This window comes from Saccoglossus kowalevskii, chromosome 1 (assembly GCF_978046115.1).
Source record: "Saccoglossus kowalevskii chromosome 1, keSacKowa6.1, whole genome shotgun sequence".
NCBI lineage: Eukaryota > Metazoa > Hemichordata > Enteropneusta > Harrimaniidae > Saccoglossus > Saccoglossus kowalevskii.
Window position 1 is genome coordinate 40539975 of NC_140641.1, and position 72089 is coordinate 40612063.

General features: G+C 40.1%; 2 protein-coding genes across 2 annotated transcripts; both read left to right on the forward strand.

Annotated features, from left to right (window-relative positions):
• Positions 1-4894: 4894 nt before the first annotated feature.
• Positions 4895-11246, forward strand: LOC144358880 (uncharacterized). Its single transcript, XM_078012287.2, has 2 exons — positions 4895-5006; positions 8066-11246. Exon 2 carries the CDS (start codon positions 8097-8099, stop codon positions 9747-9749), a length of 1653 nt encoding a protein of 550 aa, XP_077868413.2. The 5' UTR covers positions 4895-5006; positions 8066-8096; the 3' UTR covers positions 9750-11246.
• Positions 11247-21787: 10541 nt separating this feature from the next.
• Positions 21788-33918, forward strand: LOC100378718 (calmodulin-like). Its single transcript, XM_085501991.1, has 5 exons — positions 21788-21925; positions 24002-24032; positions 32015-32158; positions 33191-33433; positions 33636-33918. The coding sequence occupies exons 1-5, from the start codon at positions 21917-21919 to the stop codon at positions 33662-33664; spliced, it is 456 nt and encodes a 151-aa protein (XP_085358117.1). The 5' UTR covers positions 21788-21916; the 3' UTR covers positions 33665-33918.
• The last annotated feature ends 38171 nt before the right edge of the window (positions 33919-72089 follow it).

A 72089-nucleotide genomic window follows, 5' to 3' on the forward strand; every position in this document is an offset into this window, starting at 1 on the left:
TAGTGGAGTAGGTAACTATGTAACATCATACACACCAATGGGGAAGGCAATTATGCAACTCCAGTCACACCAATTAGTGGAGTAGGGAACTATGTAACACCATACACACCAATGGGGAAGGCAATTATGCAACTCCAGTCACATCAATTAGTGGAGTAGGGAACTATGTAACACCATACACACCAATGGGGAAGGCAATTATGCAACTCCAGTCACACCAATTAGTGGAGTAGGTAACTATGTAACATCATACACACCAATGGGGAAGGCAATTATGCAACTCCAGTCACACCAATTAGTGGAGTAGGGAACTATGTAACACCATACACACCAATGGGGAAGGCAATTATGCAACTCCAGTCACACCAATTAGTGGAGTAGGTAACTATGTAACATCATACACACCAATGGGGAAGGCAATTATGCAACTCCAGTCACACCAATTAGTGCAGTAGGTTACTATGTAACACTATACACACCAATGGGGTAGGCAATTATGCAACTCCAGTCACATCAATTAGTGGAGTAGGGAACTATGTAACACCATACACACCAATGGGGAAGGCAATTATGCAACTCCAGTCACACCAATTAGTGGAGTAGGGAACTATGTAACACCATACACACCAATGGGGAAGGCAATTATGCAACTCCAGTCACACCAATTAGTGCAGTAGGTTACTATGTAACACTATACACACCAATGGGGAAGGCAATTATGCAACTCCAGTCACACTAATTAGTAGAGTAGATAACTATGTAACACCATACACACCAATGGGGAAGGCAATTATGAACTCCAGCCACATCAATTAGTGGAGTAGGGAACTATGTAACACCATACACACCAATGGGGAAGGCAATTATGCAACTCCAGTCACACCAATTAGTGGAGTAGGTAACTATGTAACATCATACACACCAATGGGGAAGGCAATTATGCAACTCCAGTCACACCAATTAGTGGAGTAGGGAACTATGTAACACCATACACAGCAATGGGGAAGGCAATTATGCAACTCCAGTCACACCAATTAGTGGAGTAGGGAACTATGTAACACCATACACACCAATGGGGAAGGCAATTATGCAACTCCAGTCACACCAATTAGTGTAGTAGGTTACTATGTAACACTATACACACCAATGGGGAAGGCAATTATGCAACTCCAGTCACACTAATTAGTAGAGTAGATAACTATGTAACACCATACACACCAATGGGGAAGGCAATTATGAACTCCAGCCACATCAATTAGTGGAGTAGGGAACTATGTAACACCATACACACCAATGGGGAAGGCAATTATGCAACTCCAGTCACACCAATTAGTGAATTAGTGGAGTAGGTAACTATGTAACATCATACACACCAATGGGGAAGGCAATTATGCAACTCCAGTCACACCAATTAGTGGAGTAGGGAACTATGTAACACCATACACAGCAATGGGGAAGGCAATTATGCAACCCCAGTCACACCAATTAGTGGAGTAGGGAACTATGTAACACCATACACACCAATGGGGAAGGCAATTATGCAACTCCAGTCACACCAATTAGTGCAGTAGGTAACTATGTAACACTATACACACCAATGACAGCACTGTAATATCATGCACAAATAGTTTTCTGTCTTATGTAATTGTATTATTTTGATCATAGCAAAATAGAATGTTTATGAATATACTGCAGCTGTAGTTAAAAATCGACAGCTTACGCGTTACTAATGTATCTATTGAATGTAGCAAACAGGGCAAGCGTTACATAGTAAAAGTGTCGTAACGTTTCTTTGACACCTGTTAGAATCGACTACTACTAAACATTAACTAAAGCAATAAGACAGTGGATATCACATTGGCATTGTGATAAGGGTTAATATCGCATGCATACTTTGTTCAAGAACACCTTCAGTGTACATCATACACACAAATGTGCACTAGTGTGCCTTCTAAGAAGTCTGAATCTGTGGAAATTCTTAGTTTGCATATATATTTTCTATAATTTGGATCTTGAAAGTACTGCCCAGTTTTCAATTCTTTCTTAAATTTACTATAGGTTCTCAGAAACCCCTTTACAATTCAGGGGTACAGCTTGCACGTTATGACCATGGATTGCCAAAGTATCACATTAGTAATGTTAAACTACCTTCTGGTCAAACCGGCTACATGTTCAGCTATCGATTTAGGCTAATGTTGAGGCAGTCGCTATTAGATTAATATCTAGTACAGTCATATTTTGAATGAAGCTGGTCCGTGATTCGTTTAAAGATCGCCAGCCACGAACAATTTATAAAACACAATCTGGGTCTTTAAACTCTAAATACTTGTAGCAGTGAAAGAATATGTCAATTAGACTTGACAGTGTTTTAAAGATAGTTAAAGGACGGCTACAAAGACATGTACTAACGGTAGTTAGCGGCCCGTTGGAACTGTACTGTTCTCTAATTAGTTTTAGATGTTTGTACAAAAGAACAACAATTCAATGACCTTTAGAAATTAGACATGTTGTTCTTCCCACTTAGATCATTTGAAGTAAGATCCTTTCTAGTAAACGAGAATTATTGGGCGCAAAGAAACAATAAAACTTGTACTGAAACAAAAGAGTACTTTCCTAGTAAATGGACATTATTGGGAACAAAGAAACTAGTAAATGGGTACTATTTGGACCGAAGAAAGAGTACTTTCCTAGCAAAAGTGTGGTATCTATAGAGGGACTGTGTATATAACTAATAATAACCAGCAAAAGTGTGGTATCTATAGAGGGACTGTGTATATAACTAATAATAACCAGCAAAAGTGTGGTATCTATAGAGGGACTGTGTATATAACTTATAATAACCAGCAAAAGTGTGGTATCTATAGAGGGACTGTGTATATAACTAATAATAACCAGCAAAAGTGTGGTATCTATAGAGGGACTGTGTATATAACTAATAATAAGCAGCAAATCTAATAGTTGTCTGATGTCAAATATACCCAATGAATGCGGCTACTTTGTTAAAGTGCTACAGTTGTCGCTCAACGCATTCAAACAAATAATGTTTCTACACACACTGTATACGTCGCTTTGGCCCCATACTTGACTGTTGTAACTATGATATGAATGTAAACTTGGTGGCCCTCTTTTCATGAAATATATATTACAAGTGTAAATGATTGTGACAGTATTTTTTTTTACTGTATTAGTAATATTTTTGTTTAGGAACTGACCCCTTCAAACAGTCAGGCACCACCCTGACCAACATTTGATATTCGTATTTAATTCAAATTTGTGAAGTTCAAAGAGCATGGTGATCACAAGTGAATTTTTCATGAGTTTGTCGTATACATTTCGGACACTTTCGGCGACGGGGTGCTAGAACAGGTATAGACACATAACTCAAGTGAGATGCAACGGAAACGTTTGCGGTTATGCCATCAGTTGATCTCTTCCTGTAGTGTAAATCAGTAGCATCAACACATATTATATGTAAAGTATTGTAAAGTTCTTTTAGGAATATTAAAACGACGGTCTGGAATTCTGGCTCTCTACGGTCATTATTCGTTATTTATTCGAAAAAATACTGACCCAGCCATTTTATTTTGGTTAAACTAAATTCTAGAAGAAAACAACATTATCAGTAGATGATTGTGGCAGGCTTGTGTCAATAGAGCAGAATCACATCATACTACTCAACACAGTGCTACATCTTGCGTTCAAGTTAAATTGATAGACCGGAAGAATATAAATCTCATTCTTTTTTTCGTTGCTACATTATTGTATCGGTGTCTATCATTAAGCCGATGACATCCTGTGATACTATAATTATCCATGCTCACTTCATTTACAAATCACAACGGCTGTGTTAGATGAATGGTACGTGACAAAGCTCGTCATGATAAATACCATTCAATATCAATATTTCATGAGACAGCTTGTCATCAACACCGCACACATGAGCCTCGTTTTTGTTAGGCAAATAATCCTTTGTTCGGTACAGTATGACAAACGCGCAAACCTCCGCATGGAGACGGCAAGTTTTACATCTTTTGAGGGCACTGTACAATCAATCATGGCGGTGGGAATGGCAGAACATATTAAACAACGTTTCAAGTTGACGTATGACACTGTGGTTAGATAACACTCACTGACAGCCACATTTTGCAACTGCCAATTTCATCATTCGAAGTGATGTTTTCGCAATGCCCACTACCACGTGTTTATAAATCACCATTACCAGAATTACTGTTCATTATTGTTTAAATAACAGAGACTGGGATGGATATGTTGGCTTAATTAATGGGTGAAACGTACATTCACATTATCACACACTAATGTGTTCCTAGTAATACCACACATGTAACTATGACCGATACACGCTAGTGATAGCGGAAATCGACAATGATTAGTCGTCATGCGTTATGTGAGCGATGTATACAAGTACCGAAACACACGCCGTGAACATAGGTGGCTCATGGCACTATCATCGCACTGCGACATGTTCGATATAGGTTCCACGGGACGCTAGTAAAATATTCCATTTAAACGAAATTCGAAAGCACATTGTGCAATGATCATTGCGCTTTATGCGTGGAGAAAACCTCGATAGACATTGCTACGACATGAGTTATTGTAAAAAACTGACATGAATATTCATAACTTTAACTCCCCCTGTGAATGAGAACAAGTTTCATCAGCCGGCAACAAACAACTATTTCTATTTACATATTAACAATTTAATTAACACCTTCATTGCGCCGAAATAATGTTATGTGATATTTTCAATATTTTTTTAAAATAATAATGAATTTCAAATCACTTAATATTTAAAATAAACAACACGCGCTAATACATAGATTGTCATTGAAATATGTGTGTTATCCCATAATATATTCTGCTGATAAAGCTAAGTGTAATTGATTGCTCTGTCACAGAATCGAAGCAACGTTGGTGGAACTCGGGTGTGGCACTGTATGGTAGATACATATTGGCAATCTGGGCAGACTCACTAGATCTCGTAATAGGTATGTATATATTTAACATGTATTGTAACATTATTAATTGCACAACTTTTCAAATTGAGGCAATCCCGAAAAATCATTGGAACTACAGTTTTTGTTATCTTACAATGTATAACAGCATGTCAAAGCTAACAGGTAAGTGTGATTCAAATGGTTTTATCTCCTTAGTGGTTGAAACGCACTAGAACCAACGTATCCCCTTAGTGGTTGAAACGCACTAGAACCAACGTATCCCCTTAGTGGTTGAAACGCACTAGAATCAACGTATCCCCTTAGTGGTTGAAACGCACTAGAACCAACGTATCCCCTTAGTGGTTGAAACGCACTAGAACCAACGTATCCCCTTAGTGGTTGAAACGCACTAGAACCAACGTATCCCCTTAGTGGTTGAAACGCACTAGAACCAACGTATCCCCTTAGTGGTTGAAACGCACTAGAACCAACGTATCCCCTTAGTGGTTGAAACGCACTAGAATCAACGTATCCCCTTAGTGGTTGAAACGCACTAGAACCAACGTATCCCCTTAGTGGTTGAAACGCACTAGAACCAACGTATCCCCTTAGTGGTTGAAACGCACTAGAACCAACGTATCCCCTTAGTGGTTGAAACGCACTAGAACCAACGTATCCCCTTAGTGGTTGAAACGCACTAGAATCAACGTATCCCCTTAGTGGTTGAAACGCACTAGAACCAACGTATCTCCTTAGTGGTTGAAACGCACTAGAACCAACGTATCCCCTTAGTGGTTGAAACGCACTAGAACCAACGTATCCCCTTAGTGGTTGAAACGCACTAGAACCAACGTATTCCCTTAGTGGTTGAAACGCACTAGAACCAACGTATCCCCTTAGTGGTTGAAACGCACTAGAATCAACGTATCCCCTTAGTGGTTGAAACGCACTAGAATCAACGTATCCCCTTAGTGGTTGAAACGCACTAGAACCAACGTATCCCCTTAGTGGTTGAAACGCACTAGAACCAACGTATCCCCTTAGTGGTTGAAACGCACTAGAACCAACGTATCCCCTTAGTGGTTGAAACGCACTAGAACCAACGTATCCCCTTAGTGGTTGAAACGCACTAGAATCAACGTATCCCCTTAGTGGTTGAAACGCACTAGAACCAACGTATCTCCTTAGTGGTTGAAACGCACTAGAACCAACGTATCCCCTTAGTGGTTGAAACGCACTAGAACCAACGTATCCCCTTAGTGGTTGAAACGCACTAGAACCAACGTATTCCCTTAGTGGTTGAAACGCACTAGAACCAACGTATCCCCTTAGTGGTTGAAACGCACTAGAATCAACGTATCCCCTTAGTGGTTGAAACGCACTAGAATCAACGTATCCCCTTAGTGGTTGAAACGCACTAGAACCAACGTATCCCCTTAGTGGTTGAAACGCACTAGAACCAACGTATCCCCTTAGTGGTTGAAACGCACTAGAACCAACGTATCCCCTTAGTGGTTGAAACGCACTAGAACCAACGTATTCCCTTAGTGGTTGAAACGCACTAGAACCAACGTATCCCCTTAGTGGTTGAAACGCACTAGAATCAACGTATCCCCTTAGTGGTTGAAACGCACTAGAATCAACGTATCCCCTTAGTGGTTGAAACGCACTAGAACCAAAGTATCCCCTTAGTGGTTGAAACGCACTAGAACCAACGTATCCCCTTAGTGGTTGAAACGCACTAGAACCAACGTATCCCCTTAGTGGTTGAAACGCACTAGAATCAACGTATCCCCTTAGTGGTTGAAACGCACTAGAACCAACGTATCCCCTTAGTGGTTGAAACGCACTAGAACCAACGTATCCCCTTAGTGGTTGAAACGCACTAGAACCAAAGTATCCCCTTAGTGGTTGAAACGCACTAGAACCAACGTATCCCCTTAGTGGTTTATAGAAGATAATATTTGGTAATCGTAGTCCTAAATAACTATTAAAAATAGCTAGACGTTTCGAGCAATGGCTCTTTATCGATAGCATAGAAGAAAGTGTTATCCCTTAGTGGTTGAAACGCACTAGAACCAACGTATTCCCTTAGTGGTTGAAACGCACTAGAACCAACGTATTCCCTTAGTGGTTGTCATCATCACCGTGGTTACGGACTATAGTCAAAATACCCCCTTATTAGCTATAGTCATCGTGTGGTTACGCACAGAACTAGCGTATTGCTACAAACTAGCAATCACATAGAATTCGCATAGGAGGGGGAGCTAACCTGACGCTGACGGCATGTAGCATGTTGAAACGTTACTCCATGCGCTGCTGCGCAGTGTCACAAACGAGGGGATTTCGGAAATTTGATACAAATCAAATGTGTGTTCAAATACTTTTACCTCCTACTAATATATTTCACAGCTGTTACGCTCATTGTGACGCGTTGATAAGCTGACATTTAATAAAACGGGGCAATGTTTTGATATAACTGAAATGAAATTTGTAGGTAATTAATGGAAAATTAGTCTCCCATTGCCCTAATTACTTGGTATACTGATTGTGCACGTGATGTAATAATCTAACCAATACAGTGACATATATTACTACAGCCATACATCTACAACGTACAAAATTAAACATTTTGGTTTTACCTGAAACTGGTAGAGTAGTGTTCTTTGCATCGCACACAGCCTTGGATTGGGTCTACTTCTACCTTGGGTCACTGGCCAACATTCAATCACTAATTGATGTCACTGAAGGTAAACTTTAGTTATCTTTACAGATTTGTCTGAACCCTCTTTTTATTTTTTACGACTATGCTTCTGGACACATAGTTACACTAATATATTTACAAACTATCCGACATTTTCAAAGACTCTCATGAAACTGTATTGATCTACCTTGAGGTCCACAGATACTTATGTGTGACCGAGTCTGGTGTCAACTCTGCCTGGTTAACCGTAAAACCTACATACATTTCATTCTTCATCGCTGTCTTTGTTCGTCGTAGTTAACCTACTGCCCAAAAAAGATCAATTAGTTTGAAAACATGTGTGAATTGCTACAATTGACTGCCACACTGTGTTATATCTAATGGTGCCTTTTCTTTTCTGTTTTAGTTGGCGAAATAAGAGAAATATCAGTATAAACATGAATGGATCCAATAACACGACGGTAATAGACGATTTTAAGTCGTCGGTTAGCAATCTGTCACTCAGAGTAACTATGATGGGTAAGAAAGGGTTTGTGCCATTTATACTTGGAGTATTTGGAATGGTTTTTATTTACACTATTATGTTCCATTCAAACTCTGACACTCAACCAATGAACATCGCAGGTAAACTAAACACCAAACTTGAGTCGACGAATAGCGTAGTTAAATTTCAACAAGGAATGTTGTCCTCAACCATTTATCCCGAAATAATCTCGGATACGCCAAACATAGATACAGATGTGAATGAAAGACTGATAGATGTACAGAATAGGATTAAAAGCGTGTCAAGTCTTCTCGAGAAAGATAAGAAAACACTTGGTATAGACGAGGAAATGGTACGTCTAGCATTGAAGCATATTACCTCAACTGAAAAATTGACGAAAAAGTTCGAAGAGGTCTTGGTAACCAACAGGACATTTAGCATCAGTGTAGTCGGAGGATCTATCTCTGTTGGAGCAGGGGTTGGCGGTACACCAGGAATATTTGCAACCACTCTTGGCAAATATTTACAGAAGATGTTAGGGAGCAAAGTGACAGTGGAGAATGGTGCAATCGGCGCAACTAACAGTTATTACTATTCATATTGCTTCCAGACACACTGCAATGTGAAATCGAAGGATTTACTTTTGTGGGAATTTGCACACAATGATTTTGGTTACGAAATTGCATATCTTGGTCAGGAAAGGCTGACAAGAATGATCCTTACTGATCTGCCAAATGAGCCTCAGCTGATCTATGCAAATTTCCTCCATGGTAGACAGATTCATCGCTATTCTTGTGCAAACAGTGAGAGAATCGGTAGCGCCCCACTTAGTGAGTACTATGATGTTCCTTCTATCAGCATGCCTGATGCAGTCTGCAAATTAGTCAAAGCTTACAAAGCAGATGATCTGTTGAGTGAACATGACGGGAACCACCCTGGCCCAAAGGCACACGACATGATGGCTATTTTCTTGGCTGAACTTGTAAAGCAAGTTCTCTTCGACACTACAGTGCGACTTAAGAAACAACTAGAAAAATCCAATCATCCACTCGATGCTCTTGTAGAGGAAGAAAACCAAGCATTGACATGGACGTCCGGAAGTTTGCCACAGAAAGCGCTTAAACATGTTCTCTTTAATACCACAGCCATAACACGACCACAATGTTGGTCTCAGATGCTATCAGAGTATAGACCCGAGGAGGGAGTTCTTATACCATTGGAGAAATATTCTTGGCGTACATTCACACTTAAGAAGCGCGAAGATCGCACTGATGTGAAAAGACTGTGGCGTACAATGAAAGAAAAAAGTTTTATTGAATTTGAGGTTGACATTGAGCCTTATCAAGACCTCAATAGCATAATAGCCATAACTACTATTACATGTGAGCGTAATAAGTGTGGTTATGCTGACGTATTTTTAGATGATGATTACCAAACCACAATTGATTGTCTCAGTAGATATCTCATAACAGTAGTGCATGAGGTAGCGTTCAATGTTCCCCCAGGTAAACATGTCCTTCGAGTTGAGAGTCTGGACAATGAGGGTTTCAACATTGCTTCTGTTAGTTCAGCATATGAGATACCAGATGAACTCCTCGAAGATTAATTGAATATCACATTTAGTCGACTTCTGACTTATTGTTTTCACATTTTTCAGTTTGGCGTAAATGCATTTGCCAGTTGTACTATTATTTAGGAATTGAATTTTCTTTTACTTTATTTCAACAATTTTACACATTTTCTCTATGAATTTCATAGGCTATTTCCAAACAGTACTTTATTAGAATTTATGATGAATTGTTGATGAGAAAATGTGCCTTATTTGTGGACACTGTATACGTTTTCTGTCTTTTCTGTATAAGAAACTCAGTATAATTTGAATAGACTCCATGTTTGTGTTTATACGGGTAGTTATGCATTTAAGGTAGAGATGCAGGTTCGTGGGCACTTGGGAGTGACATTTTTTTGCTTTGCCTGTTTTGTCTTTGCTATAGACTGTTAAAATTTTGTAGAATTGTGGAACATACTCAAAAAACGATTTTAAAATATAGATAGCAGGTGCAAACATTCTCTCTTTTGAATGCTTAGCAAGATTTAACAAGACTATACATAAATAATAAAAAAGAAACATGGTGAACAAAAGAAATGACGGGATCTCCATATTATGCACTATATTTAACTTTTAACAAAACGATAATACATTAAAATTTGGAACAGCCATTTTAATTATAAGCATTAGCAGACTTCTTACTTAGTGATTTGTTATGCAAATTAGCAAGTATCTCAGCTTCTTTTTAGTGCACATCCCAGAATATTAAAAAAATATAGCTCCTAGACGCTTTGACTTTTTGTTTTGAAATTTTCACAAATGACTGAAAATGTGTTTATCTTCAAAACGCCGTCGGGGCATTGTTTTTGGTTGAACAGTGTTACAACAATCGTACAGACAACTAGCCTGGGTGTTAATTTATGCATAAACTTGAAGTAGTGAAATTTGGGCTGCTGCCCTGCAAAATTGACAACTGGTAGACAGTTTTCAAGACGGCACTTTCTTCATAGTAAACAGATGTTCACATAAACCAATTTTGACAGGAAACAGAAGCATGGTTTAGGACCTAATTTTTTTTGAATCACTTTTGACCAAAAAAGCACATTTGTGTGCATATTTAAAACTACAGTGTCCATAAAAAATACAAATACAATTTTAAAATTCATACAATAAGCTTTCAGAAAATATATAGTTTTGTAGACAAGGGAGGTCATCTTGGTTTTCTAATTAATTAATTAAAATACCTGCATCTCTACCTTAAATGTGCATCCTTTCTTCTATTACTAGTATTCAATGAACATTTCATATTAAACTGACATGTCATAATTTTACAATCCACAACAACAGACTGACGATCAATTTTGAAACTTTATCTATTCATGCCGCTCTGTTAAATATGTTTGTACTGCCAAAAATGGGTTAATCATTCCCGACATAACTTGGAGTGCCAATGTTCAATTATCTGCAGTCCTATTAAATGCCTTTTTTTTCTCTTTTAGCTCTAACCCACCATATCTTCTGTATCTCGGTAAATAAAAATAAAATAAACATTAACGCGATTTTTAGTATTTTCTATGATCTGCGTAATTGATCATTGAACATAAATGATATCTACTCACACTGGCATTTTAACCGTACTCCTAGTAGAACTGAAAAGCATTCAAATGCGTGAAGTAAAATACGATAAACCGTTTATTGTGACGAAAACCGACACCACCACTGTTCATATCTGGATTGCGTCTCAGTAACAATATAAATACAAGTGCCAAACGAACGTCTTAAGTGTTTCCTGTTGAAGTATACTATGCGTTTTAAGCAAAATGCTATCCAAACAAAGTTGGAAAGGTTTGCATGTGTGAAAAACATTTCTATAGTTGTTGAGAAGAATACTTGTAAGTCCTTAGTAATTACTTGGTGGACGAGGCAAGTGTGCAATGAACGTGTTCATCTTCTCTGTAATTTAGCTTATCACCCAGAAAGGTCAAATAAACAATTCAACATCCAACAAAGTACATCAAATGAATTTTGAATAGTAAATTGGATAAATCAAATGGTTTACATTATTTTTATTTATTATTATAGACGTCATCATACATATTTCTATCGCGATATTATTAAATAGGTATAACAATATTCTAGATAAAGATATGTTTATTTTTATGGCCGATTGCCAGAAGAGTGTCGAATTACGTGAGTCAGTGACACAGCTGAACTATTATTAACGTATTAACATCATTAATATTGTATGTGTTCGCATAAGCCGACTATGGGAATTATATCTTTATTTGACTTTCAACGGGACAAAAGCAATATTAGTATGACATTAAAGTGTATTATACGTGTGACTTGAATTCAAAATTGAATTTATCATCATCTATTAAGTTGAATGCTCCTCAAAATTTTGCCCTGTCGATTTTGATGAATACTCATTTAGGCGTGGTGACACTCCTTTCATGACAACTAACAGTCGGGACATGTCTCATTGTCGTTATCGTTATGTGTATACAGAAGAATACAGTACGGCGATATCGCCATTGCAAATGTATGTTAAATATTAATATATATTGACTGTACTGCGAGCATGATGAATATGTATTTTGTTTTATATTCAATTGTAAATCCCAGCAGCCTATTTGGGAAATGTCCTGGGCCTGTATTAGTATGGATATTAATATTGACCAACCTCATAGATTGAAATGTGTTCATGCTTAACGTCAACGTATTTAAACAACTTGTCTACTGGGATAATTACCTACTGCAATATATTTATGAAACTAGAATAACAGTAAGTCAGTGCTGGAATGGTGGATTTGTTCAGTCTTTGACGTCATGCGTAAATGGAGCTAGTGTTGACTATATATGGTCTGTGATGTAAAATAAATATAACTGTACAACATCGTCATCTTGTTTGCAATACTACGTTGGCGTGTCAAAATATCACGGATACGCCATGCTGTCAGAGGGATTGATTTAACAAATTAGGTGCACTGGATTCCTGTTTTTGTCTAATTTATGTTTTAGTGGAAAAACTAGAATCAGTAAATGCGTTACCCCCAGAGTGTACCCTAACAATAAACAAATTTGGCTTACCGTGGAGGTCTTGTTATATTGCGTTTAATAACACTTTTATGCTAAAATGAGAATAAATCAATACTTAACAGAAAGTGCTTAGTTGAGAAATTTAAATCCGTGTTCAATTTTGAATACATATGTTTTACTCAAGTGTCTCCGGAGATGGGAGAGAGATGGGTCATGTCACGTTAAGACATATGCCGTATTACAGTGGCAAGTAAATATAATGCGATTATTAGATAGTTGTACTAGAAGATATTGAAATAATGTTTATATTATCAGAAAAATCAGATGCTTCTCGGTGTGCATATATATAAAACAGGGGGTTTCCTTTTAGTCTCAAAAGTTGCACTGTTTTTTATTTCTTTGCACAAAAATAGCGAAAAAGCTAGAACCACGTCAAAGTATGAAGTATAAGCAGGCGTTATTGCAGTATTACGGACACGATTACGTACGGAACGGAACTTGGAATGTTTTCAAATTATATCATTCGGTCGCGTAAATCCAGGGCCGGAATCCGTGGTCCAGTGGAACAATATGGCGATTACTAGTTACCTGCCATTCTCCTTCCTTGAGATCCTTGCGTCCAGAACACCGAAAATATTCATAGAAATAGAACTCTGCTTGGGTGATTGGTTACCTGCGTCCGACTTGCCATTCGCAAGGAACGCCGGGAACCAGCAAAGTCGTCGCATACTATGTAAAGTAAAACAAAAGTGTAGGTAGTTTTACTCAAGTCGTCGGTGGTGGCAGTACACTTGTATGCATGGTAACTGTTCATATCGCGCAAAGCTTGCAATTAAACGCCATATTGCACTAGCTCTAAGTAGCAGTGTGAAGTTATGTGGTTATTGTATCACCAGAGCTACTATAGGACAATGGTTATACTACTTAAACTAATCAAATCTAGTTTGCGAGTTTTATATTCCCAAACAGTGTTTGGCCAAATGAACGGGCAATAATACCCGGATACTAAGCCCCAATGTGGGGGTGTTTACTTACAAAATAAACTGTCTGAGATTACGTAAACCCGAATTAATTAATTATTGTCTTTGTGATATTCAGTGAAAATAGCGCCCGAACTTTCTAGATGCAAACTAATATATGTAAAACTAAAGTCACGTTCAAAGTTCAAACAGCCTGATATTATTCTGTTATTTTAGTTATCTCCACTTTAAATAATGATAATATTTGCTTAAAATATCTGTAATATCTACTATATATATATTTATTTCTGTTATTTTGCTAAATTTTAGCTCATCATTTCTCGTATTCATCATTTGTTGACATAAGATTAAATTATTTTCTTGTTTTTTTAAATGGGGGCAGGGACTTGACTAGTTCCGCTGAACTCCCTTCCCTGATGAAATCATTTACAAATCACGAATAAATGTGCATAGTACGCATGTGTATCAAGTGAAGTGCCGAGAAGCGGTTACAAAGGTCAGTGCGGGGTCGCGGACGCCTGAAAAATCTTCATGTCGGATAAATTATACTGTTGTTTCTCATTTCTCAACAGGTGGTCTCTGTACCCTGTTGGATTATATGGTTGGATTCGACCCTGCATGGTGTAGAACTCAAATAGTCGGCTAAACCCGAGTTCTTGAAAGGAATATTGCATTATTAAGTTTGAAATTATATTGATATTTATATGATAAACTCAATACTAGTTGAGCAATTTGTATAAATTTCAGGTACTTTATTTTCCCAACCATTCCTTCATATTGGAATGACGTAATGCAGACCAATATTTGACATTTCCCCATATACTGAATACCTGCAACATTATAATACAACATAATTTTACTAAGGCTATTTTCTGTCAGTATTTTAGTGGAAATGGTGGAAAAAATGGGGACATTATTTTTTATATTTCAATTAGTTTTCACCTAGGCGTTTTCAACGTTCAAGGCAAGGTTGCGTTATTCTATCAATTATGTAGTATTCTGTTCATACTTATTTCAAAATCTGTCTCAAAAGAGGTTCTAATGGACAACCAATTATTGAATAAATATTGTATGTGATTTGTAAACATCAAAACGCTGAAAGGGTTAAAGGGTGTCATGGACCGTATATTAATTATTCGTCGTTAACATTTAGTGGTCGCTATTTGTTACGCCCTCAATCGGCAAGCTAAACGCGTTAATGAAACAAATTAATTTTCAACCACATTATGCGAAAAGAGACATAGGGTGTCGAATTATTTTAACATTTATGAAAACCAGAACATGGGGAAAAGGTGTGTTATGCGATATGTTATCTTGATTATTCTCGATATCCTTATATGTGATGGCCCCGATTGGACACGAATAATCGCGACCATTTATTAAGGATCATAAATAATCAAAATCAAATTGAATATTGCAAATATATATACTGAGCATCGTCATCTACAAATTACGTACACAAGTCCTATGGGTACCAAATCATGGCCTTTTATCAGAATAATTAATATTACATATAACAGAATACACCGTTTACCCCTTTGAGTACCCGTATCAACAAATAAATATAAATGGGCAGTGGGAACAGCTTACTGGTAGGCGACCAGTGTCGTTTTTGAGGGGTATTCGCCTCGTGATTTGTTTTAGAAAATATAATTATCATGTTTCTTTTTTTTTCGAAGTGAACGCGATTCAGACGTCGTTGGCAAGTTCAATTCCAATGAGCTTATTCGGCCTCCTCGTTTCCCGTTTTACTGCTGTACCTGGAAAACTTTAATTTATCGGCGATGCGCTGTACTACTCCTCCAAGAGTATAACTACTTGATCTATTACCCTGTTTTCACTGATCACGAAATAGTAGAAACTTACCAACATATGTGCGAGATACCGAGGGGTATGTAAATTATGTTTCATAATGGGCAAGGGGCCCTTTTTTGACATTATCAATGTTCAAGGGGTTCCCTTTTCACATTATCAGGTGTCGTATTTTGCCGTGTTGATATGCGGCAATGATAGGTCTATTTTACCAAGATTTGAACTAGTGTATATGTGCTTGTGTTATGTTCAGTTGACCATAATTTATTTATTCACTACATAATTTTAAGTCTAATAAAGGACGTGTTTTTGAACGCCCCTGCCAACTCTGCCAACTGGTTACTCGTTTGCTACTTTTTTGAGTACATTAACTGATTTTTAACGCTTCCACGTTTAGTATATTGTATGAATGGTTGTTTGTTACTATGCTTTATTCAGATTTGTTAGTTATTTTCTAGCTTTTGAAGAGATTTCTATGTTTGGTTGTGAGTCGAAGTGAGTGGCAACCAAGTGGGCGACCGTTCAAACAAATGCTTCGCCCAAACCTGCTGTTGATCTTACAAGAAACCGCGCGGTTCGTTGTAAACGTGTGGGTGGCATTCCAGCTCAAACGTACGTGGAACCATTGGCCGACTTAATCAGTGATAACAACATTATTGTAGCTTCAAGGATAAACAAATCTGTTGTAATGACAGTCAACAAATGTTTAAGGGTGAAAATAATGATGAAAACAATGATAAAAGAACAGATAGCAGCACAGACAACGTTAATGAATACGTATCAATCACCACTTGTATGAACAAAGAATACAATCCAAAAAGAATAACATGGAAGTTGTCTATGCACAGTCAAACAGTCAAAAAACGTTTAAGATCACCCCATAGGGCCGAAATCCCTCTTCTCTCCCCCTCTGAATCGTTGCATCCTTCTTGTGATGAAATTCCTCACGTTTATGAAGAGGTTATCATTCAAAAAAAAAAAAAAACCTTTGCTAAGGCTGCTACTGTACCCACTACAGTAATATTACCTTACCTGCTTTTGTCTCCACCATCGCCAGCTCTACTGTTGAATCACAAAACGTCTTTTGACGCTCATGAAACTTTCGTGACCCAGAAAATACCAATGAAGACATGAACGACGATCAAAGCAGCAACAATGAGATATCAGTCATTTCTCTCGTATCTAGATTTGGGGATACAAATATTCAAGTTCAAATCTCAATTGTGGCGATTAAAATTTTTAGGTAGCAGCATTATATTCCAGAAAATTTGGTGAAATGTGTTTTGATTTTTGCTCAAATCAAAAAGTACTTGTTAAACATCTTACACGCGTTATTCGCAGAGACTGTATTCATTACAAACAAAATTATTACGTAAAAATAAAACAACGGGCGAGTTTTCAGGAATCATTTTAATTGTTAATGGCCGGTAAAAAGATACAGCATTTTAGAATTCTTGGAGCGTGATCATCTCTGCGATTTTTACTTTTTGCAAGAAACGCATTCACTGCCCTCGAATGTTAATACCTGGTAAGTTGTGTGGCGAGGTATTGGTTTGTTCTCACAGGACTACCAATCACGCTGGTGTGTCCATTTTCTTTGCATCCAATTCGGATATTGTTGTTTCATCACATACAAATATTATTCATGATCATCGTCTGTACACACACGTGAAAATTAACACGCTGCCACGTTCACCTATTTAATATATATATATCCCAATTGACAGTAATAAGCACATTGAATGCTTTCAAAAACTTACAAATCATAGCAACAGTCTTAACAATGACCCCGTTATAATAGGGGTGACTTCAACTGCACCATTGCACCTGAAGTCGATCGTAACGACGACAATGAGACATGCGCACGCCTCGTTCTATCAAAACTGTGTTTGAGCGCTTTAAATTTATTGATGTCTGGTGTCACTATCATGACGACATCACTAATTACCCATGGTGGAGTTCGAGTACACGAGTACGTCTCGATAGTTTTTATATCAGTGAAGGTATTCAAATTCCTAATAACTACTCTTGTGCGTTTTCTGGTCACTCTGTAATGTTCATGAAACTTCCCTATACCAGAAATAAAAATCCAGTCTGATGTGAAAATACTGATTTCTGTACTTATTGACAGATTCAGCGCAACATGTTTAAAAATTTACAATTTTGGTCGGTTCATGTCTGCAAAAATAAAATAAAAAGGTTAGCACAAGACTATTGTCATTTTGAAAACAACAACTTTAAACAAGCTAGTATGCGCCTTGAAAATGCAATCTATCAGCTAGAGTACTCAATGAAAAATGGAAGTGCATTTCCCCGGATTTATCATCGCGTGCGCGCCACAGGTTTTTAATTCTTACTTTTTTAAAGTTGAAAAACAGAATGATACAATTTTCAAGATATCACTAGAAACTGTTATACATTATACTTAAAGGTTTACCATAGCTGAGTGCAAGTAATCGCAGTGACCTGTATGACGTCATCACCTATGACGAATTAAAAAAAATACGGTTAAACTTTTGCTGCCGGGCGTATCACTGGCATTGATGGAGTACCGCGCAAATTCTTTCAGAAAATGTGAGACGTTATTAGTCAAAATGTTTATGATGTCATGTTGTGCTCAGTTCAAGAAAGCAAATTGCCCATACCCAATGCAGTTGTCACCTTGCTCTCCAAGAAGAATATATTAAAAAAATGTCTGCTCTGTAGTGAATACAAAATGCTCACACAAACATTATCACTGCGTCTCCGCTCCGTTATTTGCTCAATGATACATTCTGGCCAAAGTTATTCAAAACCTTCCCATTAACTGTCGACAGCCCCCAGGCCTAATTTGTTAATATACTAATTTAAATCAGCAAGAAATGATGCAAGCATTTCAGCGAAGACCGGAGGCCCGATGGCTGTTCACTACTGCATATCTAGTTTCCCTTGATATAATTATGCATGTAAGCAAATGACGTCACTCGGTTTAAATAATAGGCGGAGCATGGCTCGATTCATTTCCTGTTTAGAGGTCAACAAAATAAATGTCATGGATTCATGTGCCTTTTTCGCTATTCTTTCGTGCTCGTGATCATCAGATATTTTCAGAGTTTAATTTATAATTCTCCTTTGGGTATTGTCGCTGTCAACTTCAGGAAAAAACATTTGATAGCTAGAATTTATCATGATTACCTGTATAAATCTATAACAGCCTTTGGGTGTGTTCCTGGTTTCATTATTTATATCGGTCTTGTATATTCCAATACAAAATCAATAATTCGAATAAACAGCGCCCTCACAGCAACTGTACCGCTTTCACGGCCCAGGGGCGTACGTCCGTGTTGGTCACTGTCACCACTTCTGTATGTTATTGCCATCGAGTCATTGATGGATAAAACCAGGAAAGAAAAATATATCAAATGCATCAACATGCCACATAGCAACGATCGTCAATGCAAAACTTAGAGCATATATTTGCTGATGATGTCGAGTTTTTTTCATCACTCATCACCAGGACTTTGATAAACTAGGAACATGGCTACACGCCTAGCTACGAGCGTGCATCGAATTCCAAAATCGACTTTGTAAAATGAGAAGGGTTATTGGTTGATTCCTTGCTAAATAACAGCATCTCGACTTTGGGCATTAAATATAACAACTCAGGGTTGAGGATGATTGCAATCTGATTAAAATAAGATCCTAGTTTTGGCTTTTTTTTGTATATTTATTTTATTTTATTTTATTCTGGTATTTATTTTTTGAAGTTGCTTATGACAGTTGCTTACTTTTCAGTGTAGCGATACTCTACGGGCAATCTTCTGTACATTATATTTTGCCCACTTGAATAAACCATTAATAGAAAATTATTAGTATATTTGTATTTGCAAAAGAAATTCCACAGCATTTTACATTTTTTTCATTACATTGAATATTTTGTTCACTTCCAACATATGTGTACACTTCCTGATACATCTTCGCCAACCAAGGTTCGTTTATTCAGTCATCGCTTCAATTTTACATCAAATACTGAGCATAATTATCTAGAACGGAAGCAAAAAATAAGTAAATCGTAAGGATTAGAACACTGTAAACAGCTATAGTAAACAATGCAAACTGATTTTAAAGTGTATAGCGGTCACCGGCCCACGGCATCGACGCAGAAAATTGGAGCAAAAAATGTTTTCTGTTTAATTGCGATGTGTTCCAAATAACACATATTTATTTCAGTCCAAATCAGCTCAATTACTTTAATAAATAGTAATTGTATAATGTAAAAAATACAATAGACGATTGTGGCCCGATCGTCAACAAAACATCACCTGTTTCGAGGGCAAGCGACTGGAAAAAGATCCTGGTGTTCGGTCGAACCGGTGGGAAAAAAATCGTCACTCCCAGAATAACTACGCAAAATAACGACTTAAACTGGAACTATTCGAGCCACAATATAAACATAAAAATAATAGATGGCTTTCGTTGCATTTGACAATGATAAACTTACCGAAAAGCCGTGTTTTTCCCGATCGGTTTTGTCGCTAACTTCAGTATAATCAGCCATTTTATTTGAGTGTCTTTGCCACCTGACTCTGTTCGATGACGTCACCAGGTGCGCTATAGAAGGAGGTCTGTGATTCGTTGACTAAAATCGTTGGTAGTGGGTCTCGTTGAAATCTCGTTACATAGGCAGAGGCTCAGATGTATGTAGGGCGGAATTAAAAAAAGTCAAAGTAAAATAATAAAATAAAAAGGCATTAATAACAAAAGTAATAAAAAATTAAAATAAGTTTATAGCCAAAATAATTAAAGCCCGTACAGATTTTAATCAGATTGAGATAATTGGTGTGTATCTTGGTTATCTCTAGTTTTTTGCCATCGTCACAATAGTTATACATACTCCACAGCTTATCCCCATCACCTGATATCATTTCGTCACCCAACAAATCATCTGTTAGCTTCCTGTGGCAAGGGTACCATTGGATTCCAGCTGAAACGTTATATTTGCCTTTGGAAAAAGGTGTACAAAATGTCACTCATCTACCTACACGCTTTTATTCAAAACATTTTGCTGATGTGATAGATGTGAGGATTCACGATTGGAGATTTATTACCCCAGCTCATACTTTGTGAATAAAATAAATATCCGCTCTGAACACTCTTAACATCGCTTTGAAAATCGTCCATGATGCTATTCCAACTAAATAGAATTGTGCCATTAACACCCATTTTCAAAATTAAAATGTAAATGAGAGCGTGTCCGATGATTTAAACCTGCCATTGTACAAACTCGAAAAAATCATCATTTATAAATTGTCCTTCATATAACTTGCCAAACACAAAAACATGACACTGTTTGGCGAGACATTCTCGGTCCACCAATTGATTTCAAACTTAATTTCAAAGATTGCTATTACCAAATATACGTCACCAATGGTTTACTTATGCATGCCAATAGTACTGTTTCGAATGGATGTCCACTTTGCGCTAATTATGAGTCATTGTCGCATGTTTTTCTAGAATGTCGAGCAATTGACGCCTTCTGTTGTCTCATTCGACGTACAGCGACCGGGCTCCTGCTTCATCGTGGTCGTTTGTTGCGTTACTGCCTCGCCACTGTCGCAATATTTTGTCTCGCCAATGCTAGAATATTTTTTTATATATTTTAATTGCTGCTTTTATGTTTTGCAAAGATCTCTATTCACATCAGTAATCGTAACAAGCGCGACGGGGATGGTTTCACTTTACCTCTTGAATATGAAAACTTCAAAAACCGTCACGGTATTACCAGCAAAAATAAATCCGAATTTTATAAACTTTCAGATAAGTTACAGCAATTTGAGCTGATAAGGTCTTGTAATGACACACTTTGTTAACTGAATAATGCATTATTACTATTCAATTGGTAAACATGTTGTTTCCGTTATTTCAGTTTATGTTTTCTGTAAATATATATATATATATATAGGTATTTTATTTCTCCACTAGCATTTGGAATGGAGGATCTTAATAGTAAAAGTATTAGTTATAAGTATTAACATTATTAAAGGCAGTCTTTCTCAGTATGCACGATGATCAATATACATGTATTCAACGATGGCGATGTTTTGTTCATCTAAATCGGGTGCGAGTACCCTCTAACAATATGACCTTCAATGTTGTCCTTTCATCAAATGCAATATTGTGATTGCCTTTAAGGGAAAGATAACACATTCCCATTCCACGTGAATAACTCTATTGTTGTGTGAACACAATGTAGACGACACGTAATCGAAACGTCAATTACTCGGTCTAATCTGATACGTCCAAAGGGTTTAATTGTCCTCGTCAACGCGTTGTATTCAGACCTGCCGAGGCTGGTATCATCACATCTAATCAGCATATTTGGGTGGAACACAGACCGACACATCAACAGGCAACATGGCTGAGGTAGGTACACATGTTGGAAATACCACTTGTTTTATAATATTTTATAACCACACAGACGTGTTATTAGCAATATGTAAATATACGAAAGCAGAGGGTATTTGAAAATAAATTATGTTTGACCAGGCTGTGACACCATGGCGTCAAGACAGCACATACCGATACTCAGCGCCATATTAAATTGTTCTTTTGCTAAAATCACATATACACCGAATACTTCTGCAAAAATCAAATGTATATTATTTGACAAGGAATATAGAATAACCATCAATATCATAATACGTTCAATTTACTATATATATTATTAATATTATCACTATTGTTATATATCTATTATCGTTAAACTGACATACTCGAAAACGTGATGTTTTTCCATAGTCTCGCATATACGTCGCATCAACTATTGTCATTGTAAAACGATTGTATGTGCTTTTCACCTGAAATCTAGAATTGTTTCTTTATAAATAACTAAAGAAGTGAACATATAATTTTCACAAAAAAGTGAAATAGTGAAATGTTGCGTTATCAACGGCATTTACCTAACATGTTCACAAATAAAACAAATAACATCCAAAGGAGCTAGTTTACAATGGACTCTTAACGACCATAATACATATTGAATGGACACTCCTGTCTGAAACCATACGGATATGCATAGTTATGCATTTTACCAGCGATACTCGTGTAACTCACAGCTGTTCACGTCACATACCCGCTATTAATTCAATGCATTCCCATGCCAATTTATGCCAATTGGGCTGACCAAAGAACGAGTAGGAATCGTTGCATTACAACTGTTCTTTAAAGTCCCCATCGCACTTCATACCGTGAAAAATACGTTGATTTCAAACTGAAGAATACTTGTACAGTGAAATGTACAGCGTAGATAAAAATGCTATTGTGTTTCCATAGCAACTACTACCACTATTACTACAACTTAGAACATGTGCTTACATGTATGTATGTTTTACACACTTGACGATACAAGCACATGTTGAATGAATGAACCACTCTCGTCACTTTAATATGCAGTATTTTGAAGTTCTATTAATTCTAACAGTGGGTTGGGTAAATGCGAACAACTCAATCATGCTTAACCAGCCTTTGAATTGTCATGGAAACTTACAAAAATCTATCAATATATTATTCGATCAGAGAGTATCAAAACCGACCGACTGTGTTTTGAAAATAATGGAAACTTTTTACTAACTGCTATGACCGTACATTGCTTTTTTAGTTGTGTACACCGATATATATATACATATAAATACACTGTCTACATAAAGGCAGCCATTTTCGTGTACGTTGCGTGTGTATGTAATTTCTGAAACTCTCACTCCTAACACGTGACCCGTCTAGCATATTTTATATATCGACCATGAATTGGAAAATGAAACAGTCGTATTATATGCTGATCATAATAAAATTGGCATGCGATTCAATTTGTTTTTTTTTTATTATTTATGAGCAAAAGAAATGATATTGAAACTATGAAATGTTTTGAGGGTACATTGTAAAGACTTTGATTCAATTGCTGTTTTATTTATTCACAATTTCTCTAAAAAAATATTGGTACTGGTAATCCAAAAATGCTGTACTATTCATGGTATTAATTTCAGTCAGCAAACACAATGCGCGCATCAAAAACACCGATGCAACATATAAGATTGTTTTTCTAGATAGAATATGACATGTCCTGTATATCATAATTAAAATCGTCATGCAATGCTGTACTGCCTGGCCATTCAAATAAGTATCTGTTCATTTGTGATTGATATATATGAGTCATGCTATTCCGGGATATGCTGTTGAATGTGTAATCACATTATGATAAATAAAATCACCGATGTAATGTAGTCCCATGTTAGAATCAATATAGCGATGGATACTGAACCAGCGGACTCCCACGCAGTTCAATCGCCTTCCATTTTGATGTTTACATTAAATTAAATGCTTGGGTAAAATGTATAGGTTGTCATGGGGGTAGTTTGTACTGATATATGTCTATTAACATGCGAAATTGTGACAGGTCACCAACAAAGTGCATTTTATAACATATGGTTGTTGTTACTCCCACAGGCAGAACAACTAACCGAGGAACAGATTGCTGGTAAGTATTTACTTAAAAGCGTGTCAAAGGTCGGCGTTGTACAGACGCCCATGTCGGCCACGTGACACCAGCCACGGATCTGCATGGTGTTATTTACGAATAACTACCGATGTATTGTTTTAAATCTCCATTTGCAGTGAATTGAATTAATTAATTTGTAATTCGATGCGTCGTTTGATGATTGTTGTGCCGACATTTTACGCAGTTCATTTTATGTCGCCTTTGCTGTGTAGTTTATTGTGTAGAATCCTACTTATTTGTGTTTAGTTGGTCTTTTATTAACCACTAACTCACAATAGATCGGCTTCACTCGTTCGGACTTGTGTTGTGGTTTAGTGTTTACACAGTTCACAGTGAATAAAGTGTTAACAAAAGTTGAACGAAGACTAAATAATTAAAGTTTCCATTGTGTCATCGAACCATTATTTCGTTTACTGAAAATTTGGCTAAACGCCACTACAGCAAAAATCCGCATTGCGCTAATTCGTTAACCAATCAGCGTCAAGTCTCGGGACAACAGCTTTGCACGCATACACCCAAGTAAAGGCGATCGTGGGACAGTAAATACTGTCCAAATTACAATTATTATGTTGGATCACGTGATTGGATGTTTAATTCGTGAATGCAAAACAAGGTGCATGTTGTTCTTGTTGTAAAGTGTATCGAATACATATATAGCTTCAGTTCTAAGTAGGTGGTAAAACGGTGGGGACATTTACATTTTATCGATGGTTGTTCACTCTAAATAATGGTGGGAGCCAGTGACCGAATGTAAATACCAGCCCCTGGCACATCGTCATGGATACTATTCCCAGTGGAGAAGCATCGTCCTTGGACGAAATGGGACGAATAGAGATCAGTATTTGGTCATTTTTCATTTGAAAAACTGTTGAGCATAGAATACAATTCACACAACTTTATAAATATAACTAATATTGAGTGTAAAAGCTAACGCATGCACTGTATTCTTCTGTTAAAAAACACTATTACGCGAGTGCAGTGATTGTTATTTTGATTGTACGTGCCAGAACAATGAAGAGTGCGTATTAAAAAAATACTCATGCATGCTACAAGAAACAATACTGCTAGTATTCCACACACCAAATCCCATAGAAACAATACTGCTAGTATTCCACACACCAAATCCCATAGAAACAATACTGCTAGTATTCCACACACCAAATCCCATAGAAACAATACTGATAGTATTCCACACACCAAATCCCATAGAAACAATACTGCTAGTATTCCACACACCAAATCCCATAGAAACAATACTGATAGTATTCCACACACCAAATCCCATAGAAACAATACTGCTAGTATTCCACACACCAAATCCCATAGAAACAATACTGATAGTATTCCACACACCAAATCCCATAGAAACAATACTGCTAGTATTCAACACACCCCATCCCAACCAAACCATCCCACTCCAATCACCCCACCGCAACCAAACCATCCTAATCCACACACCCCACACCAACGAAACCATCCCACTCCAATCACCCCATCCCAACGAAACCATATTACTCCACACACCAAATCCCATAAAAACCATCCCACTCCAATCACCCCATCCCAACGAAACCATATTACTTCACACACCAAATCCCATAGAAACAATCCCAGTCCAATCACCCCATCCCAACAAAACCATATTACTCCACACACCCCATCCCAACGAAACCATCCTAATCCACACACCCCATCCCAACGAAACCATATTACTCCACACACCCCATACCAACGAAACCATATTACGCCACACACCCCATCCCAACGAAACCATATTACTCCACACACCCCATCCCAACGAAACCATCCTAATCCACACACCCCATCCCAACGAAACCATATTACTCCAATAACCCGACCCCAACCAAACCATCCTAATCCACACACCCCACCCCAACGAAACCATCCCACTCCAATCACCCCATCCCAACGAAACCATATTACTCCACACACCAAATCCCATAGAAACCATCCCACTCCAATCACCTCATCCCAACGAAACCATATTACTCCACACACCAAATCCCATAGAAACCATCCCACTCCAATCACCCCATCCCAACGAAACCATATTACTCCACACACCCCATCCCAACGAAACCATATTACTCCACACACACCGTCCCAACGAAACTATATTACTACACACACCCCATCCCAACAAAACCATATTACTCCACACACCCCATCCCAACGAAACCATATTACTCCACACACCCAATCCCAACGAAACCATATTACTCCACACACCCCATCCCAACGAAACCATATTACTCCAAACACCCCATCCCAACGAAACCATAATACTCCACACACCCCATCCCAACGAAACCATATTACTCCACACACCCCATCCCAACGAAACCATCCTAATCCACACACCTCATCCCAACGAAACCATCTATATCCACACACGCCATCCCAACAAAATCATATTACTCCACACACCCCATCCCAACGAAACCATCCTAATTCACGCACCCAATCCCAACGAAACCATCTTACTCCACACACCCCATCCCAACATAACCATCCTACTCCACACACCCCATCCCAACGAAACCATCCTAATCCACACACCCCATCCCAACGAAACCATATTACTCCACACACCCCATCCCAACGAAACCATCCTAATCCACACACCCCATCCAAACGAAACCATCATAATCCACACACCCCATCCCAACGAAACCATCCTAATCAACACACCCCATCCCAACAAAACCATCTTACTCCACACACCCCATCCCAAGGAAACCATATTACTCCGCACACCCCATCCCAACGTAAACATCCTACTCCACAAACCCCATCCCAACGAAATCATCCTACTCTACACACCCCATCCCAACGAAACCATCCTACTCCAAACACCCCATCCAAACGAAACCATCCTAATCCACACACCCCATCCCAACCAAACCATCTTACTCCACACACCCCATCCCAAGGAAACCATATTACTCCACACACCCCATCCCAACATAAACATCCTACTCCACAAATCCCATCCCAACGAAACCATCCTACTCCACACACCCCATCCCAAAGAAACCATCCTAATCCACGCATCCCATCCCAGCGAAACCATTTTACTACACATACTCCCACCCCAACAAAACCATTCTACCCCAGGCACCCTATCCCGACGAAACCATTCTACTCCACACCCCCCATCCCAACATAACCATCCTACCCAACGCACCCCATCCCAACGAAACCATTCTACTCCACACACCCCATCCCAACCAAACCATCCTAATCCACACACCCAACCCAACCAAGCCATCCTAATCCACACACCCCATCCCGACGAAACCATATTACTTCGCACACCCCATCCAACGAAACCATCCCACTCCAAACACCCCACCCCACCGAAACCATATTACTCAACACACCCCATCCCAACCAAACCATCCTAATCCACACACCCAACCCAACCAAGCCATCCTAATCCACATACCCCATCCCGATGAAACCATATTACTTCTTACACCCCATCCAACGAAACCATCCCACTCCACACACCCCACCCCACCGAAACCATATTACTCCACACACCCCATCCCAATGAACCATCCTAATTCACACACCCCATCCCAACCAAACCATATTACTCCACACACCCTATCTCAACGAAACTATCCTACCCCACACACCCAATTCCAACGAAACCATCCTAATCCACACACCCCATCCCAAGGAAACCATATTACACCACACACCCAATCCCAAAGGAACCATCCTAATCCACACATCCCATCCCAACAAAACCATCCTAATCCACACACCCCATCCCAAGGAAACCATATTACTCCACACACCCCATCCCAACGAAACCATCCTAATCCACACATCCCATCGCAACGAAACCATACTAATCCACATTCCCCATCTGAAGGAAACCATATTACTCCACACACCCTATCCCAACCAAGCCATCCTAATCCACACAGCCCATCCCGACGAAACCATCCTAATCCACACACCCCATCCCTGCGAAACCATATTACTCCACACACCCCATCCCAACCAAAGCATCCTAATCCACACACCCATACCAACCAATCCACATTACTCCACACACCCCATCCCAACGAAACCATCCCTATCCACACATCCCATCCCAACGAAACCATCCTAATCCACACACCCCAACCCAAGGAAACCATATTACTCCACACACCCAATCCCAAAGAAACCATCCCAATCCACACACCCCATCCTAACGAAACCATTCTACTCCACACACCCCATCCCAACCAAACCATCCTAATCCACACCCATACCAACGAAACCATATTACTCCACACACCCCATCCCAACCAAACCACCCTAATCCACACACCCAAACCAACCAAACCATATTACTCCACACACCCCATCTCAACGAAACCATCCTCATCCACACATCCCATCCCAACGAAACCATACTAATCCACACGCCCCATCCCAAGGAAACCATATTACTCCACACACCCAATCCCAAAGAAACCATTCTAATCCACACACCCCATCCCAACAAAACCATTTTACTCCACACACCCCATCCCAACGAAATCATTCTAATCCACACACCCCATCGCAACGAAACAATCCTAATCGACACATCCCATCCCAAGGAAACCATCTTACTCCACAAACCCCATCGCAACCAAACCATATTACTCCACACACCCTATCCCAAGGAAACCATATTACTCCACACACCCCATCCCAACGAAACCATATTACTCCACACACCCCATCCCAAGGAAACCATATTACTTCACACACCCCATCCCAACGAAACCATATTACTCCACACACCCCATCTCAAGGAAACCATATTACTCCACGCACCCCATCCCAACGAAACCATATTACTCCACACACCCCATCTCAACGAAACTATCCTACCCCACACACCCAATCCCAACGAAACCATATTACTCCACACACCCCATCTCAAGGAAACCATATTACTCCACACACCCCATCCCAACGAAACCATATTACTCCACACACCCCATCTCAACGAAACTATCCTACCCCACACACCCAATCCCAACGAAACCATATTACTCCACACACCCCATCCCAACGACACCATCCTACTCCACATAGCCCATCCCAACAAAACCATCCTACTCCACACACCCCATCCCAACGAAACCATCCTAATCCACACACCCCAACCCAGCGAAACCATCCTATTTCACACACCTCATCCCAACGAAACCATCCTACCCACACACCCCATCCCAACAAAACCATCTTACTCCACACACCCCATCCCATCCCAACATAACTATATTACTTCAATCACCCCATCCCAACATAACTATGTACTCCACACACCCCATCCCAACGAATCCATTCTACTCCACACACCCCATCCCGACGAAACTATATTACTTCAAACACCCCATCCCAACATAACTATGTACTGCACACACCCCATCCCAACGAAACCATATTACTTCGCACACCCCATCCCAACGAAACCATCTTACTCCATACACCCCATCCCAACATAACCATCCTACCCCACACACCCCATCCCAGCGAAACCATCTTACTCCACACACCACATCCCAACATAACTATGTACTCCACACACCCCATCCCAACGAAACCATCTTACTCCACACACCCCATCCCAACATATCTATGTACTCCACACACCCCATCCCAACGAAACCATTCTACTCCACACACCCCATCCCAACCAAACCATCCTAATCCACACACCCATCCCAACCAAGCCATACTAATCCACACACCCCATCCCGATGAAACTATATTACTTCAAATACCCCATCCAACGAAACCATATTACTCCACACACCCCATCCCAATGAAACCATCCTAATTCACGCACCCCATCCCAACGAAACCTTCTTACTCTACACACCCCATCCCAACATAACCATCCTACTCCACACTACCCATCACAACGAAACCATATTACTTAACACACCCCATCCCAACATAACCATCCTACTCCACACTACCCATCACAACGAAACCATCCTACTCCACACACCCCATCCCAACGAAACCATATTACTTAACACACCCCATCCCAACATAACCATCCTACCCCACACACCCCATCCCAACGAAACCATCTTACTCCACACATCCCATCCCAACATAACTACCCTACCCCACACACCCCATCCCGACGAAACCATATTACTTCAACACACCCCATCCCAACATAACCATCCTAATCACACACCCCATCCCAACATAACCATCCTACCCCACACACCCCATCCCGACGAAACCATATTACTTCACACACCCCATCCCAACATAACTATCCTAATCCACACACCCCATCCCAACATAACCATCCTACCCCACACACCCCATCCCGACGAAACCATATTACTTCACACACCCCATCCCAACATAACCATCCTAATCCACACACCCCATCGCAACATAACTATCCTAATCCACACACCCCATCCCAACATAACTATCCTACTTCACACACCCTATCCCAACCAAACCATCCTAATCCACACACCCCATCCCAACATAACCATCCTAATCCACACACCCCATCCCAACATATCTATCCTACTTCACACACCCCATCCCAACATAACCATCCTACCCCACACACCCCATCCCAACGAAACCATATTACTCCACACACCCCATCCCAACATAACCATCCTACTCCACACACCCCATCCCAACGAAACCATCCTAATCCACACACCCCATCCCAACATAACTATCCTACCCCACACACCCCATCCCAACGAAACCATCCCACTCCAAACACCCCACCCCAACGAAACCATATTACTACACACACCCAATTCCATCGAAACCATCCTAATCCACACATCCCATCCCAACTTAACCATCCTACTCCACACACCCCATCCCAATGAAATCATCTTACTCCACACATCCCATCCCACGAAGCCATCTTACTTTACACACCCCACCCCAACAAAACCATATTACATTACACACACCGTCTATTCTATCAAAACTATCTTAACCCACAATATTCTAGATATGACAACCCATCGCATCTAAACCTAAAATATTCTGTGTTACTAACCCATCTAAAACGTGTTCGCTTCGTTATTCTAGTTATTCTAAGTACATATACATCTCTCATCTTCTGCAAACCTTGCTTTTTGAAACCCATCATAAATCAACATACTTCTAAGTTCACTTACTCATAAAAGTCACTCATCTTATATTTACATGTAACCTACTCTAAGACTCTTTCTGCACAGTGTAGAAGCAGCTATCTCATATCACTAGTACTGTCATTTCCTTTGATTTACACATGAATCATTAATCTTTATAACTCCAAATAACCTGAATTGACACAACTATTCTGCTTCATAGCCGTCACATACACAAAAAGATGCCGTAGATTACTCATCGAACTTATAGAAAGGGCTGCCACTATAAGGGCATTGACTAAGCATCTTAAACGTTGTAGGGTTGTTGAATTATTCTTCGACAGTGGAAATTCTGAATGTTATTGCTGTCTGTTCCAAACAACTTGCATATATGCATATGTACTAACAATTCTTTAAAATGTCTCAATTTTATATATTTCCAGGAAAATTCTAAGCTCAAGTTATAATAAAACGTAATCCTCATTAATAATTTGATATCCCAATGGATTTCTTCTTTCCGCTGGCTGCCATCGAAAAATCAGATACCTGTTGTGAATAATTTACTTCCAAGTAAAGCTGTCTTGCACACAAGCAGCTTGATACGCGTCTACATTTGCTCAATGGATGCACTGTTTGATGGTTGATATTCCTTTGAATATCTTCAGTTTTTCTGCAAATTACATCGCTTTAATAATATCACCGATACATGATTCACTATACTATGTTGCCAGTAACGCTTACTTAAATGATCTTTTAAAGTATTCTATTTGTAATAGTAACGCATCTTGTTTTCACCTTACTCTTCAGAATTCAAGGAAGCCTTCTCTCTCTTCGACAAAGATGGCGATGGTACCATAACAACTAAGGAACTGGGAACCGTCATGAGGTCATTAGGCCAAAACCCAACAGAAGCTGAACTCCAAGATATGATCAACGAAGTTGATGTCGATGGTACGTTGTATTATGCAAATGATCATCTTTGTGCATTTGTTGCAAACGTATATTTTCAATATTTTACATGTTTATTTGATTCTATTTTACGGTGTTGACGTCACCGTCATATAAATATCAGCTTTCAAAGGACGACTTGCTGATCCCGCTATTACAGTGTTTAACTGATATTTGGAATTCAATATGCTATATACTCATATACATTAGTAATATCGGATTGGCTCATGACATTTCATTCCGAATTGTTATATTATTAACTTGTTTTTATTTGTGGTATTAGCCGCGGGGTAGTCTAACATTAGGTATTTCTGCGTACTATCCATAGTTCGGCATATGTGAACCTTGGTACAAACACTTATGTGAATTATATCTAAATTGAAGTGAGCATAAAATAGTCAGAAAGTTTAGGAATCAGAATAAAATACAAATCGTACTTAATTATAATCACAGCCATGTAATTAGATGTAGAGGAATACTGTCATTGAAAATAATTACCATGCGCGCATAATTAACGAAAGGGGTGCATTTTAATATATATTTGTCACACCGAACTTTTTCACTTTATTGTGTTCACATGTATGGGAATATTAGTGTTGGTTATATGCTATGTAGGTTGTAGCTTAGTCTATTGGCATAGCACAGTTGAGATTAAAATCGTGCACCATCTGTCACGATAAATCCTGTTATCACCGTGGTTGCTATAGTTACCGTATGCTGTAAGTAATCGTTCACAATCTAGGCTATACTACAATCGTACCCATGGTAACAAATGGGACCAGAAACCCAAGCATTTCATTTTGTCTGATGATGTAATTGGTCTATTAATTAACTATAATAATTTATGACCGCTGACTAAATATACATCCATGATAACTCTGGTCTAACACCCTGTCACATATAATGTTATCATTGGTTATAAGTTGTTAAGCTTGTGGGGATGTACATGCGTCGAATCTAGTGTTGTAATGTTCAACCAATTGATCACCTTTGTTTATAATGATTATGACTGCAAACGCTTCTGTTAATTATCAGGCAATGGCACCATCGACTTCCCCGAATTTTTAACAATGATGGCCAAGAAAATGAAGGAAACAGACAGCGAAGAAGAGATTCGAGAAGCATTCCGTGTATTTGACAAGGATGGCAACGGATTCATCAGCGCTGCTGAACTTCGTCATGTCATGACAAACCTTGGCGAAAAATTAACTGACGAGGAAGTTGATGAAATGATTCGAGAAGCCGACATGGATGGCGATGGACAAGTTAATTATGAAGGTAAATTACATGATCAAATTATCGTTGCATATTCGACACGAGTAAAACAATATTAGTTAACTACTTTTATAAGGGCAGCCCAAACTGTCCTGTGGCTGGAAAATCAACAGGTGTGATGAGTAAAGCGCCCTCTGTGGCAAATATTATGTCTTCACCACACAAATGCTTTTATTGTTAATGATTGTTTTTGTTTATATTACAGAGTTTGTCAAGATGATGACATCTAAGTAAATGGCGCATAGAATAATTTTCTTATATTAATTGTTAAAGATGTGTACTAGTCGCTACTCTATTTATAATTTCATGGCATATCTGCATAATCAATTATGAATGATGTCGAAGATTTGTGCTACGAATGCCGGGAATTACGCGACTATCACGTAATAACGTACACATAAATTACTGATTACCTTCTCAATATCATCTTTATCTGTACGTTTCGTTATGATTTTAATTCTGCTCAACAATAAATTCAAATTTTCTAATATACTGTCCAGACTTGCCTTTCTTCCTGTTTATTACAATACTGAATTCGTATGACAACGAGTGTTAATATTTACAGGCAGTCATCGGTAGAGTTGTCATCAGATCACGGGATTCATAAAACACGCATTATCTCTGAACCGTTTCATGCCCACGCCATTGTACTTTAACTTTCGCTGTACGCAAACCTCAATACATACGATTGTTGTCGTTGAGGGCTCCTTTTCTAGGATAGCTTCTCAATATTTTCAGTAAATGAATTACATACGCTGTGATAATTGAATTGTCGTTCTTATACCTACTAGGTTACCCGGGATCATATTGGTTCTCCATTTGGGAATAGAAGCATGTTCACTTCGATATACACACAGCACGATATTTCGGTCTAATAGTCGTTGGTAGCAGAGCGGTGACCAAAGCCACCGCCACAAACTCTATTAATTCCAATCCCTGCAAAAACATATAACTTATACATTCTAGGAGATACTGGCAAAAAATCCGCTCTCTAAAGTTTCATTAGCCAATCACATGGTAATAGTATTCAAACATTAAGCCAATCACAGACACTTCCGTTGACATGATTAATAATACATGATGTCACTTCTTGGGTTGGTTTGTATTCAATCAAACCAAACCTGGTTTCCGAATTCCATATGACAAACTTACAGATATAAATGATGGCCAGTTACTCGTTTATCATATAAGTTTATGTTCTAAAAAATATATGTCGTTAGTTAGAATATAGAGCAGCTTTTTCATAAATAACTTGCTGAGAAGAACCTCAACAAAATTGTCCACAGCCCTATGGTCGAGATTAATCATTCACGAAACCAATATATAATTTATATATTCCTTATAGCAGATAAAACATTAACGTTCGGGGAAAATTTCACTATTCTATCTGTTGCGGTTGAACTGTCTTATAAGATAATTCAAGGCAATATGTGGAAGCAGTAAGCTGGAACATTATACCTTGAAAATTCAAGATAGATTTTTTTCTTTTTTAAGAATGATTTTCATTTGTTATTTTGCTGGTGATAGCTAATGCCCATTAGCCGCAGTTCCTGTAACGCTTGAAAGATTTCTGAGCTGTCCCTTTTCAAATAAAAAATGTGTATCGAACCATAAATGGGTTCATGACTTATTTCATGCTACTTTTATTATACATTTATCATATGTTATACGATTGGAGCAGCAAACTTGAAAAAATTGTCGGGGATATTATACGGCTGGTTCCGCCGGGGGTAAGCTGTGTATACCAAATTCTCTATTACTCAAATCATATACTAGATCACTCAGATCCAATCCTCTAATGGAGTCATGATCACAGAAAATAAAATGGAATGGTAAGAATTCATTAGACTAAGAAGTCATTTGGTGGAGATATTTAACTAGGCTACAGAGGGCCGGCAGGGACTCATAAAGCAGTGAAAAAAGACCAACCTGCCTATTTACTGCTAATTATGATCACATTTATCTTCCGGGAAATGGTCTGAACGGCGCACAAGTTTTCGGTCCACTCTAAAATATGGCGGGTGTAAGGTATGTACATAGCATCATAATGATAGATTCATATGTAACAGTACATATATTTATTTGTATACCATTAGTTGACAACGACGCACGTTCATTTCCACTCATTTATAAAAGAAAAGCATAAATGGTAAAAATCTGCCTGTAAAGTTGTGTGCAAATTAGCCATAACAAATATTTAAACTGTTTATACTTTTAAGTTAGTGGTTATGGGGTGCCGTTAATATATATATATATATATATATCGGCTCACATTGGTTATCTCCATGCTGCAGTTAGTGCACCAGGCTATTTAAAGACATCGGCTCACATTGGTTATCTCCATACTGCAGTTAATGCACCAGGCTATTGAGAGACATCGGCTGAATTGGTCATCTCCATACTGCAGTTAGTGCACGAGAGTATTTAAAAAAATCGGCTCACATTGATTATCGACATACTGCAGTTAGTGCACTAAGTTATTTAAATATATCGGCTCACATTGGTTATATCCAGACTGCAGTTAATGCACCAGTCTATTTAAAGACATCGGCTCACATTGGTTGTATTCATACTGTAGTTAGTGAACCAGGCTATTTAAAGACATCGGCTCACATTGGTAATCTCCATGCCGCAGTTAGTGCACCAGGCTATTTAAAGACATCGGATAATATTGGTTGTATTCATACTGCAGTTAGTTCACCGGGATATTTAAAGACCTCGGTTCACATAGGTTATCTTAATACTGCAGTAAGTGGTCCAGGCTATTTAAAGACATCGGCTAACATTGGTTATCTCCATGCTGCAGTAAGTGCACCAGCCTATTTAAAGACATCGGCTCACATTGGTTATCTCCATACTGCAGTTAGTGCAGCAGGCTATTTAAAGACATCGGCTCACATTGGTTATCTCCATGCTGCGGTTAGTGCAGCAGGCTATTTAAAGACATCGGCTCACATTGGTTATCTCCATACTGCAGTTAGTGCAGCAGGCTATTTAAAGACATCGGCTCACATTGGTTATCTCCATACTGCAGTTAGTGCAGCAGGCTATTTAAAGACATCGGCTCACATTGGTTATCTCCATGCTACAGTTAGTGCACCAGGCTAATTGAAGACATCGGCTCACATTGGTTATCTCCATGCTACAGTTAGTGCACCAAGCTAATTGAAGACATCGGCTCACATTGGTTATCTCCATGCTACAGTTAGTGCACCAGGCTAATTGAAGACATCGGCTCACATTGGTTATCTCCATGCTACAGTTAGTGCACCAGACTATTTAAAGACATCGGCTCACATTGGCTATCTCCATGCTACAGTTAGTGCACCAGGCTAATTGAAGACATCGGCTCACATTGGTTATCTCCATGCTACAGTTAGTGCACCAGGCTAATTGAAGACATCGGCTCACATTGGTTATCTCCATGCTACAGTTAGTGCACCAGGCTAATTGAAGACATCGGCTCACATTGGTTATCTCCATGCTACAGTTAGTGCACCAGGCTAATTGAAGACATCGGCTCACATTGGTTATCTCCATGCTACAGTTAGTGCAGCAGGCTATTTAAAGACATCGGCTCACATTGGTTATCTCCATGCTACAGTTAGTGCACCAGGCTAATTGAAGACATCGGCTCACATTGGTTATCTCCATGCTACAGTTAGTGCACCAGGCTAATTGAAGACATCGGCTCACATTGGTTATTTCCATACTGTAGTTAGTGCACCAGGCTATTTAAAGACATCGGCTCACATTGGTTATCTCTAGACTGCAGTTAGTGCACCAGGCTATTTAAAGACATCGGCTCACATTGGTTATCTCCATGCTACAGTTAGTGCACCAGGCTAATTGAAGACATCGGCTCACATTGGTTATTTCCATACTGCAGTTAGTGCACCAGGCTATTTAAAGACATCGGCTCACATTGGTTATTTCCATACTGCAATTAGTGCACCAGGCTATTTAAAGATATCGAATCACATTGGTTATCTCCATGCTGCAGTTAGTGCACCAGGCTATTTAAAGGCATCGGCTCACATTGGTTATCTCCATACAGCAGTTAATGCACCAGGCCATTTAAAGACATCGGCTCACATTGGTTATATCCAGACTGCAGTTAATGCACCAGGCTATTTAAAGGCATCGGCTCACATTGGTTATCTCCATACAGCAGTTAGTGAACCAGGCTATTTAAAGACCTCGGATCACATTGGTTATCTTAATACTGCAGTAAGTGCTCCTGGCTATTTAAAGACATCGGCACACATTGGTTATCTCCATGCCGCAGTTAGTGCACCAGGCTATTTAAAGACATCGGATCATATTGGTTGTATTCATACTGCAGTTAGTTCACCGGGATATTTAAAGACCTCGGTTCACATTGGTCATCTTAATACTGCAGTAAGTGGCCCAGGCTATTTAAAGACATCGGCTAACATTGGTTATCTCCATGCTGCAGTAAGTGCAACAGGCTATTTAAAGACATCGGCTCACATTGGTTATCTCCATACTGCAGTTAGTGCACCAGGCTATTTAAAAAAATTGGCTCACACTGGTTATCGCCATACTGCAGTTAGTTCACTGGGATATTTAAAGACCTCGAATGCCATTGGTTATCTTAATACTGCAGTAAGTGCTCCAGGCTATTTAAAGACATCGGCTCACATTGGTTATTTCCGTACTGCAGTTAGTGCACCAGGCTATTTAAAGACATCGGCTCACATTGATTATCTCCAGGCTGCAGTTAATGCACCAGGCTATTTAAAGACATCAGCTCACATTGGTTATCTCCATACAGCAGTTAGTGAGCCAGGCTATTTAAAGACATCTGTACACATTGGTTATTTCCATACTGCAGTTAATGCAGCAGGCTATTTAAAGATATCGGATCACATTGGTTTTCTTCATGCTGCAGTAAGTGCTCCAGGCTATTTAAAGACATCGGCTCACATTGGTTATTTCCGTACTGCAGTTAGTGCACCAGGCTATTTAAAGACATCGGCTCATATTGTCTATCTGCATACTGCAGTTAGTGCACCAAGCTATTTAAAAACATCGGCTCACATTGGTTATCTCCATACTGCAGTTAGTGCACCAGGCTATTTAAAGACATCTGTACACATTGGTTATTTCCATACTGCAGTTAATGCAGCAGGCTATTTAAAGAGCTAGGATCACATTGGTTTTCTTCATGCTGCAGTTAGTGCAACAGGCTATTTAAAGTCATCGGCTCACATTAGTTATCTCCAGACTGCAATTAGTGCACCAGGCTATTTAAAAACATCAGCTCACATTGGTTATCTCCATGCTGCAGTTAGTGCACCAGGCTATTTAAAAACATGGGCAAACATTGGTTTTCTCCATGCTGCAGTAAGTGCACCAGGCTATTTAAAGACATCGGCTCACATTGGTTTTCTCCATGCTGCAGTTAGTGCACCAGGCTATTTAAAAACATCGGCAAACATTGGTTTTCTCCATGCTGCAGTAAGTGCACCAGGCTATTTAAAGACATCGGCTCACATTGGTTATTTCCATACTGCAATTAGTGCACCAGGCTATTTAAAGATATCGAATCACATTGGTTATCTCCATGCTGCAGTTAGTGCACCAGGCTATTGAGAGACATCGGCTCAATTGGTCATCTCCATACTGCAGTTAATGCACTAGAGTATTAAAAAAAATCGGCTCACATTGATTATCGACATACTGCAGTTAGTGCACTAGGTTATTTAAATATATCGGCTCACATTGGTTATATCCAGACTGCAGTTAATGCACCAGGCTATTTAAAGACAATGGCTCACATTGGTTATCTCCATACAGCAGTTAGTGAACCAGGCTATTTAAAGACCTCGGATCACATTGGTTATCTTAATACTGCAGTAAGTGCTCCTGGCTATTTAAAGACATCGGCACACATTGGTTATCTCCATGCCGCAGTTAGTGCACCAGTCTATTTAAAGACATCGGATCATATTGGTTGTATTCATACTGCAGTTAGTTCACCGGGATATTTAAAGACCTCGGTTCACATTGGTTATCTTAATACTGCAGTAAGTGGTCCAGGCTATTTAAAGACATCGGCTAACATTGGTTATCTCCATGCTGCAGTAAGTGCAACAGGCTATTTAAAGACATCGGCTCACATTGGTTATCTCCATACTGCAGTTAGTGCACCAGGCTATTTAAAAAAATGGCTCACACTGGTTATCGCCATACTGCAGTTAGTTCACTGGGATATTTAAAGACCTCGGATGCCATTGGTTATCTTAATACTGCAGTAAGTGCTCAAGGCTATTTAAAGACATCGGCTCACATTGGTTATTTCCGTACTGCAGTTAGTGCACCAGTCTATTTAAAGACATCGGCTCACATTGATTATCTCCAGACTGCAGTTAATGCACCAGGCTATTTAAAGACATCAGCTCACATTGGTTATCTCCATACAGCAGTTAGTGAGCCAGGATATTTAAAGACATCGGCTCATATTGTCTATCTGCATACTGTAGTTAGTGCACCAGGCTATTTAAAGACATCGGCTCACATTGGTTATGTCCATGCTGCAGTTAGTGCACCATGCTATTTAATGACATCGGCTCACATTGGTTATCTCCATACAGCAGTTAGTTCATCGGGATATTTAAAGACCTCGGATCATATTGGTTATCTTAATACTGCAGTAAGTGCTCCAGGTTATTTAAAACATCGGCCCACATTGGTTATCTCCAGGCTGCAGTTAGTTCACCAGGCTATTTAATGACGTCGGCTCACATTGGTTATCTCCATACTGCAGTTAGTGCACTAGGCAATTTAAAGACATTGGCTCACATTGGTTATCTCCATACAGCAGTTAGTTCACCGGGATATTTAAAGACCTCGGATCATATTGGTTATCTTAATACTGTAGTAAGTGCTCCAGGTTATTTAAAACATCGGCACACATTGGTTATCTCCATGCTGCAGTTAGTTCACCAGGCTATTTAATGACATCGGCTCACATTGGTTATCTCCAGACTGCAGTTAATGCACCAGGATATTTAATAACATCGGCTCACATTGGTTATCTCCATACTGCAGTTAATGTACCAGGCTATTTAAAGAAATCGGCTCACATTGGTTAGCTTCATACTGCAGTTAGTGCACAGGCTATTTAAAGACATCGGCTCACATTGGTTATCTCCATACTGCAGTTAGTTCACTGGGATATTTAAAGAGCTAGGATCACATTGGTTTTCTTCATGCTGCAGTTAGTGCAACAGGCTATTTAAAGACATCGGCTCACATTAGTTATCTCCAGACTGCAATTAGTGCACTAGGCTATTTAAAAACATCGACTCACATTGGTTATCTCCATACTGCACTTAGTTCACTGGGATATTTAAAGAGCTCGGATCACATTGGTTATCTTAATACTGCAGTAAGTGCTCCAGGCTATTTAAAGACATCGACACACATTGGTTATCTCCATGCTGCAGTTAGTGCACCAAGCAATTTAATGGCATCGGCTCACAATGGTTATCTCCATTCAGGAGTTATTTCACTGGGATATTTAAAGAGCTCGGATCACATTGGTTATCTTAATACTGCAGTAAGTACTGCAGGCTATTTAAAAATATCGGAACACATTGGTTATTTCCATACTGCAGTTAGTGCACCAGGCTATTTAAAGACATCGGCTTACATTGGTTATTTCCATACTGCAGTTTGTGCACCAGGCTATTTAAAGACATCGGCTCACATTGGTTATTTCCATACTGCAGTTAGTGAACCAGGCTATTTAAAGACATCGGCTCACATTGGTTATTTCCATACTGCAGTTAGTGCACCAGGCTATTTAAAGACATCGGCTCATATTGTCTATCTGCATACTGCAGTTAGTGCACCAGGCTATTTAAAGACATCGGCTCACATTGGTTATCTCCATGCTGCTGTTAATGCACCAGGCTATTTAAAGACATCGGCTCACATTGGTTATTTTCATACTGCAGTTTGTGCACCAGGCTATTTAAAGACATCGGTTCACATTGGTTATTTCCATACTGCAGTTAGTGCACCAGGCTATTTAAAAAAAAAATTGGCTCACACTGGTTATCGCCATACTGCAGTTAGTTCACTGGGATATTTAATGACCTCGAATGCCATTGGTTATCTTAATACTGCAGTAAGTGCTCCAGGCTATTTAAAGACATCGGCTCACATTGGTTATTTCCGTACTGCAGTTAGTGCACCAGGCTATTTAAAGACATCGGCTCACATTGATTATCTCCAGACTGCAGTTAATGCACCAGGCTATTTAAAGACATCAGCTCACATTGGTTATCTCCATACAGCAGTTAGTGAGCCAGGCTATTTAAAGACATCTGTACACATTGGTTATTTCCATACTGCAGTTAATGCAGCAGGCTATTTAAAGATATCGGATCACATTGGTTTTCTTCATGCTGCAGTAAGTGCTCCAGGCTATTTAAAGACATCGGCTCACATTGGTTATTTCCGTACTGCAGTTAGTGCACCAGGCTATTTAAAGACATCGGCTCACATTGATTATCTCCAGACTGCAGTTAATGCACCAGGCTATTTAAAGACATCAGCTCACATTGGTTATCTCCATACAGCAGTTAGTGAGCCAGGATATTTAAAGACATCGGCTCATATTGTCTATCTGCATACTGTAGTTAGTGCACCAGGCTATTTAAAGACATCGGCTCACATTGGTTATGTCCATGCTGCAGTTAGTGCACCATGCTATTTAATGACATCGGCTCACATTGGTTATCTCCATACAGCAGTTAGTTCATCGGGATATTTAAAGACCTCGGATCATATTGGTTATCTTAATACTGTAGTAAGTGCTCCAGGTTATTTAAAACATCGGCACACATTGGTTATCTCCATGCTGCAGTTAGTTCACCAGGCTATTTAATGACATCGGCTCACATTGGTTATCTCCAGACTGCAGTTAATGCACCAGGATATTTAATAACATCGGCTCACATTGGTTATCTCCATACTGCAGTTAATGTACCAGGCTATTTAAAGAAATCGGCTCACATTGGTTAGCTTCATACTGCAGTTAGTGCACAGGCTATTTAAAGACATCGGCTCACATTGGTTATCTCCATACTGCAGTTAGTTCACTGGGATATTTAAAGAGCTCGGATCACATTGGTTTTCTTCATGCTGCAGTTAGTGCAACAGGCTATTTAAAGACATCGGCTCACATTAGTTATCTCCAGACTGCAATTAGTGCACTAGGCTATTTAAAAACATCGACTCACATAGGTTATCTCCATACTGCACTTAGTTCACTGGGATATTTAAAGAGCTCGGATCACATTGGTTATCTTAATACTGCAGTAAGTGCTCCAGGCTATTTAAAGACATCGACACACATTGGTTATCTCCATGCTGCAGTTAGTGCACCAGGCAATTTAATGGCATCGGCTCACAATGGTTATCTCCATACAGGAGTTAGTTCACTGGGATATTTAAAGAGCTCGGATCACATTGGTTATCTTAATACTGCAGTAAGTACTGCAGGCTATTTAAAAATATCGGAACACATTGGTTATTTCCATACTGCAGTTAGTGCACCAGGCTATTTAAAGACATCGGCTTACATTGGTTATTTCCATACTGCAGTTTGTGCACCAGGCTATTTAAAGACATTGGCTCACATTGGTTATTTCCATACTGCAGTTAGTGAACCAGGCTATTTAAAGACATCGGCTCACATTGGTTATTTCCATACTGCAGTTAGTGCACCAGGCTATTTAAAGACATCGGCTCATATTGTCTATCTGCATACTGCAGTTAGTGCACCATGCTATTTAAAGACATCGGCTCACATTGGTTATCTCCATGCTGCTGTTAATGCACCAGGCTATTTAAAGACATCGGCTCACATTGGTTATTTTCATACTGCAGTTTGTGCACCAGGCTATTTAAAGACATCGATTCACATTGGTTATTTCCATACTGCAGTTAGTGCACCAGGCTATTTAAAAAAAAATTGGCTCACACTGGTTATCGCCATACTGCAGTTAGTTCACTGGGATATTTAATGACCTCGAATGCCATTGGTTATCTTAATACTGCAGTAAGTGCTCCAGGCTATTTAAAGACATCGGCTCACATTGGTTATTTCCGTACTGCAGTTAGTGCACCAGGCTATTTAAAGACATCGGCTCACATTGATTATCTCCAGACTGCAGTTAATGCACCAGGCTATTTAAAGACATCAGCTCACATTGGTTATCTCCATACAGCAGTTAGTGAGCCAGGCTATTTAAAGACATCTGTACACATTGGTTATTTCCATACTGCAGTTAATGCAGCAGGCTATTTAAAGATATCGGATCACATTGGTTTTCTTCATGCTGCAGTAAGTGCTCCAGGCTATTTAAAGACATCGGCTCACATTGGTTATTTCCGTACTGCAGTTAGTGCACCAGGCTATTTAAAGACATCGGCTCATATTGTCTATCTGCATACTGCAGTTAGTGCACCAAGCTATTTAAAAACATCGGCTCACATTGGTTATCTCCATGCTGCAGTTAGTGCACCAGGCTATTTAAAGACATCTGTACACATTGGTTATTTCCATACTGCAGTTAATGCAGCAGGCTATTTAAAGATATCGGATCACATTGGTTTTCTTCATGCTGCAGTTAGTGCAACAGACTATTTAAAGACATCGGCTCACATTAGTTATCTCCAGACTGCAGTTAGTGCACCAGGCTATTTAAAGACATCGGCTCATATTGTCTATCTGCATACTGCTGTTAATGCAGCAGGCTATTTAAAGATATCGGATCACATTGGTTTTCTTCATGCTGCAGTTAGTGCAACAGACTATTTAAAGACATCGGCTCACATTAGTTATCTCCAGACTGCAGTTAGTGCACCAGGCTATTTAAAGACATCGGCTCACATTGGTTATCTCCATGCTGCTGTTAATGCATCAGGCTATTTAAAGACATCGGCTCACATTGGTTATTTTCATACTGCAGTTTGTGCACCAGGCTATTTAAAGACATCGGCTCACATTGGTTATTTCCATACTGCAGTTAGTGCACCAGGCTATTTAAAAAAAAATTGGCTCACACTGGTTATCGCCATACTGCAGTTAGTTCACTGGGATATTTAAAGACCTCGAATGCCATTGGTTATCTTAATACTGCAGTAAGTGCTCCAGGCTATTTAAAGACATCGGCTCACATTGGTTATTTCCGTACTGCAGTTAGTGCACCAGGCTATTTAAAGACATCGGCTCACATTGATTATCTCCAGACTGCAGTTAATGCACCAGGCTATTTAAAGACATCAGCTCACATTGGTTATCTCCATACAGCAGTTAGTGAGCCAGGCTATTTAAAGACATCTGTACACATTGGTTATTTCCATACTGCAGTTAATGCAGCAGGCTATTTAAAGATATCGGATCACATTGGTTTTCTTCATGCTGCAGTAAGTGCTCCAGGCTATTTAAAGACATCGGCTCACATTGGTTATTTCCGTACTGCAGTTAGTGCACCAGGCTATTTAAAGACATCGGCTCATATTGTCTATCTGCATACTGCAGTTAGTGCACCAGGCTATTTAAAGACATCGGCTCACATTGGTTATCTCCATGCTGCTGTTAATGCACCAGGCTATTTAAAGACATCGGCTCACATTGGTTATTTTCATACTGCAGTTTGTGCACCAGGCTATTTAAAGACATCGATTCACATTGGTTATTTCCATACTGCAGTTAGTGCACCAGGCTATTTAAAAAAAAATTGGCTCACACTGGTTATCGCCATACTGCAGTTAGTTCACTGGGATATTTAATGACCTCGAATGCCATTGGTTATCTTAATACTGCAGTAAGTGCTCCAGGCTATTTAAAGACATCGGCTCACATTGGTTATTTCCGTACTGCAGTTAGTGCACCAGGCTATTTAAAGACATCGGCTCACATTGATTATCTCCAGACTGCAGTTAATGCACCAGGCTATTTAAAGACATCAGCTCACATTGGTTATCTCCATACAGCAGTTAGTGAGCCAGGCTATTTAAAGACATCTGTACACATTGGTTATTTCCATACTGCAGTTAATGCAGCAGGCTATTTAAAGATATCGGATCACATTGGTTTTCTTCATGCTGCAGTAAGTGCTCCAGGCTATTTAAAGACATCGGCTCACATTGGTTATTTCCGTACTGCAGTTAGTGCACCAGGCTATTTAAAGACATCGGCTCATATTGTCTATCTGCATACTGCAGTTAGTGCACCAAGCTATTTAAAAACATCGGCTCACATTGGTTATCTCCATGCTGCAGTTAGTGCACCAGGCTATTTAAAGACATCTGTACACATTGGTTATTTCCATACTGCAGTTAATGCAGCAGGCTATTTAAAGATATCGGATCACATTGGTTTTCTTCATGCTGCAGTTATTGCAACAGACTATTTAAAGACATCGGCTCACATTAGTTATCTCCAGACTGCAGTTAGTGCACCAGGCTATTTAAAGACATCGGCTCATATTGTCTATCTGCATACTGCAGTTAGTGCACCAGGCTATTTAAAGACATCGGCTCACATTGGTTATCTCCATGCTGCTGTTAATGCATCAGGCTATTTAAAGACATCGGCTCACATTGGTTATTTTCATACTGCAGTTTGTGCACCAGGCTATTTAAAGACATCGGCTCACATTGGTTATTTCCATACTGCAGTTAGTGCACCAGGCTATTTAAAAAAAAATTGGCTCACACTGGTTATCGCCATACTGCAGTTAGTTCACTGGGATATTTAAAGACCTCGAATGCCATTGGTTATCTTAATACTGCAGTAAGTGCTCCAGGCTATTTAAAGACATCGGCTCACATTGGTTATTTCCGTACTGCAGTTAGTGCACCAGGCTATTTAAAGACATCGGCTCACATTGATTATCTCCAGACTGCAGTTAATGCACCAGGCTATTTAAAGACATCAGCTCACATTGGTTATCTCCATACAGCAGTTAGTGAGCCAGGCTATTTAAAGACATCTGTACACATTGGTTATTTCCATACTGCAGTTAATGCAGCAGGCTATTTAAAGATATCGGATCACATTGGTTTTCTTCATGCTGCAGTAAGTGCTCCAGGCTATTTAAAGACATCGGCTCACATTGGTTATTTCCGTACTGCAGTTAGTGCACCAGGCTATTTAAAGACATCGGCTCATATTGTCTATCTGCATACTGCAGTTAGTGCACCAAGCTATTTAAAAACATCGGCTCACATTGGTTATCTCCATGCTGCAGTTAGTGCACCAGGCTATTTAAAGACATCTGTACACATTGGTTATTTCCATACTGCAGTTAATGCAGCAGGCTATTTAAAGATATCGGATCACATTGGTTTTCTTCATGCTGCAGTTATTGCAACAGACTATTTAAAGACATCGGCTCACATTAGTTATCTCCAGACTGCAGTTAGTGCACCAGGCTATTTAAAGACATCGGCTCATATTGTCTATCTGCATACTGCAGTTAGTGCACCAGGCTATTTAAAGACATCGGCTCACATTGGTTATCTCCATGCTGCTGTTAATGCATCAGGCTATTTAAAGACATCGGCTCACATTGGTTATTTTCATACTGCAGTTTGTGCACCAGGCTATTTAAAGACATCGGCTCACATTGGTTATTTCCATACTGCAGTTAGTGCACCAGGCTATTTAAAAAAAAATTGGCTCACACTGGTTATCGCCATACTGCAGTTAGTTCACTGGGATATTTAAAGACCTCGAATGCCATTGGTTATCTTAATACTGCAGTAAGTGCTCCAGGCTATTTAAAGACATCGGCTCACATTGGTTATTTCCGTACTGCAGTTAGTGCACCAGGCTATTTAAAGACATCGGCTCACATTGATTATCTCCAGACTGCAGTTAATGCACCAGGCTATTTAAAGACATCAGCTCACATTGGTTATCTCCATACAGCAGTTAGTGAGCCAGGCTATTTAAAGACATCTGTACACATTGGTTATTTCCATACTGCAGTTAATGCAGCAGGCTATTTAAAGATATCGGATCACATTGGTTTTCTTCATGCTGCAGTAAGTGCTCCAGGCTATTTAAAGACATCGGCTCACATTGGTTATTTCCGTACTGCAGTTAGTGCACCAGGCTATTTAAAGACATCGGCTCATATTGTCTATCTGCATACTGCAGTTAGTGCACCAAGCTATTTAAAAACATCGGCTCACATTGGTTATCTCCATGCTGCAGTTAGTGCACCAGGCTATTTAAAGACATCTGTACACATTGGTTATTTCCATACTGCAGTTAATGCAGCAGGCTATTTAAAGATATCGGATCACATTGGTTTTCTTCATGCTGCAGTTAGTGCAACAGACTATTTAAAGACATCGGCTCACATTAGTTATCTCCAGACTGCAATTAGTGCACCAGGCTATTTAAAAACATCAGCTCACATTGGTTATCTCCATGCTGCAGTTAGTGCACCAGGCTATTTAAAAACATCGGCAAACATTGGTTTTCTCCATGCTGCAGTAAGTGCACCAGGCTATTTAAAGACATCGGCTCACATTGGTTTTCTCCATGCTGCAGTTAGTGCACCAGGCTATTTAAAAACATCGGCAAACATTGGTTTTCTCCATGCTGCAGTAAGTGCACCAGGCTATTTAAAGACATCGGCTCACATTGGTTATTTCCATACTGCAGTTAGTGCACCAGGCTATTTAAAGACATCGGCTCACATTGGTTATTTCCATACTGCAATTAGTGCACCAGGCTATTTAAAGATATCGAATCACATTTGTTATCTCCATGCTGCAGTTAGTGCACCAGGCTATTGAGAGACATCGGCTCAATTGGTCATCTCCATACTGCAGTTAATGCACTAGAGTACTAAAAAAAATCGGCTCACATTGATTATCGACATACTGCAGTTAGTGCACTAGGTTATTTAAATATATCGGCTCACATTGGTTATATCCAGACTGCAGTTAATGCACCAGGCTATTTAAAGACAATGGCTCACATTGGTTATGTCCATACAGCAGTTAGTGAACCAGGCTATTTAAAGACCTCGGATCACATTGGTTATCTTAATACTGCAGTAAGTGCTCCTGGCTATTTAAAGACATCGGCACACATTGGTTATCTCCATGCCGCAGTTAGTGCACCAGTCTATTTAAAGACATCGGATCATATTGGTTGTATTCGTACTGCAGTTAGTTCACCGGGATATTTAAAGACCTCGGTTCACATTGGTTATCTTAATACTGCAGTAAGTGGTCCAGGCTATTTAAAGACATCGGCTAACATTGGTTATCTCCATGCTGCAGTAAGTGCAACAGGCTATTTAAAGACATCGGCTCACATTGGTTATCTCCGTACTGCAGTTAGTGCACCAGGCTATTTAAAAAAATTGGCTCACACTGGTTATCGCCATACTGCAGTTAGTTCACTGGGATATTTAAAGACCTCGGATGCCATTGGTTATCTTAATACTGCAGTAAGTGCTCCAGGCTATTTAAAGACATCGGCTCACATTGGTTATTTCCGTACTGCAGTTAGTGCACCAGGCAATTTAAAGACATCGGTTCACATTGATTATCTCCAGACTGCAGTTAATGCACCAGGCTATTTAAAGACATCAGCTCACATTGGTTATCTCCATACAGCAGTTAGTGGGCCAGGATATTTAAAGACATCGGCTCATATTGTCTATCTGCATACTGTTGTTAGTGCACCAGGCTATTTAAAGACATCGGCTCACATTGGTTATGTCCATGCTGCAGTTAGTGCACCATGCTATTTAATGACGTCGGCTCACATTGGTTGTCTCCATTCTGCAGTTAGTGCACTAGGCAATTTAAAGACATCGGCTCACATTGGTTATCTCCATACAGCAGTTAGTTCACCGGGATATTAAAAGACCTCGGATCATATTGGTTATCTTAATACTGCAGTAAGTGCTCCAGGTTATTTAAAACATCGGCACACATTGGTTATCTCCATGCTGCAGTTAGTTCACCAGGCTATTTAATGACGTCGGCTCACATTGGTTATCTCCATACTGCAGTTAGTGCACTAGGCAATTTAAAGACATCGGCTCACATTGGTTATCTCCATACAGCAGTTAGTTCACCGGGATATTTAAAGACCTCGGATCATATTGGTTATCTTAATACTGTAGTAAGTGCTCCAGGTTATTTAAAACATCGGCACACATTGGTTATCTCCATGCTGCAGTTAGTTCACCAGGCTATTTAATGACATCGGCTCACATTGGTTATCTCCAGACTGCAGTTAATGCACCAGGATATTTAATAACATCGGCTCACATTGGTTATCTCCATACTGCAGTTAATGTACCAGGCTATTTAAAGACATCGGCTCACATTGGTTAGCTTCATACTGCAGTTAGTACACAGGCTATTTAAAGACATCGGCTCACATTGGTTATCTCCATACTGCAGTTAGTTCACTGGGATATTTAAAGAGCTCGGATCACATTGGTTTTCTTCATGCTGCAGTTAGTGCAACAGGCTATTTAAAGACATCGGCTCACATTAGTTATCTCCAGACTGCAATTAGTGCACTAGGCTATTTAAAGACATCGGCTCATATTGTCTATCTACATACTGCAGTTAGTGCTCCAAGCTATTTAAAGACATCGGCTCACATTGGTTATCTCCAGACTGCAGTTAATGCACCAGGCTGTTTAAAGACATCAGCTCACATTGGTTATCTCCATACAGCAGTTAGTGAGCCAGGCTATTAAAAGACATCGGCTCATATTGTCTATCGGCATACTGCAGTTAGTGCACCAAGCTATTTAAAAACTTCGGCTCACATTGGTTATCTCCATGCTGCAGTTAGTGCACCAGGCTATTTAAAGACATCTGTACACATTGGTTATTTCCATACTGCAGTTAATGCAGCAGGCTATTTAAATATATCGGATCACATTGGTTTTCTTCATGCTGCAGTTAGTGCAACAGGCTATTTAAAGACATCGGCTCACATTAGTTATCTCCACACTGCAATTAGTGCACCAGGCTATTTAAAGACATCGGCAAACATTGGTTTTCTGCATGCTGCTGTTAGTGCACCAGGCTATTTAAAAACATCGGCAAACATTGGTTTTCTCCATGCTGCAGTTAGTGCACCAGGCTATTTAAAAACATCGGCAAACATTGGTTTTCTCCATGCTGCAGTAAGTGCACCAGGCTATTTAAAGACATCGGCTCACATTGTTTATCTCCATGCTGCACTTAGAGCACCAGGCTAATTAAAAAACATCGGCAAACATTGGTTTTCTCCATGCTGCAGTTCGTGCACCAGGCTATTTAAAAACATCGGCAAACATTGGTTTTCTCCATGCTGCAGTAAGTGCACCAGGCTATTTAAAGACATCGGCTCACATTGGTTATCTCCATGCTGCACTTAGAGCACCAGGCTATTTAAAGACATCGGCTCACATTGATTATCTCCAGACTGCAGTTAATTCACCAGGTTATTTAAAGACATCGGCTCACATTGGTTATCTCCATGGTGCAGTAAGTGCACCAGGCTATTTACAGACATTGGTTCACATTGGTTATCTCCATACTGTAGTTAGTGCACCAGGCTATTTAAAGACATCGGCTCACATTGGTTATGTCCATGCTGCAGTTAGTGCACCATGCTATTTAATGACGTCGGCTCACATTGGTTGTCTCCATACTGCAGTTAGTGCACTAGGCAATTTAAAGACATCGGCTCACATTGGTTATCTCCATACAGCAGTTAGGGCAACAGGCTATTTAAAGACCTCGGATCATATTGGTTATCTTAATACTGCAGTAAGTGCTCCAGGTTATTTAAAACATCGGTACACATTGGTTATCTCCATGCTGCAGTTAGTTCACCAGGCTATTTAATGACGTCGGCTCACATTGGTTATCTCCATACTGCAGTTAGTGCACTAGGCAATTTAAAGACATCGGCTCACATTGGTTATCTCCGTACAGCAGTTAGTTCACCGGGATATTTAAAGACCTCGGATCATATTGGTTATCTTATACTGTAGTAAGTGCTCCAGATTATTTAAAACATCGGCACACATTGGTTATCTCCATGCTGCAGTTAGTTCACCAGGCTATTTAATGACATCGGCTTACATTGGTTATCTCCAGACTGCAGTTAATGCACCAGGATATTTAATAACATCGGCTCACATTGGTTATCTCCATACTGCAGTTAATGTACCAGGCTATTTAAAGACATCGGCTCACATTGGTTAGCTTCATACTGCAGTTAGTGCACAGGCTATTTAAAGACATCGGCTCACATTGGTTATCTCCATACTGCAGTTAGTTCACTGGGATATTTAAAGAGCTCGGATCACATTGGTTTTCTTCATGCTGCAGTTAGTGCAGCAGGCTATTTAAAGACATCGGCTCACATTGGTTATCTCCATGCTGCAGGTAGTGAACCAGGCTATTTAAAAACATCAACTCACATTGGTTATCTCCATGCTGCAGTTAGTGCACCAGGCTATTTAAAGACATCGGCGGCTCACATTGGTTATCTTCATGCTGCAGTAAGTGCACCAGGCTATTTACAGACATCGGCTCACATTGGTTATCTCCATACTGCAGTTAGTGCACCAGGCTATTTAAAGACATCGGCTCACATTGGTTATGTCCATGCTGCAGTTAGTGCACCATGCTATTTAATGACGTCGGCTCACATTGGTTATCTCCATACTGCAGTTAGTGCACTAGGCAATTTAAAGACATCGGCTCACATTGGTTATCTCCATACTGCAGTTAGTTCACCGGGATATTTAAAGACCTCGGCTCACATTGGTTATTTCCATACTGCAGTTTGTGCACCAGGCTATTTAAAGACATCGGCTCACATTGGGTATTTCCATACTGCAGTTAGTGAACCAGGCTATTTAAAGACATCGGCTCACATTGGTTATTTCCATACTGCAGTTAGTGCACCAGGCTATTTAAAGACATCGGCTCATATTGTCTATCTACATACTGCAGTTAGTGCTCCAAGCTATTTAAAGACATCGGCTCACATTGGTTATCTCCATGCTACAGTTAGTGCACCAGGCTATTTAAAGACATCGGCTCACATTGGTTATCTCCATGCTGGTGTTAGTGCACCAGGCTATTTAAAGACATCGGCTCACATTGGTTATCTCAATACTGCAGTTAGTGCACCAAGCTATTTAAAGACATCGGCTCACAATGGTTATCTCCATACTGCAGTTAGTGCACCAGGCTATTTAAAGACATCTGTACACATTGGTTATTTCCATACTGCAGTTAGTGCACCAGGCTATTTAAAGACATCGGCTCACATTGGTTATTTCCATACTGCAGTTAGTGCACCAGGCTATTTAAAGACATCGGCTCATATTGTCTATCTACATACTGCAGTTAGTGCTCCAAGCTATTTAAAGACATCGGCTCACATTGGTTATCTCCATGCTACAGTTAGGGCACCAGGCTATTTAAAGACATCGGCTCACATTGGTTATCTCCATGCTGCTGTTAGTGCACCAGGCTATTTAAAGACATCGGCTCACATTGGTTATCTCCATGCTGCAGGTAGTGAACCAGGCTATTTAAAAACATCAACTCGCATTGGTTATCTCCATGCTGCAGTTAGTGCACCAGGCTATTTAAAAACATCGGCAAACATTGGTTATCTCCATGCTGCAGTAAGTGCACCAGGCTATTTAAAGACATCGGCTCACATTGGTTATCTCCATGCTGCACTTAGAGCACCAGGCTATTTAAAGACATCGGCTCACATTGATTATCTCCAGACTGCAGTTAATGCACCAGGCTATTTAAAGACATCGGCGGCTCACATTGGTTATCTCCATGCTGCAGTAAGTGCACCAGGCTATTTACAGACATCGGCTCACATTGGTTATCTCCATACTGCAGTTAGTGCACCAGGCTATTTAAAGACATCGGCTCACATTGGTTATGTCCATGCTGCAGTTAGTGCACCATGCTATTTAATGACGTCGGCTCACATTGGTTATCTCCATACTGCAGTTAGTGCACTAGGCTATTTAAAGACATCGGCTCACATTGGTTATCTCCATACTGCAGTTAGTTCACCGGGATATTTAAAGACCTCGGCTCACATTGGTTATTTCCATACTGCAGTTAGTGCACCAGGCTATTTAAAGACATCGGCTCACATTGGTTATCTCCATGCTGCAGTTAGTGCACCAGGCTATTTAAAGACATCGGCGGCTCACATTGGTTATCTTCATGCTGCAGTAAGTGCACCAGGCTATTTGCAGACATCGGCTCACATTGGTTATCTCCATACTGCAGTTAGTGCACCAGGCTATTTAAAGACCTCGGCTCACATTGGTTATTTCCATACTGCAGTTAGTGCACCATGCTATTTAATGACGTCGGCTCACATTGGTTATCTCCATACTGCAGTTAGTGCACTAGGCAATTTAAAGACATCGGCTCACATTGGTTATCTCCATACTGCAGTTAGTTCACCGGGATATTTAAAGACCTCGGCTCACATTGGTTATTTCCATACTGCAGTTTGTGCACCAGGCTATTTAAAGACATCGGCTCACATTGGGTATTTCCATACTGCAGTTAGTGAACCAGGCTATTTAAAGACATCGGCTCACATTGGTTATTTCCATACTGCAGTTAGTGCACCAGGCTATTTAAAGACATCGGCTCATATTGTCTATCTACATACTGCAGTTAGTGCTCCAAGCTATTTAAAGACATCGGCTCACATTGGTTATCTCCATGCTACAGTTAGTGCACCAGGCTATTTAAAGACATCGGCTCACATTGGTTATCTCCATGCTGGTGTTAGTGCACCAGGCTATTTAAAGACATCGGCTCACATTGGTTATCTCAATACTGCAGTTAGTGCACCAAGCTATTTAAAGACATCGGCTCACAATGGTTATCTCCATACTGCAGTTAGTGCACCAGGCTATTTAAAGACATCTGTACACATTGGTTATTTCCATACTGCAGTTAGTGCACCAGGCTATTTAAAGACATCGGCTCACATTGGTTATTTCCATACTGCAGTTAGTGCACCAGGCTATTTAAAGACATCGGCTCATATTGTCTATCTACATACTGCAGTTAGTGCTCCAAGCTATTTAAAGACATCGGCTCACATTGGTTATCTCCATGCTACAGTTAGGGCACCAGGCTATTTAAAGACATCGGCTCACATTGGTTATCTCCATGCTGCTGTTAGTGCACCAGGCTATTTAAAGACATCGGCTCACATTGGTTATCTCCATGCTGCAGGTAGTGAACCAGGCTATTTAAAAACATCAACTCGCATTGGTTATCTCCATGCTGCAGTTAGTGCACCAGGCTATTTAAAAACATCGGCAAACATTGGTTATCTCCATGCTGCAGTAAGTGCACCAGGCTATTTAAAGACATCGGCTCACATTGGTTATCTCCATGCTGCACTTAGAGCACCAGGCTATTTAAAGACATCGGCTCACATTGATTATCTCCAGACTGCAGTTAATGCACCAGGCTATTTAAAGACATCGGCGGCTCACATTGGTTATCTCCATGCTGCAGTAAGTGCACCAGGCTATTTACAGACATCGGCTCACATTGGTTATCTCCATACTGCAGTTAGTGCACCAGGCTATTTAAAGACATCGGCTCACATTGGTTATGTCCATGCTGCAGTTAGTGCACCATGCTATTTAATGACGTCGGCTCACATTGGTTATCTCCATACTGCAGTTAGTGCACTAGGCTATTTAAAGACATCGGCTCACATTGGTTATCTCCATACTGCAGTTAGTTCACCGGGATATTTAAAGACCTCGGCTCACATTGGTTATTTCCATACTGCAGTTAGTGCACCAGGCTATTTAAAGACATCGGCTCACATTGGTTATCTCCATGCTGCAGTTAGTGCACCAGGCTATTTAAAGACATCGGCGGCTCACATTGGTTATCTTCATGCTGCAGTAAGTGCACCAGGCTATTTACAGACATCGGCTCACATTGGTTATCTCCATACTGCAGTTAGTGCACCAGGCTATTTAAAGACCTCGGCTCACATTGGTTATTTCCATACTGCAGTTAGTGCACCATGCTATTTAATGACGTCGGCTCACATTGGTTATCTCCATACTGCAGTTAGTGCACTAGGCAATTTAAAGACATCGGCTCACATTGGTTATCTCCATACTGCAGTTAGTTCACCGGGATATTTAAAGACCTCGGCTCACATTGGTTATTTCCATACTGCAGTTTGTGCACCAGGCTATTTAAAGACATCGGCTCACATTGGGTATTTCCATACTGCAGTTAGTGAACCAGGCTATTTAAAGACATCGGCTCACATTGGTTATTTCCATACTGCAGTTAGTGCACCAGGCTATTTAAAGACATCGGCTCATATTGTCTATCTACATACTGCAGTTAGTGCTCCAAGCTATTTAAAGACATCGGCTCACATTGGTTATCTCCATGCTACAGTTAGTGCACCAGGCTATTTAAAGACATCGGCTCACATTGGTTATCTCCATGCTGGTGTTAGTGCACCAGGCTATTTAAAGACATCGGCTCACATTGGTTATCTCAATACTGCAGTTAGTGCACCAAGCTATTTAAAGACATCGGCTCACAATGGTTATCTCCATACTGCAGTTAGTGCACCAGGCTATTTAAAGACATCTGTACACATTGGTTATTTCCATACTGCAGTTAGTGCACCAGGCTATTTAAAGACATCGGCTCACATTGGTTATTTCCATACTGCAGTTAGTGCACCAGGCTATTTAAAGACATCGGCTCATATTGTCTATCTACATACTGCAGTTAGTGCTCCAAGCTATTTAAAGACATCGGCTCACATTGGTTATCTCCATGCTACAGTTAGGGCACCAGGCTATTTAAAGACATCGGCTCACATTGGTTATCTCCATGCTGCTGTTAGTGCACCAGGCTATTTAAAGACATCGGCTCACATTGGTTATCTCCATGCTGCAGGTAGTGAACCAGGCTATTTAAAAACATCAACTCGCATTGGTTATCTCCATGCTGCAGTTAGTGCACCAGGCTATTTAAAAACATCGGCAAACATTGGTTATCTCCATGCTGCAGTAAGTGCACCAGGCTATTTAAAGACATCGGCTCACATTGGTTATCTCCATGCTGCACTTAGAGCACCAGGCTATTTAAAGACATCGGCTCACATTGATTATCTCCAGACTGCAGTTAATGCACCAGGCTATTTAAAGACATCGGCGGCTCACATTGGTTATCTCCATGCTGCAGTAAGTGCACCAGGCTATTTACAGACATCGGCTCACATTGGTTATCTCCATACTGCAGTTAGTGCACCAGGCTATTTAAAGACATCGGCTCACATTGGTTATGTCCATGCTGCAGTTAGTGCACCATGCTATTTAATGACGTCGGCTCACATTGGTTATCTCCATACTGCAGTTAGTGCACTAGGCTATTTAAAGACATCGGCTCACATTGGTTATCTCCATACTGCAGTTAGTTCACCGGGATATTTAAAGACCTCGGCTCACATTGGTTATTTCCATACTGCAGTTAGTGCACCAGGCTATTTAAAGACATCGGCTCACATTGGTTATCTCCATGCTGCAGTTAGTGAACCAGGCTATTTAAAGACATCGGCTCACATTGGTTATTTCCATACTGCAGTAAGTGCACCAGGCTATTTAAAAAACATCGGCTCACATTGGTTATGTCCATGCTGCAGTTAGAGCACCATGCTTTTTAATGACGTCGGCTCACACTGGTTATCTCCATACAGGAGTTAGTGAACCAGGCTATTTAAAGACATCGGCTCACATTGGTTATCTTAATACTGCAGTAAGTGCTCCAGGCTATTTAAAGACATCGGCTCACATTGGTTATCTCCAGACTGCAGTTAAGGCACCAGGCTATTTAAAGACATCGGCTCATATTGGTTATCTTCATGCTGCAATTAGTTCACTAGGCTACTTAAAGACATCGGCTCACATTGGTTATCTTCATGCTGCAATTAGTTCTCTAGGCTACTTAAAGACATCGGCTCACATTGGTTATATCGATACTGCAGTTAGTGAACCATGCTGTTTAAAGACATCGGCTCACATTGGTTATCTTCATGCTGCAATTAGTTCACTAGGCTACTTAAAGACATCGGCTCACATTGGTTTTCTTCATGCTGCAATAAGTTCACTAGGCTACTTAAAGACATCGGCTCACATTGGTTATATCCATACTGCAGTTAGTGAACCAGGCTATTTAAAGACATCGGCTCACATTGGTTATCTCCATCCTGCAGTTAAGGCATCATGCTGTTTAAAGACATCGGCTCACATTGGTTATCTTCATGTTGCAATTAGTTCACAAGGCTACTTAAAGACATCGGCTCACATTGGTTATCTTCATGCTGCAATTAGTTCTCTAGGCTACTTAAAGACATCGGCTCACATTGGTTATATCCATACTGCAGTTAGTGCACCAGGCTATTTAAAGACATCGGCTCACATTGGTTATCTCCATACTGCAGTTAGTGAACCAGGTTATTTAAAGACATCGGCTCACATTGGTTATCTCCATATTGCAGTTAGTGCACCAGGCTATTTAAAGAAATCGGCTCACATTGTTATCTCCATATTGCAGTTAATGCACTAGGCTATTTAAAGACATCGGCTCACATTGGTTATCTCCATATTGCAGTTAGTGCACCAGGCTATTTAAAGACATCGGCTCACATTGGTTATATCCATACTGCAGTTAGTGCACCAGTCTATTTAAAGACATCGGCTCACATTGGTTTTCTCCATACCCCAGTTAATGCACTAGGCTATTTAAAGACATCGGCTCACATTGGTTATCTCCAGGCAGGAGTTAGAAATGCACCATGCTGTTTAAAGACATCGGCTCACATTGGTTATCTCCATGCTGCAGTTAGTGCACCAGGCTATTTAAAGACATCGGCGCACATTGGTTATCTCCATAATGCAGTTAGTGCACCAGGCTATTTAAAGACATCGGCTCACATTGATTATCTCCACAATGCAGTTAATGCACCAGGCAATTTAAAGACATCGGCTCACATTGGTTATCTCCATATTGCAGTTAGTGCACCAGGCTATTTATAGACATGGGCTCACATTGGTTATCTCCATAATGCAGTTAGTGCACCAGGCTATTTAAAGACATCGGCTCACATTGGTTATCTCCATACTGCAGTTAGTGCACCATGCTGTTTAAAGACATCGGCTCACATTGGTTATCTCCATGCTGCAGTTAGTGCACCTGGCTATTTAAAGACATCGGCTCACATTGGTTATATCCATATTGCAGTTAATGCACTAGGCTATTTAAAGACATCGGCTCACATTGGTTATATCCATACTGCAGTTAGTGCACCAGTCTATTTAAAGACATCGGCTCACATTGGTTATCTCCATACCCCAGTTAATGCACTAGGCTATTTAAAGACATCGGCTCATATTGGTTATCTCCGTACTGCAGTTAGTGCACCAGGTTATTTAAAGACATCGGCTCACATTGGTTATCTCCATATTGCAGTTAGTGCACCAGGCTATTTAAAGAAATCGGCTCACATTGGTTATCTCCATATTGCAGTTAATGCACCAGGCTATTTAAAGACATCGGCTCACATTGCTTATCTTAACACTGCCGTTAGTGCTCCAAGCTATTTAAAAACATCGGCTCACATTGGTTATCTCCATACTGCAGTTAGTGCACCAGGCTATTTAAAGACATCTGTACACATTGGTTATTTCCATACTGCAGTTAATGCACCAGGCTTTTTAAAGATATCGGATCACATTGGTTTCCTCCATACTGCAGTTAATGTACCAGGCTATTTAAAGACATCGGCTCATATTGGTTATCTCCATGCTGCAGTTAGTGAACCAGGCTATTTAAAGACATCGGCTCACATTGGTTATTTCCATACTGCAGTTAGAGCACCATGCTATTTAATGACGTCGGCTCACACTGGTTATCTCCATACAGGAGTTAGTGAACCAGGCTATTTAAAGACATCGGCTCACATTGGTTATCTTAATACTGCAGTAAGTGCTCCAGGCTATTTAAAGACATCGGCTCACATTGGTTATCTCCAGACTGCAGTTAAGGCACCAGGCTATTTAAAGACATCGGCTCATATTGGTTATCTTCATGCTGCAATTAGTTCACTAGGCTACTTAAAGACATCGGCTCACATTGGTTATCTTCATGCTGCAATTAGTTCTCTAGGCTACTTAAAGACATCGGCTCACATTGGTTATATCGATACTGCAGTTAGTGAACCATGCTGTTTAAAGACATCGGCTCACATTGGTTATCTTCATGCTGCAATTAGTTCACTAGGCTACTTAAAGACATCGGCTCACATTGGTTATCTTCATGCTGCAATTAGTTCACTAGGCTACTTAAAGACATCGGCTCACATTGGTTATATCCATACTGCAGTTAGTGAACCAGGCTATTTAAAGACATCGGCTCACATTGGTTATCTCCATCCTGCAGTTAAGGCATCATGCTGTTTAAAGACATCGGCTCACATTGGTTATCTTCATGTTGCAATTAGTTCACAAGGCTACTTAAAGACATCGGCTCACATTGGTTATCTTCATGCTGCAATTAGTTCTCTAGGCTACTTAAAGACATCGGCTCACATTGGTTATATCCATACTGCAGTTAGTGCACCAGGCTATTTAAAGACATCGGCTCACATTGGTTATCTCCATGCTGCAGTTAGTGAACCAGGTTATTTAAAGACATCGGCTCACATTGGTTATCTCCATATTGCAGTTAGTGCACCAGGCTATTTAAAGAAATCGGCTCACATTGTTATCTCCATATTGCAGTTAATGCACTAGGCTATTTAAAGACATCGGCTCACATTGGTTATCTCCAGGCAGGAGTTAGAAATGCACCATGCTGTTTAAAGACATCGGCTCACATTGGTCATCTCCATGCTGCAGTTAGTGCACCAGGCTATTTAAAGACATCGGCGCACATTGGTTATCTCCATAATGCAGTTAGTGCACCAGGCTATTTAAAGACATCGGCTCACATTGGTTATCTCCACAATGCAGTTAATGCACCAGGCTATTTAAAGACATCGGCTCACATTGGTTATCTCCATATTGCAGTTAGTGCACCAGGCTATTTATAGACATGGGCTCACATTGGTTATCTCCATAATGCAGTTAGTGCACCAGGCTATTTAAAGACATCGGCTCACATTGGTTATCTCCATACTGCAGTTAGTGCACCATGCTGTTGAAAGACATCGGCTCACATTGGTTATCTCCATGCTGCAGTTAGTGCACCTGGCTATTTAAAGACATCGGCTCATATTGGTTATCTCTATACTGCAGTTAGTGCACCAGGTTATTTAAAGACATCGGCTCACATTGGTTATCTCCATATTGCAGTTAGTGCACCAGGCTATTTAAAGAAATCGGCTCACATTGGTTATCTCCATATTGCAGTTAATGCACTAGGCTATTTAAAGACATCGGCTCACATTGGTTATATCCATACTGCAGTTAGTGCACCAGTCTATTTAAAGACATTGGCTCACATTGGTTATCTCCATACCCCAGTTAATGCACTAGGCTATTTAAAGACATCGGCTCATATTGGTTATCTCCATACTGCAGTTAGTGCACCAGGTTATTTAAAGACATCGGCTCACATTGGTTATCTCCATATTGCAGTTAGTGCACCAGGCTATTTAAAGAAATCGGCTCACATTGGTTATCTCCATATTGCAGTTAATGCACTAGGCTATTTAAAGACATCGGCTCACATTGGTTATATCCATACTGCAGTTAGTGCACCAGTCTATTTAAAGACATCGGCTCACATTGGTTATCTCCATACCCCAGTTAATGCACTAGGCTATTTAAAGACATCGGCTCACATTGGTTATCTCCAGGCAGGAGTTAGAAATGCACCATGCTGTTTAAAGACATCGGCTCACATTGGTTATCTCCATGCTGCAGTTAGTGCACCAGGCTATTTAAAGACATCGGCTCACATTGGTTATCTCCATAATGCAGTTAGTGCACCAGGCTATTTAAAGACATCGGCTCACATTGGTTATCTCCACAATGCAGTTAATGCACCAGGCTATTTAAAGACATCGGCTCACATTGGTTATCTCCATATTGTAGTTAGTGCACCAGGCTATTTATAGACATCGGCTCACATTGGTTATCTCCATAATGCAGTTAGCGCACCAGGCTATTTAAAGACATCGGCTCACATTGGTTATCTCCATACTGCAGTTAGTGCACCAGGCTATTTAAAGACAACGGCTCACAATGGTTATTTCCATAATTCAGTTAGTGCACCAGGCTATTTAAAGACATCAGCTCACATTGGTTATCTCCATAATGCAGCTAGTGCACCAGGCTATTTACAGTCATCGGCTCACATTGGTTATCTCCATAATGCAGTTAGTGCACCAGGCTATTTAAAGACATCGGCTCACATTGGTTATTTCGTACTGCAGTTAGTGCACCAGGCTATTTAAAGACATCTGTACACATTGGTTATTTCCATACTGCAGTTAATGCAGAAGGCTATTTAAAGACATCGGATCACATTGGTTTTCTTCATGCTGCAGTTAGTGAACCAGGCTATTTAAAGACCTCGGATCACATTGGTTATCTTAAAACTGCAGAAAGTGCTCCTGGCTCTTTAAAGACATCGGCACACATTGGTTATCTCCATGCCGCAGTTAGTGCACCAGGCTATTTGAAGACATCGGATCATATTGGTTATGTTCATACAGCAGTTAGTGCACCAGGCTATTTAAAGACATCGGCTCACATTGGTTATCTCCAGAGTGCAGTTAATGCACCAGGCTATTTAAATACATCGGCTCACATTGGTTACCGCCATCCTGCAGTTAGTGCTCTAGGCTATTTAAAGACATCGGCACACATTCGTTATCTCCATGCCGCAGTTAGTGCACCAGGCTATTTAAAGACATCGGATCATATTGGTTGTATTCATACAGCAGTTAGTTCACCTTGATATTTAAAGACATCAGCTCATATTGTCTATCTGCATACTGCAGTTAGTGCTCTAAGCTATTTAAATACATCGGCTCACTTTGATTATGTCCAGACTGCAGTTAATGCACCAGGCTATTTAAAGACATCAGCTCACATTGGTTATCTCCATACAGCAGTTAGTGCACCAGGCTATTTAAAGACATCGACTCACATTGGTTATCTCCATACTGCAGTTAGTGCACCAGGCTATTTAAAGATCTCGGTTCACATTGGTTATCTTAATACTGCAGTAAGTGGTCCAGGCTATTTAAAGACATCGGCTAACATTGGTTATCTGCATGCTGCAGTAAGTGCACCAGGCTATTTAAAGACATCGACTCACATTGGTTATCTCCATACTGCAGTTAGTGCACCAGGCTATTTAAAGACATCGGTTCACTTTGATTATGTCAAGACTGCAGTTAATGCACCAGGCTATTTAAAGACATCAGCTCACATTGGTTATCTCCATGCTGCAGTTAGTGCACCAGGCTATTTAAAGACATCGGCTAACATTACTTATCGTAACACTGCCGTTAGTGCACCAGGCTATTAATGACATCGGCTCACATTGGTTATCTCCATACTGCAGTTAATGTACCAGGCTATTTAAAGACATCGGCTCATATTGTCTATCTGCATACTGCAGTTAGTGCTCAAAGCTATATTAAAACATCGGCAAACATTGGTTATCTTAATACTGCAGTAAGTGCTCCTGGCTATTCAAAGACATCGGCTCAGATTTGTTATCTCCATGTTGCAGTAAGTGCACCAGGCTATTTAAAAAACATCGACTCACATTGGTTATGTCCATGCTGCAGTTAGTTCACCGGGATATTTACAGACCTCGGATGCTATTGGTTATCTTAATACTGCAGTAAGTGCACCAGGTTATTTAAAGACATCAGCTCCCATTGGTTATCTCCATACAGAAGTTAGTGAACCAGGCTATTTAATAACATCGGCTCACATTGCTTATCTTAATACTGCCGTTAGTGCACCAGGCTATTAATGACATCGGCTCACATTGGTTATCTCCATACTGCAGTTAATGTACCAGGCTATTTAAAGACATCGGCTCATATTGTCTATCTGCATACTGCAGTTAGTGCTCAAAGCTATATTAAAACATCGGCAAACATTGGTTATCTTAATACTGCAGTAAGTGCTCCTGGCTATTCAAAGACATCGGCTCAGATTTGTTATCTCCATGCTGCAGTAAGTGCACCAGGCTATTTAAAAAACATCGACTCACATTGGTTATGTCCATGCTGCAGTTAGTTCACCGGGATATTTACAGACCTCGGATGCTATTGGTTATCTTAATACTGCAGTAAGTGCACCAGGTTATTTAAAGACATCAGCTCACATTGGTTATCTCCATACAGTAGTTAGTGAACCAGGCTATTTAAAGACATCGGCTCACATTGGTTATCTCCAGACTGCAGTTAATGCACCAGGTTATTTAAAGACATCAGCTCACATTGGTTACCTCCAAACAGAAGTTAGTGAACCAGGCTACTTAAAGACATCGGCTCACATTGCTTATCTTAATACTGCCTTAGTGCACCAGGCTATTAATGACATCGGCTCACATTGGTTATCTCCATGCTGCAGTTAGTGAACCAGGCTATTTAAAGACATCGGCTCACATTGGTAATTTCCGTACTGCAGTTAGTGCACCAGGCTATTTAAAGATATCGGATCACATTGGTTTTCTCCATGCAGCAGTTAGTGCAACAGGCTATTTAAAGACATCGGCTCACATTGGTTATCTCCATGCTGCAGTTAGAACACCAGGCTATTTAAAGACATCGGCTCACATTGATTATCTCCAGACTGCAGTTAATGCACCAGGTTATTTAAAGACATCAGCTCACATTGGTTATCTCCTTACAGCAGTTAGTGAACCAGGCTATTTAAAGACAACGGCTCACATTGGTTATCTCCAGACTGCAGTTAATGCACCAGGTTATTTAAAGACATCAGCTCACATTGGTTACCTCCAAACAGAAGTTAGTGAACCAGGCTATTTAAAGACATCGGCTCACATTGCTTATCTTAATACTGCCTTAGTGCACCAGGCTATTAATGACATCGGCTCACATTGGTTATCTCCATGCTGCAGTTAGTGAACCAGGCTATTTAAAGACATCGGCTCACATTGGTAATTTCCGTACTGCAGTTAGTGCACCAGGCTATTTAAAGATATCGGATCACATTGGTTTTCTCCATGCAGCAGTTAGTGCAACAGGCTATTTAAAGACATCGGCTCACATTGGTTATCTCCATGCTGCAGTTAGAACACCAGGCTATTTAAAGACATCGGCTCACATTGATTATCTCCAGACTGCAGTTAATGAACCAGGTTATTTAAAGACATCAGCTCACATTGGTTATCTCCTTACAGCAGTTAGTGAACCAGGCTATTTAAAGACAACGGCTCACATTGGTTATCTCCATACTGCAGTTAATGTACCAGGCTATTTAAAGACATCGGCTCACATTGTCATCTCCATACTGCAGTTAGTGCACCAGGCTATTTAAAGACATCGGCTCGAATTGGTTATCTCCATATTTCAGTTAGTGCTCCAGGCTATTTAAAGACATCGGCTCAGATTGATTATGTCCAGACTGCAGTTAATGCACCATGCTATTTAAAGACATTAGCTCACATTGGTTATCTCCATACATCAGTTAGTGAACCAGGCTATTTAAAGACATCGGCTCACATTGGTTATCTTAACACTGCCGTTAGTGCACCAGGCTATTAATGACATCGGCTCACATTGGTTATCTCCATACTGCAGTTAATGTACCAGGCTATTAAAAGACATCGGCTCATATTATCTATCTGCATACTGCAGTTAGTGCTCCAAGCTATTTAAAGACATCGGCTCACATTGGTTATTTCCGTACTGCAGTTAGTGCACCAGGCTATTTAAAGACATCTGTACACATTGGTTATTTCCATAATGCAGTTAATGCACCAGGCTATTTAAAGATATCGGATCACATTAGTTTTCTCCATGCTGCAGTTAGTGCAACAGGCTATTTAAAGACATCGGCTCACATTGGTTATCCCCATATTTCAGTTAGTGCACCAGGCTATTTAAAGACATCGACTCACATTGGTTATCTCCATGCTGCAGTTAGTGCACCAGGCTATTTAAAGGCATCAGCTCACATTGGTTATCTCCATGCTGCAGTAAGTGCACCAGGCTATTTAAAAAACATCGGCTCACAGTGGTTAAGTCGATGCTGCAGTTAGTTCACCGGGATATTTACAGACCTCAGATGCCATTGGTTATCTTAATACTGCAGTAAGTGCTCCAGGCTATTTAAAGACATCTGCTCACATTGGTTATCTCCATGCTGTAGTTAGAGCAACAGGCTATTTAAAGACATCGGCTCACATTGATTATCTCCAGACTGCAGTTAATGCACCAGGTTATTTAAAGACATCAGCTCACATTGGTTATCTCCATACAGCAGTTAGTGAACCAGGCTATTTAAAGACATCGGCTCACATTGGTTATATTAACACTGCCGTTAGTGCACCAGGCTATTAATGACATCGGCTCACATTGGTTATCTCCATACTGCAGTTAATGTACCAGGCTATTAAAAGACATCGGCTCATATTATCTATCTGCATACTGCAGTTAGTGCGCCAAGCTATTTAAAGACATCGGCTCACATTGGTTATTTCCGTACTGCAGTTAGTGCACCAGGCTATTTAAAGACATCTGTACACATTGGTTATTTCCATAATGCAGTTAATGCACCAGGCTATTTAAAGATATCGGATCACATTAGTTTTCTCCATGCTGCAGTTAGTGCAACAGGCTATTTAAAGACATCGACTCACATTGGTTATCTCCATATTTCAGTTAGTGCACCAGGCTATTTAAAGACATCGACTCACATTGGTTATCTCCATGCTGCAGTTAGTGCACCAGGCTATTTAAAGACATCAGCTCACATTGGTTATCATCATGCTGCAGTAAGTGCACCAGGCCATTTAAAAAAACATCGGCTCACAGTGGTTAAGTCCATGCTGCAGTTAGTTCACCGGGATATTTACAGACCTCGGATGCCATTGGTTATCTTAATACTGCAGTAAGTGCTCCAGGCTATTTAAAGACATCTGCTCACATTGGTTATATCCATGCTGTAGTTAGAGCAACAGGCTATTTAAAGACATCGGCTCACATTGGTTATCTCCATACAGCAGTTAGTGAACCAGGCTATTTAAAGACATCGGCTCACATTGGTTATATTAACACTGCCGTTAGTGCACCAGGCTATTAATGACATCGGCTCACATTGGTTATCTCCATACTGCAGTTAATGTACCAGGCTATTTAAAGACATCGGCTCATATTGTCTATCTGCATACTGCAGTTAGTGCTCAAAGCTATATTAAAACATCGGCAAACATTGGTTATCTTAATACTGCAGTAAGTGCTCCTGGCTATTCAAAGACATCGGCTCAGATTTGTTATCTCCATGCTGCAGTAAGTGCACCAGGCTATTTAAAGACATCGGCTCATATTGGTTATCTCCATGCTCCAGTTAGTGAACCAGGCTATTTAAAGACATCGGCTCACATTGGTTATTTCCGTACTGCAGTTAGTGCACCAGGCTATTTAAAGACATCTGTAGTCATTGGTTATTTCCATACTGCAGTTAATGCACCAGGCTGTTTAAAGATATCGGATCACATTGGTTTTCTCCATGATGCAGTTAGTGCAACAGGCTATTTAAAGACATCCGCTCACATTAATTATCTCCAGACTGCAATTAGTGCACCAGGCTATTTAAAAACATCGACTCACATTGGTTATCTCAATGCTGCAGTTAGTGCACCAGGCTATTTAAAAATATTGGCAAACATTGGTTATCTCTATGCTGCAGTTAGTGCACCAGGCTATTTAAAAATATCGGCAAACATTGGTTATCTCTATGCTGCAGATAGTGCACCAGGCTATTTAAAAATATCGGCAAACATTGGTTATCTCTATGCTGCAGTTAGTGCACCAGGCTATTTAAAAATATTGGCAAACATTGGTTATCTCTATGCTGCAGTTAGTGCACCAGGCTATTTAAAAATATCGGCAAACATTGGTTATTTCCATACTGCAGTTAGTGCACCAGGCTATTTAAAGACATCGGCTCATATTGTCTATCTACATACTGCAGTTAGTGCTCCAAGCTATTTAAAGACATCGGCTCACATTGGTTATCTCCATGCTACAGTTAGTGCACCAGGCTATTTAAAGACATCGGCTCACATTGGTTATCTCCATGCTGCAGTAAGTGCACCTGGCTATTTAAAAAACATCGGCTCACATTGATTATCTCCAGACTGCAGTTAATGCACCAGGCTATTTAAAGACATCAGCTCACATTGGTTATCTCCATACAGCAGTTAGTGAGCCAGGATATTTAAAGACATCGGCTCGAATTGGTTATCTCCATATTTCAGTTAGTGCACCAGGCTATTTAAAGACATCGGCTCACATTGATTATGTCCAGACTGCAGGTAATGCACCATGCTATTTAAAGACATCGACTCACATTGGTTATCTCCATGCTGCAGTTAGTGCACCAGGCTATTTAAAGACATCGGCTCACATTGGTTATCTCCATGCTGCAGTTAATGCACCAGGTTATTTAAAGACATCAGCTCACATTGGTTATCTCCTTACAGCAGTTAGTGAACCAGGCTATTTAAAGACAACGGCTCACATTGGTTATCTCCATACTGCAGTTAATGTACCAGACTATTTAAAGACATCGGCTCACATTGTCATCTCCATACTGCAGTTAGTGCACCAGGCTATTTAAAGACATCGGCTCGAATTGGTTATCTCCATATTTCAGTTAGTGCACCAGGCTATTTAAAGACATCGGCTCACATTGATTATGTCCAGACTGCAGTTAATGCACCATGCTATTTAAAGACATTAGCTCACATTGGTTATCTCCATACATCAGTTAGTGAACCAGGCTATTTAAAGACATCGGCTCACATTGGTTATCTTAACACTGCCGTTAGTGCACCAGGCTATTAATGACATCGGCTCACATTGGTTATCTCCATACTGCAGTTAATGTACCAGGCTATTAAAAGACATCGGCTCATATTATCTATCTGCATACTGCAGTTAGTGCTCCAAGCTATTTAAAGACATCGGCTCACATTGGTTATTTCCGTACAGCAGTAAGTGCACCAGGCTATTTATAGACATCTGTACACATTGGTTATTTCCATAATGCAGTTAATGCACCAGGCTATTTAAAGATATCGGATCACATTGGTTTTCTCCATGCTGCAGTTAGTGCAACAGGCTATTTAAAGACATCGGCTCACATTGGTTATCTCCATATTTCAGTTAGTGCACCAGGCTATTTAAAGACATCGACTCACATTGGTTATCTCCATGCTGCAGTTAGTGCACCAGGCTATTTAAAGACATCAGCTCACATTGGTTATCTCCATGCTGCAGTAAGTGCACCAGGCTATTTAAAAAAACATCGGCTCACAGTGGTTAAGTCCATGCTGCCGTTAGTTCACCGGGATATTTACAGACCTCGGATGCCATTGGTTATCTTAATACTGCAGTAAGTGCTCCAGGCTATTTAAAGACATCTGCTCACATTGGTTATCTCCATGCTGTAGTTAGAGCAACAGGCTATTTAAAGACATCGGCTCACATTGATTATCTCCAGACTGCAGTTAATGCACCAGGTTATTTAAAGACATCAGCTCACATTGGTTATCTCCATACAGCAGTTAGTGAACCAGGCTATTTAAAGACATCGGCTCACATTGGTTATATTAAAACTGCCGTTAGTGCACCAGGCTATTAATGACATCGGCTCACATTGGTTATCTCCATACTGCAGTTAATGTACCAGGCTATTTAAAGACATCGGCTCATATTGGTTATCTCCATGCTCCAGTTAGTGAACCAGGCTATTTAAAGACATCGGCTCACATTGGTTATTTCCGTACTGCAGTTAGTGCACCAGGCTATTTAAAGACATCTGTAGTCATTGGTTATTTCCATACTGCAGTTAATGCACCAGGCTGTTTAAAGATATCGGATCACATTGGTTTTCTCCATGATGCAGTTAGTGCAACAGGCTATTTAAAGACATCCGCTCACATTAGTTATCTCCAGACTGCAATTAGTGCACCAGGCTATTTAAAAACATCGACTCACATTGGTTATCTCAATGCTGCAGTTAGTGCACCGGGCTATTTAAAAATATCGGCAAACATTGGTTATCTCTATGCTGCAGATAGTGCACCAGGCTATTTAAAGACATCGGCTCACATTGGTTATCTCCATGCTGCAGTAAGTGCACCAGGCTATTTAAAAAACATCGGCTCACATTGATTATGTCCAGACTGCAGTTAATGCACCAGGCTATTTAAAGACATCAGCTCACATTGGTTATCTCCATACAGCAGTTAGTGAACCAGGCTATTTAAAGACATCGGCTCACATTGGTTATCTTAACACTGCCGTTAGTGCACCAGGCTATTAATGACATCGGCTCATATTGTCTATCTGCATACTGCAGTTAGTGCTCCAAGCTATTTAAAGACATCGGCTCACATTGGTTATTTCCGTACTGCAGTTAGTGCACCAGTCTATTTAAAGACTTCTGTACACATTGGTTATTTCCATAATGCAGTTAATGCAAGAGGCTATTTAAAGATATCGGATCACATTGGTTTTCTCCATGCTGCAGTTAGTGCAACAGGCTATTTAAAGACATCGGCTCACATTGGTTATCTCCATATTACAGTTAGTGCACCAGGCTATTTAAAGACATCGACTCACATTGGTAATCTCCATGCTGCAGTTAGTGCACCAGGCTATTTAAAGACATCAGCTCACATTGGTTATCTCCATGCTGCAGTAAGTGCACCAGGCTATTTAAAAAACATCGGCTCACAGTGGTTATGTCCATGCTGCAGTTAGTTCACCGTGATAGTTACAGACCTCGGATGCCATTGGTTATCTTAATACTGCAGTAAGTGCTCCAGGCTATTTAAAGACATCGGCTCACATTGGTTATCTCCAGGCTGCAGTTAGAGCAACAGGCTATTTAAAGACATCGGCTCACATTGATTTTCTCCAGACTGCAGTTAATGCACCAGGTTAATTAAAGACATCAGCTCACATTGGTTATCTCCATACAGCAGTTAGTGAACCAGGCTATTTAAAGACATCGGCTCACATTGGTTATCTTAACATTGCCGTTAGTGCACCAGGCTATTAATGACATCAGCTTACATTGGTTATCTCCATACTGCAGTTAATGTACCAGGCTATTTGAAGACATCGGCTCATATTGGTTATCTCCATGCTGCAGTTAGTGAACCAGGATATTTAAAGACATCGGCTCACATTGGTTATTTCCGTACTGCAGTTAGTGCTCCAGGCTATTTAAAGACATCTGTTCTCATTGGTTATTTCCATACTGCAGTTAATGCACCAAGCTGTTTAAAGATATCGGATCACATTGGTTTTCTCCATGATGCAGTTAGTGCAACAGGCTATTTAAAGACATCCGCTAACATTACTTATCTCCAGACTGCAATTAGTGCACCAGGCTATTTAAAAACATCGACTCACATTGGTTATCTCAATGCTGCAGTTAGTGCACCAGGCTATTTAAAGACATCGGCTCACATTGGTTATATTAAAACTGCCGTTAGTGCACCAGGCTATTAATGACATCGGCTCACATTGGTTATCTCCATACTGCAGTTAATGTACCAGGCTATTTAAAGACATCGGCTCATATTGGTTATCTCCATGCTCCAGTTAGTGAACCAGGCTATTTAAAGACATCGGCTCACATTGGTTATTTCCGTACTGCAGTTAGTGCACCAGGCTATTTAAAGACATCTGTAGTCATTGGTTATTTCCATACTGCAGTTAATGCACCAGGCTGTTTAAAGATATCGGATCACATTGGTTTTCTCCATGATGCAGTTAGTGCAACAGGCTATTTAAAGACATCCGCTCACATTAGTTATCTCCAGACTGCAATTAGTGCACCAGGCTATTTAAAAACATCGACTCACATTGGTTATCTCAATGCTGCAGTTAGTGCACCAGGCTATTTAAAAATATCGGCAAACATTGGTTATCTCTATGCTGCAGATAGTGCACCAGGCTATTTAAAGACATCGGCTCACATTGGTTATCTCCATGCTGCAGTAAGTGCACCAGGCTATTTAAAAAACATCGGCTCACATTGATTATGTCCAGACTGCAGTTAATGCACCAGGCTATTTAAAGACATCAGCTCACATTGGTTATCTCCATACAGCAGTTAGTGAACCAGGCTATTTAAAGACATCGGCTCACATTGGTTATCTTAACACTGCCGTTAGTGCACCAGGCTATTAATGACATCGGCTCATATTGTCTATCTGCATACTGCAGTTAGTGCTCCAAGCTATTTAAAGACATCGGCTCACATTG

Excerpts from the sequence above, each read along its gene's own strand:
- LOC100378718 (XM_085501991.1), top strand. Across the intron at positions 24,033-32,014 it reads AACCGAGGAACAGATTGCTG|AATTCAAGGAAGCCTTCTCT; the intron begins GTAAGTATTTAC and ends CTTACTCTTCAG. Across the intron at positions 32,159-33,190 it reads CAACGAAGTTGATGTCGATG|GCAATGGCACCATCGACTTC; the intron begins GTACGTTGTATT and ends GTTAATTATCAG.
- LOC144358880 (XM_078012287.2), top strand. The coding sequence starts at position 8,097 with ATGAATGGATCCAATAACACGACGGTAATAGACGATTTTAAGTCGTCG.